The sequence below is a fragment of the Oryzias latipes genome, chromosome 2 (assembly GCF_053564925.1).
Source record: "Oryzias latipes strain Hd-rR chromosome 2, Olatipes_Hd-rR_3.1".
In the NCBI taxonomy this organism is placed as follows: domain Eukaryota; kingdom Metazoa; phylum Chordata; class Actinopteri; order Beloniformes; family Adrianichthyidae; genus Oryzias; species Oryzias latipes.
The window spans coordinates 4,255,764-4,327,585 of NC_136238.1; the positions used below are offsets into that span (position 1 = coordinate 4,255,764).

The following is a 71,822-nucleotide window of genomic DNA, read 5'->3' on the forward strand; positions in this document are numbered from 1 at the left end:
GCCCCAGGTCCACATGTTACTAGGAGGTCTTGAAACAAGCCTTTACAGCTAAAAGTGGTCACAAAAATAAAAAGTCAAGCCTCTGCGAGTAATTTATCTTGTTGTACATGTAAAATGACTAAATTTAGCCTTTATAAAACTAAGTAAGAAATAACAGACTCATAATCTGGAAACAAGATTAATAATGTAATGAATTCTGCTATTGCATAGTAAATCATTCTTAAAACAAGTTATAAAAGATTATCTGACTTAATTTAAGATTCTAAGTCTAGGTTAGATACTTCATTTTTGCAGTTAGCAAGTCAGGGCACTAGAGGAAAAACTGAAAAGAAGGACTTTGTCTACTCTAAAAGCATTGACACAACATTGAGGTGAATTGTCTGTTTAATGTTTCATCATTTGAGTTTGGAATTGAAACATTTTCCAGAACGAATGAACATCCAATAGACTTTACATGGGAGACAACTTGTGCAAACACTTTCAACACACAACCATGTTGCTCTGCTAAACAAATATCTATTGACACTTCACCAAAATAACCCATTATTTGAAATGGATCAACATGAAAGCTCTCTCAGGTGTTCACAAAATGCATACCTTTCTACAGACAATACCAATTCCTTCTCATGAAAAATAAATACATTTAAGTTTCCAGAACAAAAACATCCAAATCTATATTTTACCATTCTTCCTGTTTTTTAACTTTTCATACTTAACTGTTGTCTTGACTGGCTTTAGATGGAAACAGAACAAAGAAAACTGTACATTTGTTGAATTAAATACAAGTTGATCATCAAACAGCAGAAACAGATCCTGAATAAAAATACAAGTAGCACATCTTCCTGCTTTTATGAATTAGTTAAAGTAATTAATAACATTTAAACATGGCAAAACTCCATACAAAGGCAAACGTTTTACATTTATTAATACAACAGAAGAAGACACAACAGAAAAACATCCCTGGATTGGATTAAAACAAATAACGTATCCATTCTCCTACTTTTCTTCTCTTCTCCACTTTATTTTCACTTCTTACTCACCTGGACCTTTCTCCCTAAAATATATTTTCTTGTTTATTTAATCTGCACTAAAATTGGCTCCATTCATAAGCGCTACTAGGAAGTTATGTTCAAACTCATCATTGTCAGCTAGATTTCTGGAATTGACAAAGATTTCAAGCTCATTTGAGCACGTATGAGCGACTGGAAGGTCCTTGTTTTCATTATGAACAAAGCTTAACTTTGAAATCCAACTGCTGGAACTCTGCTACTTCCAGTCCCAAAGGCCAGAATATGTCCAGGATTTACATTTCTGAGAAAGGTCCTCTCTGCTTCTGTCAGGGTTCAGCATGAAGACATTCCTCAACTTCTCTTTCTGTCAGAAAAAACAATATTCAGACTCACTTGATCTTCAGTGCAATAAACTGTTCTTTTAATACTGCAAAACTGGTTGCTTTAAAATTCTACAAAGTTTACATTTTCAACATGACAGGTAAATGTGCTAATTCATTTTCATTTTTTAAACTCCACATTTCCCTTACCTGAAAAAATTTTAGACAAATTATTCACTTTTTTTGGAACCATATTGCATTCAATACAGAAAACAAAAATAAGAAAAAAACAGGTGATCTTCTTTCTGATTGTTTTGTGTATGTAAGACAAAGAAAAAGACATTGGTGATCTTTGTTCACATCTTTTTATTTTATTTTCATTACAATATTTTTAAGAACTGCAAAAAACTCCCAACAGGCTGGACTCTAACCTAATCTGGTCATAAAAACCATAAGATGAGCCGAAAGGCACTATAGCTTTGGTTCCATGTGCAAAAACATCTGATCAGATCAAAGATCAGATTAGACTTTAACTGTGTACATGGGCCCAGAAAAACCTGATATGATTACAACAAACGTTTCCTGTTTCGGTGGGAATAAATCATGTAGACGTGCGCAGAACTCTCTAAAATATCAGAAACAGCCATTAAAGAAAAAAAGCTGAGTTGGATTGTAAACAAACAAGCTGCAGCACAGAGTGAGATGATCTTCTAAATGTGCTTTTATCGTTGTTCTGATTATTAAGGGCCTGTTCACTCATAATTTTCTAATCCGTCTGTTCAGTTTTTTAATTCTTGGCCGAACGGAGCCGGAAGAAGAGTTAGGGTTAGGCTAATACGTGCTAACAACATTTAGCAGTGGATGCAGTTGAAATCCATGCGGTCAAAGCTGCAATCTGCATCTTTGCTGATCGTAAAGGTGGCAAAAACAGGACTGCACAGCTTTTCTTCTTTGAAAAGCCTCTGTTAGCTCACACACCGTTCTAAAGCCTCTCCTCTGCTCTGAGAGCCGGTTCTCCTGATTTCTGCAGTTCTCTTATGCAGAACAGAACAAAGTTTGAATTGCAGCTCGTCTTATAGTTTTCATGAGCAGCTTAGAACCTGTTTGGAGTTCCCTGCTTTAAAATGTTAGAACGACAATCATGGAAAACATTCTAAAGATCACCTTTTTTTATAAACACGTAAAAAAACGTTTTTCTATTGAACTAAAAATAATTCCATACCCTCATAATTTTGTATACCAAAAAGAATTTAAAGAAGTTCCAAAATGATAATTAAATATGCCAGCATTTCAAATATTTATAAGCCTTTAGGTCTCAGTGCAAATTAGAGCGGATCGTGGCTTCTCTGCTTTATTTATTTTAGCTTGAACACTATTGAGGAAATCTCTGAACTTAACCACCATCAGCTCTTCTTTTGGTCGTTTGTTGCTTCCCAGAAGGGAGTAGCTGGGCTTCAGAAGGGCAGCAACCACATCTGCTGGAAGATCACTGCCAACCTTGGGCATCTCTAAAAGAACCCGAAGGGGAAGGTTCTCTTTCAGAAGTGGTCGGAGCTGTAAAAACACAACGTCTAGTTATTGTTGTCCATTTCTGATCAACTTTTACCTACAAAGCAGACACTAATGAATGTCAGCCTAGACTTACCTCATAGCATTCCAACCCCTCAGCTAGCTGATCGTAGCAGTTCTTTCGTTGTAGTAGAAGATGGAAAATGATAGCATTGTTAACAAATGCATCCTTGTTGTCCATGGTAACAGGGTTTGGAAGACCTTCAATTTGGACCTCCATGACTCACAGGATTCTATTGCTCGATGCAGATCATCATCAGTTGTTGCTTGATCAAAATTAAAATGTGAGAAGGAGAAAATGTGTTTATGAAATGTCATCAATTTGTATTTTGATTGCCAACACCTTCCCTGACACTTTACATAGAAACATAGTTAGAAAATGAATGATAAATTATTACAGAGTTTAACCACTTTCATAAACATAAAGCCTTGAGGCTGTCTCTAAGTGGATTGTCTCACGTCGCCGAGGAGATGAACTCCCGGTTGGACCGGCCTCTCCAGCTTCCTGAACTGTCCGCTGCCCTTCAGAGCACGAAGGGCCAGAAGGCTCCTGGGATCGATGGCCTCACTGTGGAGTTTTACAAAGCTTTCTGGGACATCCTGCCTCCTGACATCTTGGAGGTTTTCAATGACTGTTTGCTCTCTGGTGCTCTACCGACGTCCTGTTGCAGAGCTGTTGTAGCTCTTCTGCCAAAGAAAGGGAACCTCCAAGAAATTAAGAACTGGCGACCCGTTTCTCTGCTATGCGTGGACTACAAACTTTTATCCAGGACCTTCTCCAATAGGCTGAGGGATGCTATGGAGCAGATCATCCACCAGGACCAGACCTACTGTGTCCGAGGTAGACTCATGGTCGATGATGTCTTTTTAATTCCAGATGTTTTGGAGGTCTCTGAGCTTTTGGGCATACGAACAGGTCTGATTTCTCTGGACCAGGAAAAGGCTTTTGACCGCGTTGAACACAGCTTCCTTTGGAAAGTTATGGAGAAGTTCGGGTTCTGCGCTGGTTTCATTGCCAAAATCAGAGTATTTTACGCCGAGGCTGTGAGTGCTGAAGGTGAACGGCGGTCTGTGTTCTCCTTTTAGGGTGGGTCGGGGCATACGGCAGGGCTGTGCTCTGTCTGGCATGCTCTACGCTCTCTCCCTGGAGCCCCTCCTCCATAAGATCCGTGAGAGTATTGAGGGTCTGTTTTTGCCTGGTTTCCGGAGGAACATTGTTTTATCAGCTTATGCTGATGATGTGATTGTTTTTGTTCAAAATCAGGCAGATGTGGATGTGTTGGTAGATGCAATACATGCTTTTTCTAAATTGTCATCTGCCAGGGTTAACTGGCATAAGACGGCGGACATGTGATGTGTTTGGACCCCCCTTCCGGGTTACTGTCTCAGATTCAGTCCAAACTGGTTAATTTCTTCTGGGACAGTCTACACTGGGTTCCACAGGGAGTGTTATTTCTTCCCAGGGAGGAGGGGGGACAGGGCCTAGTACACTTGGCCAGTAGAACTGCCACCCTCAGGATCCAGTTCCTCCAAAGGTTTTTGACTGGGCCGACAGATTTAATGTGGAGGGAGCTGGCTGGCTGCATCTTGAGGCATGTGAATGGTTTGGGGCTGGATGATGCTCTGTTTTTAATGGACACCAAATTTTTAGATCTACGTGGGGTGCCTCCTTTTTATCAGGGTGTTTTTAAGTCTTGGCACCTTTTTAATGTTGTCAAATGAAAAAAACTCTCCCTCTCTTTGTTGGCACTTAAAAGAGCCTTTGATCTTTGGGGCTTGGTTGGACATATGCGATGACACCCCCCCTGGACTTCAGTTGACCCTTGGAAGGTCTGGAGTTCTGACTCTGGAGCAGCTGGTGACTGCAGCGGGACCCGATCTATCGGATGTCTCCTCGTTGTGTTCCTCGCTGGGTCTCCGGTCCTCCAGGATGGCAGGTCGTCTTCTGGACCGCTGGGGGGGCAGGCTGGGTGCTGGGGTGAGGGGACTCCTGGCTGATTACTGCAGCGGGACCACTGCTCTCGTCCACGATGAACTTTTTCCAGAGGTGTGGCTGAGCCCTGATCTGGGTGGACTTACTGGACAGCTGCTTCGTCCCTGCAATCCCAAAGGCCTGACTCTTCACTGTGCGGACAGAAGGACATTGTATGTTAACTGTGTTAACAAGCAGAAAGACAAAGAAAAATGGCAACTGCTTAATTTTATTGTTGGTGAAGCAAAACTTGCGATTCACGTAAGCAGGAAGCACAAAATAGCGGGCGAACCTCTGGCTGATGCAGTTAGTGTCTGGCGCTGCAATGTCCGTTCCAGGCTGAAGCTGGAATTCTCTTTTTTCAGACTGTCCAACCGTTTGTCCTGTTTTACAAAGATCTGGTGCTTTGACAATGTTCTATGTCGTGTGTCAAATGGTGAAATATGCTTTGCTCCTTTTTATGTGAGTGATTGGTGTTTTTCTTATCTGTGATCATTGAATAAAGTGACGTTTTAAAACTCAAACTGTTCTTCTCAGATCTTCTTCATGGTTTCATGGAGACTGTGATCAGATGGGTGGAGAAAGTCGTCTCCACCCTCCTGGAGGAGAAGCTGCAGAACCCGTGCTGTGATCCTAGAACCTCCAACAGACTCCCAGCTGATGAAACAGAGAGCAGAACGTTGATCTGATCTGTTGGAACCCACTCCATCCTGAAGCTGCACTGCTGAGTTCCTGTCCACCAGGGGGCAGCACTCCTTCATTCCAGCTGCAGGAAACCTTGATGTTCTGCAGAATCTGCAGCCGTTCAAACACTTCCTGTTACTGAGGAACAAAGACGTCATTCAAGAATGTGGTTCTGCTGCAGAACATTCTTCCAGACTAAAGCAGAGAAAAAGTCCCACAGAGCATCTGGAAGATCCACATTCTTTCAGTCAGAGCTGCTCTCAGGCTCAGACTCTGGTTCCAAACAGTCTGAATGTTGATGTTTGTGTCAGCAGTAAAGAGGTCAGAGGTCAGAGCAGAGCTGTCAGTCAACAATGTGATCAGAAAAGATGGAAACATTCCCAGAGAATCTAGGAATGTTCCATCAAATCAGAACAATGTTGATGTCTGCAGATCAATTCCTAAAAGCTGATGATGTGTTTGAGCTGAAAGGAACATTTCTGCTTTGAACAGACGACCATGAAGGCATCAGAGCTCCTGCTCCAAACTCCAACATGTGATGCAACAAGCTGACAGTTGATCTGACAGCAAAGGAATGGATGAGGAAGACAGACTAGGAGGAAAGTCTCTGCAGAGCTGAAAGAGCACAGGAAGAGAAAACAGACTCAGGTGGTTGGAGGAAGATCAGCAGGTATGAGGTGGAGAAGAGAAACACCTGAAGATCCTGATCCTTGGAGGGAAAACAGAGATTTGGAGCTTTGGAGAGATCAGTGGGACTCTTTTTCTAAACTTCCTGCAGTCATCAAAGTGTCAAACTAAAGTGTTTTTCTGCTCCTCACATCTTTCTCTCTGTTGGAATCTGTCAGAGTTTTTCCTGGAAGCTCTGACAGATCTGGAAGATCCACATTCTTTCACTTTGAGCTTTTCTTTGGGATCAAATCTCTGCCTCCAACGGCTGTTCTGACTGATGATCAGAAGGAGCTGTTTCCAGGAAATAGTCAGGCCCCTCCCTTCAGCTCCATCAGGAGCAGAAGGTCACATGACCTTCACTGACATCAATTATCTGTCAATCTGACAGCTTGAAGCTCCGCCCCTCCTCCCAGTGACTAGCAGGTTTCTGGTTGAACTTGTTTCTGTCTTTAGTTTCTATAAGGCTCACAGATCTCAGACGTGGAAAACTGCATTTTTTTCACCTGCGGAATATTGCTAAGATCAGAAATATATTTTCTAAGAGTGATGCTGAAAAACTCATCCATGCATTTGTTACGTCTAGACTGGATTACTGTAACTCTTTGTTAGCAGCGTGTCCTCAGAGTTCCTTAAGAAGTCTCCAGCTTGTTCAGAACGCAGCAGCTAGATTGTTAGCAGGAACTAGCAGAAGAGATCACATCACTCCTGTGTTAGTTTCACTTCACTGGATCCCAGTTGATTCTAGAATCAAGTTCAAGATCCTCCTGTTAACCTGTAAGGCCTTACATGGTATGACCCCATCCTATATTAAGGACCTCATAGTCCCTTACCATCCAATCAGAACACTTCACTCACTAAATGCAGGACTGCTTGTGGTTCCTAGAATTAGTAAAAGTACGGTTGGAGGTAGAGCGTTTAGTCACCAAGCCCCTGTCTTATGGAATAAACTCCCAGCTCATGGAAGAGAGGCCGACTCAGTTTCTACATTCAACGTTAGACTGAAAACATTCCTCTTTGGACAGGCTTATTGTCAGACTAGTTAATGTTCAGAGATTTTTTAACTTAATGTTAATGTGTTTAAATTAAACTTAATAGTAACTATTTGTTTTAAAGGCTGTGTCATACTTGGCTAGGATGCGAACAGACCCAAGTGCTGAAACCCGGAAAGACAAACACTGGAAGAGGAGTTAAGGGATTTAATTCAGAGTCTATGGATCAGACGAGAGGCTGGCTGAGGAGCCGTCACCGGAGACGTAAGGCGCAGAGAGAGAGAGAGAGGTGAGTTTCTTCGGAGGTTCCTTCGTCGGGCGTGATGTGGCTTACGAGTTGCGGTGTTGGGCGAACAGGATTGACGTGATTGCTGGAAGAAGTCTGAGCGAGATCGTGGCTTGGAATCTTGAGGACTTGAGGCAGAGGATCTAATGATTAGATCCAGGTCGGCACCAGAGGTAGCGTGATCCCTGTAGGCAGAGCGAGAGTTTGGATAAGTCGAAGGCAAACACAAAACTAGGCAAGAGCTTAGGTAGACCATGAATGCACCATAGAGGGCAACGAGCTGGCGATGAGTAGTGAACCGGAGCCATCTTAAATACAGGTGCGTGTGATGAGGAAAATGCCGACAGCTGGATCCAATCTGCAGAGAAGGGGAAGGAGGGGAACCCTGGCGGCACCATAACAGTACCCCCCCCCTCAACGACCACCTCCAGGTGGTCCAGGACGGCGGTCAGGATGGGCTCGGTAAAAATCGGCGATGAGGGAGGGGTCCAGAATGAGCGAGCGCGAAATCCAGCAACGCTCCTCGGGCCCATAACCCTCCCAGTCCACCAAAAACTGAAAACCCCGACCACGCCGCCTGACGTCCAGAATACGACTAACCGTGAAGGCAGGGGCATCATCAATGATACGGGCGGGAGGCGGGGCAGCGGAAGGCGGGCAAAGAGGACTGTCGGTAACCGGCTTGATCTGGGAGACGTGAAACGAAGGGTGAATTCTGAGGGCAGCCGGTAATCGAAGACGAACGCAGGTAGGATTGATGATCTTCTCGATTTCATAGGGACCAATGAACCGAGGAGCAAGCTTGCGTGATGTGGACTGAAGCGGTATGTTCCTGGACGAGAGCCATACCTTTTGGCCGGGCCGGTAAGAGGGTCCTACCACCCTGTGTCGATTGGCCAGCCTGCAATTGTTCTCTTTAGTACGGAGAAGAGCGTCCCTGGTCTGCCTCCAGATGCGCCTGCATCGGCGAAGGTGTTCCTGGACCGAGGGAACAGCCACATCGACTTCCTGGGCCGGAAACAGCGGTGGTAGGTACCCTAGGCAGGCCTCAAATGGAGAGATTCCTGTGGCGGAAGAGGGGAGTGAGTTATGGGCATATTCTATCCAGACCAGGTGAGAAGACCAATCAGAAGCGTTCTGGGCAGCAACACAACGGAGAGCGGCTTCCAACTCCTGGTTAGCCCGTTCTGCTTGCCCGTTGGACTGCGGATGGTAACCGGACGAGAGACTAACGGTAGCTCCCAACGATGAACAGAATGCCCTCCACACTTGAGAGATAAATTGCGGTCCTCTGTCAGATACTATGTCCGCAGGAATGCCATGGTACTTAAAGACGCGATCAACCAGGACTTCTGCAGTTTCCAAGGCAGTGGGGAGTTGAGTCATAGGGATGAAGTGTACCGATTTAGAGAACCGATCTACCACAGTAAGAATAACAGTGTTGTCGTGGGAAGGTGGAAGACCAGTTACAAAGTCAAGGGCGATATGAGACCATGGTCTGCTAGGCGTGGACAGAGGATGGAGGAGACCAGAGGGAGACGAGGTGGAAGATTTGGATCGAGCGCACGTGGGACAGGCACTGATATAGTCGCGGACATCTTTGTCCATAGAGGGCCAAAAAAAACGACAGCGTATGAGTGCTAAGGTACGGTGGATACCTGCGTGACAGGAGACCCTGGACGAATGCCCCCAAGTAATAACATCAGATCTCAAGGACATGGGAACGTACAGAGTTCCTGGGGGGCCCGGAGTGTGATTGGGTTCCTCACCCTGGGCTTGCGATACACGAGTTTCGATCTCCCAGGTGAGGGACCCTACGATACATGCGTCGGGAATGATGGGGAGTTCGGTGCAATTCTCGTGGGTACTAAATTGGCGTGATAAAGCGTCGGGCTTGACGTTACGGCTTCCGGGTCTGTAGGTAATCGTGAAGTCAAATCTATCAAAGAATAGACACCAACGAGCCTGGCGTGCATTAAGCCGTTTGGCAGATCATAAATAGGCCAAATTCCTATGGTCAGTCCAAACAATAAAGGGATGGGTGGCTCCCTCCAGCCAATGGCGCCATTCTTCAAGCGCGAGTTTAATGGCCAACAATTCCCGATTACCAATGTCATAATTCTGCTCAGTAGAGGAGAGCTTCTTAGAAAAGAAAGCACAGGGCTTAAGTTTACCCGACCCTTCCTCTTTCTGGGACAAGACCGCGCCCACCCCGGAATCAGAAGCATCAACTTCAACAATGAACTGACGGGATGAATCTGGTTGAATTAGAATGGGGGCTGAAACAAAAAGACGTTTTAGCTTAACAAAGGCTTCTTGAGCGGTAGAATCCCAACAGAATGATTTTAAGGATGAGGTGAGTTTTGTGAGAGGAGAGGCGATTTGACTGAAATTACGGATAAATCGCCGATAGAAATTGGCAAATCCCAAAAATTGTTGAAGTTTCTTTCTACTGTTGGGAGGATCCCAATTGAGAACGGCTTCGATTTTAGACGGATCAGGCCTCACACTCCCGGCTTCGAGAATGTACCCAAGAAAGGGGATGGTGGAAACATGAAATTCGCACTTCTCAGCTTTCACAAAAAGCCCATTCTCTAAAAGACGTTCCAGAACACGACGGACATGAATCTTATGTTGGTCTAAATTGGGAGAATAAATGAGGATGTCATCCAGATACACAAAGACGAAGCGATTTAAAAAATCCCGAAGAACATCGTTGACTAAACGTTGGAAAACGGCCGGCGCGTTGGTTAACCCAAAGGGCATGACCAGGTATTCAAAATGCCCTTGAGGAGTGTTAAATGCTGTTTTCCATTCGTCGCCTTCTCTCATTCGGATGAGATGGTAGGCATTGCGTAAATCTAGCTTGGAAAAAACGTTCGCCCCTTGTACTGAGTCAAAAACGGAGTTTAGTAATGGCAAGGAGTATTTATCTTTTATGGTAATCCGATTGAGTTCCCGATAGTCCACACACGGGCGTAGCGTCTTGTCTTTTTTCTCTACAAAGAAAAAACCGGCCCCTACAGGAGAGGAAGAGGGGCGAATATGACCATTAGCGAGAGCTTCCTGAAGGTACCTTTCCATGGCATCTTTTTCGGGTACAGACAGATTAAAAAGCCTGCCCTTAGGTAAACTGGCCCCTGCCAGAAGGTCAATAGAATAATCGTACGGTCTATGTGGTGGTAAAGAGTTGGCTTTGGTTTTACTAAAGACAGTTTGAAGGTCGTGATAACAGATAGGGACCTTAGATAAGTCTACCTCTTCCTGGTGAAGGGAAGATGGCGCAATGGAGGGAAGGGCAGATTGCAGACAGTTAGCCATACAAAAGTAACTCCATTTATCAATGTGACACAGAGTCCAGTCTAATTGAGGATTATGAAGTTTAAGCCAGGGAAATCCCAAAATTATTGAATTCTGGGGGGAATTGGTGACGAATAATTGCAAATGTTCATGATGGTTACCGGAGGTGATAAGATGAATGGGTCTGGTGCGGTGGGTGATGCGGGAAAGGGGTTGACCACCCAATCCAGCAGCCTTCATAGGGGTTTCCAGGAGTTCAGTAGGGATGGATAGTTGATTGACTAGGCCTTGGTCGATGAAGCTTTGTTCAGCTCCGGAATCAACCAGAGCTTGCAGTTCGTGGACATCAGTCTGTAATTTTAATTTGACAGGTAGGCACAAGAAATTCTTGTTAGAAGAGTTCATTTCCTTACCCCCGGGTACCCTGTCATCTAACGGGGGGTTCTGCAGTTTAAACGAAGTAGGCATTGTGAGATGAAGTGTTCCTTGCTTCCGCAGTAGAAGCAAGCCCGTTCTTCCCTCCTCTTCTGACGTTCCTCCGGGGAGAGCTTGGAATGTCCGATCTGCATAGGCTCTTCCTGAACCTTCCGGGAGAAGTCCTGTACTGACGTAGAGGGAAGAAAATAAGGCGAGGTAGAACCGTCTTTCATGGGGTTTGGTGGTTTACGTGCTGTAAAAAACTTTTCAGTCCGTCGTTCCTTTAAACGAGTATCAGAGCGGAGAGCAGCAGTGACTAGTTCTTCGAAAGTTTGAGCTTCTGGTTGAGAGCATAGGTGATCCTTGATGGTTTTGTTAAGGGATTTATAAAAGATCCCTTTAAGCGCCTTTTCTGGCCAACCAGCTTCTATGGCCAGGATGCGGAAGTCTATTACATGATCACTTACTGAGCGGTTGTTTTGTTTTAAGCTCAGTAATTTACGTGTGGCCTCGTCCTCACGATGGGGTTGATCGAAGACAAGTTTAAACTCCTCGAGAAATTTGTTAAATGATAGATGGGAAAGGGGGTTTAAAGCTAAAAAAGCCTGCGCCCATTGCAAAGCCTTGTTACGAAGGGAATTTACAATAAGGGCAATCTTGCTGTGGTCTGACTGGTAGTAATTAGGTGCTTGTTGAAAGATCAATTGGCATTGTAACAAGAAACCCCCACAGTTCTCCACTTCTCCGTGGAATGCTTCCGGTTGTAACCGGAAGTTTTCCGATGACGAAGCGGAAGCGGCGGCCGCCATGTTACCTGGTTGCGGGAGTGGCGCGTTACTCACGGGAGCGGCCGTCACATGACTTGTTAGATCCCGTAAAGCCTGGGAAATGGTATCCATACGGCGGAACAAATCCTGTTGCGCCGAGGCCATTTGAGATAGGGCGTCCGCCTGATGACCCAAGAGGGCGCCTTGCTGGGAAACGGCATAGCGTAGTCCTTCCGGATCAGCTGGGTCGGGAGTATGGCCAGCTCGTTCTGTCATATTTGGCTAGGATGCGAACAGACCCAAGTGCTGAAACCCGGAAAGACAAACACTGGAAGAGGAGTTAAGGGATTTAATTCAGAGTCTATGGATCAGACGAGAGGCTGGCTGAGGAGCCGTCACCGGAGACGTAAGGCGCAGACAGAGAGAGAGGTGAGTTTCTTCGGAGGTTCCTTCGTCGGGCGTGATGTGGCTTACGAGTTGCGGTGTTGGGCGAACAGGATTGACATGATTGCTGGAAGAAGTCTGAGCGAGATCGTGGCTTGGAATCTTGAGGACTTGAGGCAGAGGATCTAATGATTAGATCCAGGTCGGCACCAGAGGTAGCGTGATCCCTGTAGGCAGAGCGAGAGTTTGGATAAGTCGAAGGCAAACACAAAACTAGGCAAGAGCTTAGGTAGACCATGAATGCACCATAGAGGGCAACGAGCTGGCGATGAGTAGTGAACCGGAGCCATCTTAAATACAGGTGCGTGTGATGAGGAGAATGCCGACAGCTGGATCCAATCTGCAGAGAAGGGGAAGGAGGGGAACCCTGGCGGCACCATAACAGGCTGCTAGAAGTTGAAGCTGGGGTAACTATGGTGCACTGGGGTTCTGTCCTCTTTTCTCTTCTACTTCTACCCTTCCTCTCTCTATTCTTGATCATTATTCATCATTTAGTTCTCCATGACTCTGTTTGGTGCAGTGATTCATGTACTGTCCCTCTTTCCCTCTTTCCCTCCTGGGGGGTGGGAGTGCTTCCAGACTCCAGTTGGCTCATCTCCTGCTCCTACACCTGGCTGTGGACCCCCCCTCTGGCTTGTCTGGTGCCCCCAGCCGTCCCCCAACTTCATCTGGATGAAGATCATCTGCTGGACTTTAAATGTGTAGTTCTAGAGTTACATACGTTTATTCTCTCTAAGAGTTCTGGTTCATCGCCTGTCCGTCCTGGGGGAGGATCCCTACTTCAGATAGACAGACAGACAGACAGACAGACAGACAGACAGACAGACAGACAGACAGACAGACAGACAGACAGATAGATAAGCTGCCCACACTTAAAAACACAATCATTCCTAAAACAAATAAAAACACAATAAATAGATAAAAAGATAAAAGGAAATTCCTAAAATCAAGTCAAGTTTCCCAGAATTCCAGTCTAATCAAAAACTAAAGTCAAATCTTCAACACAGAGTGTTGTTCAGTCTGATGGCTCCTGGGACAAAAGACTTTCTAAGTCTGTCTGTGGTACAGGGTTGGGATAAAAATCTGCTGCTGAAGCTACTCTTCTTCTCACTGAAGGCCTCATAGAGGGGTGTCTCATTGTCCATGATTGTCTGGACAATGTTCGTTGTTCAGCCCCCTCCTCCATTGAGGCCAGCTTCAGTCCCACCACAGAGCTAGCCCTCCTGATGGTCTCGTTTTACAGTTTTTCTCAGTCGCTTTAGTACAATTCTCAGATCAGAATGAAATTCCCAAAACTATTTGTTCAATCTTCACATCATGATGTCACTTGTGCACATCATATAAGCAGTTTCTCACTTCTTTGAACAAGTTGCAATTGCTTTGGTACATCCATGCAAATGATTATGTACAATTCTATGCTCTTTGCTACATTATCAATTGTTTATGTCATGTTGATCAAAATGTATTATATAGTTCACTGTGCAATAGTCTTACTCCTCAAAACACCTAGTCATTAATTCATCGTATTAGTCATTAACTGCAAAATGGTTGACCAAGTTGTCATAATGTGACAAACATATTTTGCTGTATTGCAAGAGAGGATATTCGCTGTGATGTGGATGAGAATTTGTGGTCTAACATACAGGAACGACAAGAGGTGTAGGAAGACCACACCAATTCCTACTGCACTGCCTGGACTGTTGGACAGAATATTGTCCTATCTTTCTTTTCCCTTTGTGTTACTGTTTGCAGTGGGTTTTTTCTATGTTGGTATGACATGGTCTGTCAACAAATTACAATATGAACAATAAAAGTGTAAATGTGAATCTTGTCCAGTCTTTTGCAATCAAACAAAAAAAGTGTAATTTACATTTTACAATAATTGTCATAAAAACTTTAGCCATAGTTTCCATCAGAACCTCCCTCTAAAGTACACAGTTATATTGACAACAGGACTAAGTCATTTGACTGTCTTGTTCAGAGACAATGACACAAGGACTTGACATTCTGAAGGCACTGACATGTTCAATGACATAAAGACTTAGCTTTGAGAGATGAACTAAAGATTTTGAGCAAGTTACAGGCTTTTGCAAGAAATCCATAGTGTTTTGCTGTTTGTACAAATTGTTTTGAGAAATGCACACACGTATTTGCAAACTTCAATTCTGATCTGAGAATTGTACTAAAGCGACTGAGAAAAACTGTAATCAGGTGAGGTTTCTCTTGCTTGTGCTGCAGCAGCAGATCACAGCGTACAGCAGAGCACTTTCCATGACTGTTTGATAGAACAGACTGAGAAGCTTGGAAGAGATGTTCGAAGATGCCAGCCTTCTCAGGAAGTGCATCCTGGTTACTGAGCAGGGTGGGGTTCTGGTTCCAGTCCAGGTTCTTGTCCAACACCACTCCCAGGTATTTAGGAGACGTGACCGTCTCCACCAGGTCACCGTCTATGCAGATTGGCTGGGAGAGGGGGGGTTGTCTTCTGAAGTCCAGAATGAGTTCTTTGGTTTTTCTGATGTTTAGCTGGTTCTGCCTGGACCAAAGAACAAAATCCTGCACCAGCTGCCTGTCCTCCACCTGCTTGTCACAATGTGACAAGAATGTGGATCTTCCAGATCTGTCAGAGCTTCCAGGAAAAACTCTGACAGATCTGGAAGATCCACATTCTTTCACTTTGAGCTTTTCTTTGGGATCAAATCTCTGCCTCCAACGGCTGTTCTGACTGATGATCAGAAGGAGCTGTTTCCAGGAAATAGTCAGGCCCCTCCCTTCAGCTCCATCAGGAGTTTCTGCTTCAGTGTCAGTAGATGACAGATGAGGGGGGGTCATGCACGTCTGGAAGGGGGAGAACAGAAAGCAGAAGGTCACATGACCTTCACTGACATCAACTATCTGTCAATCTGACAGCTTGAAGCTCCGCCCCTCCTCCCAGTGACTAGCAGGTTTCTGGTTGAGGCTGCTGCACCTGTGCTGCCCCGCCCACCTGTGCTGCCCCGCCTCCATCCAGGTGGACTCTTCCTGGTTGTGAGTCAGTGATCAGTGCTGCAGCTGCGTTGACACGGTGAGGGAGACTCTTCTTCCTCTTCATCTCTTTGCAGAAACTGAAGTGAGTTTGTTTCTGGAACTTTGTCTTCACTAACTTGACTGTTTGTTTCTGAATGTTTGGAGAAGATCTTCTTCTTTCTCTGCAAACTCTCCTCCCTCTGCTGTTTCCAAAGCTTCATCATTGTTGGATCAACAACATGGAGGACTCTTCTTCATCACCTCAACAACAATCAGCTGATGCTTGTTGGCTTTTTTCATTTCTGACTCCAAACCTTCCTGTTCTCCTCCATCCAGTCTGTGGGAGAACTCCTTCCTAAAGTAATAGATTACAGTTCCAGGTAACAGAGTCCTATTTCCTCCTTCCATGTTCAGGAACTCTGGGATTCCATCAGACCAACAAGCTAGAATAGAAATGTTTGGAGCAGAGAGACCATGAGGCCTTAGTGGATGAAAACAAAGATTTTTCTGCTTTTCTTCAACTATCAATTCTATTTTTCAGATCATCTTCAATGATTTTGCTGTTAGTCTTCATAGACTCTAAACTTTAGTTGTTGTCTTCCTCATGGTGTGTTTTGTGTGTTTTTGGACAGAGTTGTGTGTCTAGTTTTTCTAGTTCAGTCATTTGAACTTTAGGACAGAGAATTGGAGCCACCATCAAAATAACAAAGAAATACATTTATCAGAATAAAGTCCTACAATTCTGACTTTTGTCTCATAATTCTCCAACTTTCTTTGTGTAGAATGACCACTTTGTCTCCTAAATGTCTAACTTTCTTCTAGTAAATGTGTAGTTTTCTTCTTAAGGCGGTCCTAGTTCTCCGTGGTAGAACCTGCTTTAATGAAAGCGTTTGTTCCTGAGGCTCACAGGCCTGTAGTTCTCTGTTTGAGACCACCTCCACAGACGGGTCAGAGAGCGGTTCCTGGTCCAGAACAGGATCCACTTGGGTGGATTCAGACTGAACATTTAATCCAGATTATCGGGAAACAAACTCTGGTTCACTTTAAACCAAATGTGTCCAGTCTGAACACAGCCTAAGTTTTCTTTTCATGGACTAAAGTCACTTCAGCTGAATTCTGATCCTCCGATTGTGTTTCCATTGTTTTCACTTTAGCAGAAATAAACTTTATGATTAGAAATCTTCATGAAACCAAATCATCCTTCATAGAAATGAGAACAACTCTGTGGAAAAGTTTTTCTTCTGCAGCTGTTCTAAAGAAACTAAAAAGTAACTCAGGACTCATGTTACAGTTTTCAGAGAGTAATCCTGTAAGGTAATGGATTACTTTAGAACAATTAACCTGTAATGCTTTCCAGTTCAGAGGTTCAACAGTGGAATCAAAGTCTCTGTTGGAGCTTTGAGAGGAAGAATTCATGTCTTTCTTTCTTTTCTCCTCATTCTTTGATTTTTGTCTGTTTTTCTTGATGCTTCATGTTTCCTGAAGTGTAGAAACAGGAAGTTTGTTGTTTCTGTGTCAAAGTGACTGAATGGAAATGTTGCTGCTGCAGCTCCATGTCTCCACCTGCTGGAGGGAGAGCAGAAGTGCAGCAGCTGATGGCAGCTTCCTCTGATGATGAGGAGGGTTTCCTCTGCAGGTGAAGGTGTGTGTGAGCTGATGTGGATCCAGTGAATCCAGCAGCATGGATCAGTGGGAGGAGCCACAGGAGGGAGCCCCTCCCTCTAAAAGCAGATATGGTAACCATGACAACCTGAGCAAAGCTCAGAGGTGAGATGAACATCTCCAACTGTCCATGATCTTCTCCATGTCAGAGCTCAGGACTCACACCAGCAACCTGCATTCTTCACAGGAACCAACCTGGATCTGGATCTGGACCTGGACCTGATTCTCGATCCAGCAGTGTGTCCATAATGAGTGACGGATCAGAGGATTATGTACATGCATTCAAAATCAGCTGTTCAAGAGTGAAACAGTAAGTGTCAAATACATGTCATGGATGTAACAGATGGACAATGATTGATTGATGGATGTTTTTCCCACATTAAAAAAGTCTGCATGCAGTGTCACACAGTTGTCAGAAGGGGGCGTTAGAACAGACTGTCTCACTGCAGATCAGTCTGTTCATGATCTGAGTTCAACATGAAGAGAATCTGGGGCCTGTTTCAGGAAGGAGGTTAAGTGTAAACTCTGAGTGCATTAACCCTGAAATCAGGGAAACCCTGGGTTTTCCGTTTCAGAATGGGAGGTTTGTTAAACCAGAGAAAGCAGAGTAAGTCAAACCCTTTTCTGAAAGAGAGGTAACTTTTACTCTGAGTCAGTATCCATGGTTACTTATGCTGTGAACCTAACCTGGTCGGGAGCAGGTTTTATTCTCTAAACTCAAGGTTTCTGCCGGTCCCCTCCCCTTTTTAAAGACAAAGCGGTATTTTTTGCTTTAACCTTCATTGCCCACATTTCCGTCACACAGAGACAAGTGACAAGAATGGCTTGTCCTTTTTTGGAGGACCCAATAGACGAGGAGGCTGCATTAATTCCTAGAGAATTACATTTATGTCGTGCGAGGATTTTGAGAAGACTCAATTTTTTTGTCATTTCCCCATACGTTTTTGTTTGAGCGTTACTGTTTTTCGTTGCAATTACATATACAATGAAAGCAACATTAGATATGTATAGCTATGTAGATGTTTTATATGTCAAATATTGTCAACAAAGCCTACATCCATGACATGCTCACATTTACCTGATTGAATTATGTTTTTATACTTCATTTTTAGCTGCTGCCATGTTCTTTTAATTCCTGCAGGATTGCATCTACATGACAATGAAATCAGGGACATTGAATTAGATTAATGTAACAATTACTTTTAGGAAACACAATTTGCTAGCACTGCTTACTTTCTTAATCCCATATAAACCTATACCAGTTGATCAATACAAGGGTAGACAAAAGTTCACTTTTAAAAACACAATCGAATGTATAAATATTAAACTGACCAACGTTTGCCAGAGGGGAAGGTTAACAAAAAAGTCCTCTAAACATTACCGACGTTAAATGCATCACCCCCCCCCCGATTTGTTCTGTACACTATGCAGCATTTCAATTACACCAGGAATACCACTTCAAAAGTACACCTAAATATCGCCATTTTTTATTTCACACCTTAAGCTATTTAAAAAGTTATTACAGCCAATATTTTATAACAATGATTTAAATGCAAACTTAGGCATTAACTTGAGCAGCTATGTTTTCCACGCTAACTGTCTCTGTTTTGCAGATGCAGCGGTGTTGCTTTTCTTCTGGAATATGTGCTCATATTCACTGTAACTCTGCAGCAGCACGTCAAGTTCAGCTGGAGAAAAATACGCAGACCTCTTTTTTTCCACGGTTGCCATGGTGACTCGTGATATCTGCGCTCCATTGATAATGGCTTCTAATAGTCTCGGTGCGCACGCTCACCTCCGAATCAGTCCACTCAGAGTTGATTGATCTAACTCTGATCAGCTTCTCTGAAACAGAAAACTCAGAGTTCTTAATCTCTCAATTGACCAACTCAGAGTTCAAGTTTAACTTCAGAGTTGGTTGAACTTCCTTTCTGAAACCGGCCCCTGATGACCAGAAGAGATGAGTTTCTAATAAAACAATTGTTTTTCCATCAGGATTCAACAGAGACCTGGACCTGGATCTGAACTTGGATCTGGATCCAGCAGTGTTTCCTTCAGGAGTGATAGATCAAAGGGTCGTATACCAGACTTCAAGGACATCCATCCAGGACTGGAACAGTAAGTGTTTGTCAGAGTTAAAGGATTCTGGATTCTAGTTCAGATGATCTGTAGTTTTCAGATGAAGGACTTGAGGTCTGGTTCAGTTCTGGATCTCTCTGATCAGACTCACTTGGAGCATCATGTGTGTGATGAGATCTTTTCAGTTGAGTCTTCTGAGAGTCTCTGAGAGACATCAGAGATGTTGGAGAAGAAAACATGTTGACTGCTGACTCTGACTGACAGCAGCTCCAGTCTGATTCCAACCAAATCAGGAGAAAAGTTCCAGTTTTCTCTGCTTTGCTAGATTTTCTTGGTGGAAATGTCTGACTTTGGTTTCATAGTGTGGCTGATTTCTCCAAGTCTGACAATTCCACTGGTTTCTTTTTCTGAAGAAACGGGTGGAATGAAGATTCAATCAGATCAGGTTCTGTCAGGTTGGGTGGATACTGAACATGAACAGCCTTTTTCAAGTCCAGCCACAGATTCTCTATGGATTTAGGTCAGGGCTTTGACTCGGCTACTCCAGTCTCCGGGCGACTAATGCCCACACTAAAAATGATCTTGGGGGTTGGATATAATTACATGGGGGGCTGGATGTGGCCTGCGAGCCTTGACTTTGACCCATGTGGAGTAAAGGAGTTTGAATGGACTTCTTCAACACAGCTTATTCTGTCACTTAATGAAAATGATAATGAAAATGGTATTTGACATTTCATTTTCAAAAAGTTCTCTGGTAAATGTGTAGCAAAATTCATTTAGAAATGTCTAATTTGATCATTTAAATGGATTAAGAGAAATGCTTTTTCATTTTCAAAATGTAACTGCATCAAATGACTCAAAATTCAAATGAAAAAGCAATTTTTAAAAATGCTTTTTCATTTCTACTTAAAAACCGCTTATTCTGTGTCCTAATTCAAACGAAAATGCAAAGAGGGGATTGAATTTGCATTTTCACATCCACCCTGCGAACATTGTCTCAATATTCATTTAGGAAAAGCATTTCCAGCGAGGAGGCGGGGCGATGACGTCACTGCTTTCTCCGTGTGTCAGACACACCAAGAGCAGACTGTGTTAGCGACAGAGAAGACGGCTTTGAGGTGGTTGGGAACTTCAGACGATTTTACACAGCTTCTCAGGACTACAAAGTAGCATGTCCGCCTTCTTCAGTCCTCATTCGGACGCACTGTGGACAAGCTTTTGTTCTTCGGACCGCCAACTACCTTCGTATAGCGGAGCGCGAAGCTCCCGATGATCGCTGAAGGAGGAAATGCTGCTACGATCTGACAAACCATCATATGAATGTGTTTCCAGCGGTGTCCAGAACAAAAATAAAGACTGATGTAATTCCCACATTTAAAAAAAAAAACTATCCTCATATTACCTCATATCAGGGTGAGGGGGTGGGGGGCTTAGCCTGCGATACGCCTTGGGGGGGCTACTTGGTAGTGGTCCCCCCCTCCCATGGTTGCTGTATGGAATGGGCCCCCCCCCCCTCTTTCGGTTTTATTTGCACCTTAGACATGTAGGGCCCTTGGTAGGGGGGGGTGCTTGGACATCACTGCCAGCAAGCAGCAGATGTCCTCCTAGCACCCTACCCGCCAATTTTAACCACACCTTAGACATTTAGGGCCCCTTGGTGGGGAGGGTGAGGGGACATCACTTTGAGTAATCAGGAGATGTCCCCTCAGTGCCCTACCCGCCAATTGTAACTGCACCCCTCTTAGTACACACACCCCTCCCCCCTCAAAATATACATTCCAACATAAAAACACACACATGCACACACACACCCTCTCAAACACACACACACACATTTGCAAGGAAGGTGGGGCCTAGGACCATCTGTCCCCTACCACTTACCTGGTGGGGGGTACGGGGTCCTTGGCAACGGCGGCCGTGTCCCCTGGGTGCCGGTTTCCTGGGCCCGACGGTGCTCTCTATGCACGGGGGGGGGGGCCACATTACACCTGAGCCGGGGGTGTCCGTGTCCCTGGGGGGTGGGTTCGGGTCCCGTACCGCAGGGACACAGACACCCCCGGCCCAGGTGTGATATGATCCCCAGTTTCTGGGCTTGCCAGAAACCTCAGGGATCCCTCTCCCTGCGTGGGGAGAGCACCGCCGGGCCCAGGAAACCAGCACCCAGGGGACACGGCCGCCGTTGCCAAGGGCCCCGCACGCCCCACCAGGGATGGGGAAAGGTCGCACCTTCCTTGCGACATGACTGTGTGCGTGTGTGTGCGTGTGTGTATGTGTGTGTGTTTAGGTTTGAATGTATATTTTGAGGATTAAAGGGTGTGTGCACTAAGGGGGTGCAGTTAAAATTTGCGGGTAGTGATGTTCGCTGCTCCTTGCCCTTCTGCCGTGGGCCGGGGTGGGGGTTGGGGCCTCCGGTGCCTGGCGGGGGTGGTGGGGGCTCCGTTGGTCGGGGGGTCGGGTCCGGCGCCTGGGTGGGGCGGCCTGGGGCGAGGCGTGGTCCTCTGGGCTTGGGTGTGGGGGTGCGTGGTGGGGGGGTGGGGTGGTGGTCTGGCTTGGCTTGGGGGGGTGGTCCCTTTGCCTGTTCTGGGGGGGGTTGGCGGGGGGCGCTGCTCGGGGGGGGGGGGCCCAGCGGCGCTGGACGGGCTTCCCATCTACACCTGGGGCTGGAATCGGCCCTTCCCTGGCTCTGGGGCGGGACGGGGCAACCCTTTTGGGGCCCCCGGTCGCTCTGGGTGTCATCCGCTTCGGCTGCGGGGTCTGGGGGTGGGGTGGGGTGGGGGTCTTGTCGGCCCTGTCCTGTGGGGGGGCATTCTGGGGGAGGGGGGGGGCACTATTGGTACGGGGCAGGGGGGGTTGACGGGTCGGGGTCTCCGCTGAGGCCATCGGCGGTTTCCCCGGCCGGTTGGCTGCCTCGGTCCCGTCGAGGCCTGACCAGAGCTCTTCTAGGGCCGGCGTTTGGGGGTGGGGGCCTGGGCTTGCTCCGGGGGGGGCCGGCGCCTTCTGGCTCCTCTCTCTCTGTGTGGGGGTGGTGGTGCTGGGCCTGGGGTGTCTGCGCCTCAGGGGGTGGGGACCCGGGGCTGGGTGGGCCTGGCCCCCTTGCTGGGGGTGGGGCGGGGGACAGCTGTTTGACCACCGGGGGACAGTCTATCATCTGTCCCCAACTTACCCCCTTCCTCATATAACCTCATAATAGGGTGAGGGGGTGGGGGGCTTAGCCTCCGATGAGCCTTGGGGGGGGGGGGGGGGGGGGTTTACTAGGCAGTGGCCCCCCTCCTGTGGTTGCCGTATGGAGTGGGCCCCCCCCTCTTTCGGTTTTATTTGCACCTTAGACATGTAGGGCCCTTGGTAGGGGGGGTGCTTGGACATCACTGCCAGCAAGCAGCGGATGTCCCCCTAGCACCCTAGCCGCCAATTTTAACCGCACCTTAGACATTTAGGGCCCCTTGGTGGGGAGGGTGAGGGGACGTCACTGTGAGTAATCAGGAGATGTCCCCTTAGTGCCCTACCCGCCAATTTTAACCGCACCCCCCTTAGTACACACACCCCTCCCCCCTCAATATATACATTCCAACATAAACACACACACATGCACACACACACACCCTTTCAAACAGACATACACGCACACACATTTTGCAAGGAAGGTGGGACCTGGGTCCGTCTGTCCCCTGCCTCTTCCCTGGTGGGGGGTACGGGCCCCTTTGCAGCGGCGGCCGTGTCCCCGGGGTGCCGGCTTCCTGGGCCCGGCGGTGCTCTCTCCGCGCGGTGAGGGGGTTCACATTACATCTGAGCCGGGGGTGTCTGGTCCCTGGGGGGTGGGTTCTGGTCCTTGCTCCTGAGCGCTGGGCCCCGCCAAATTTCCAACTGTGGCCGAGCCTGGTCGGGCCATATTTACAACACCCCTTGTGGGCCCTCTTTTTTCCCCGGGATTCCCCCCTCCTGGGCGGGGGCGGCGGGCCCCTGCCTCGCTCCTCCCTGGACCAACCGTGGGCCGGGCGGGTGGCTGCCTGGAGTGCGGAGCGGGTCTCCCTTGGGGGGTCCTGGCTCGTACCTGGGGTTGGGGCGGGGGGATGCCCGGAACTCCTGGGTGGTGGTGGGGTGCTCGTTTGGGGCTGTGGGCGTCTTTCTCCGGTGGGGCCCTGCGTTGGGTTCTCCCGGCGCGGCGGGGGGGCTGCTCTCCTGGTTGGGCTGGGGCGGCGCTCTCTTTCCCTCCGTGCGTCCCTGGCCTCTGGCTCTGGGGGCCTTGCGGCGGCCCTGCTGGCCCTGGCCTGGGTGGCGGGCTTGGTCGCCCGGGCGGCGGTTGTTCCCTGCCGGTTCCCGTGTGGCGTTGGGGGGATTCCGGCTGCCGCTGCTGCTGCGGTGGGGGTCTTGGGGTGGGGATGGCTGGGCACTCTCCCTCCTTCTTTTCACGTTCCACCATCCATTTTAGAAGAACATAAACACTCACCTGAGCACTGGTGTTAGCTCACCTTTGCACTAACAGTTTGCATGACTGAAATATTTCACACTAGTTGGTTTTAAGGCATAAGTATGCGTGTGAACACTATCTGTTTTGTGTACATGTCGACAGGTGGACATTTTTGCAGCTAGCAGGTGTGTTTATAACATTTGAGTGTGTGTGTGGACAGGCTCCGCCCCTTTTTTTTCTTTTTTTTTTCTACATTTGAACCTTACCATAATGATTAACAACCAGTAAACTTGTTGCTTTATGCTGCTTCATGGTCTTATCCCCCTTCCCCTCCTATTATCACCCCCTACCCCCCCTCTCTCTAACGTCCCTCTCTCTTCTTCCCCTCTTTCCTTTTCCGTCCAGTCCAACACCAAAGATTTTCAGACATGATTGAAATTAATAAAGTTTGGCCTCAATTACAAAAGGGGTTTATTCAGACATACCTTTGGTTTGTCTGAAGATTAATTACCCCTCTTGTTAAAGTAAAATATGTCCAACACAAGAGGCCCTCAGCTCTCATCTGTCTGCCCAGCTGTTGGACAGGACAAGTTAAAAAAAAAAATAATAAAATTTGCGGGTAGGGCACTGAGGGGACATCTCCTGATTACTCACAGTGATGTCCCATCACCCTCCCCACCAAGGGGCCTTAAATGTCTAAAGTGCAGTTAAAATTGGCGGCTAGGGTGCTAAAAAGACATCTGCTGCTTGCTGGCAGTGATGTCCAAATACCCCCCCTACCAAGGGCCCTACATGTCTAAGGAGCAAATAAAACCGAGAGAGGGGGGAACCATTCCATACGGCAACCATGGGAGGGGGACCACTGCCAAGTAGCCCCCCCCCCAGGCTCAACGCTGGCTAAACCCCGCACCCCCTCACCTTAATATATTATATGAGCCGCAGCGGAGACCCCGACCCGCCAAACCCCCAAGGTCCCGTACAGATAGTGGGACCCCCCCCACCCCAGACCCCGCAGCCCTAGCGGATGACACCCAGAGCGACCGGGGGGCCCCAAGAGGGCTGCCCCGCCCCGTCCCAGAGCCAGGGAAGGGCTGATCCCAGCCCCAGGTGTAGACGGGCAGCCCGCCCAGCACCGCTGGACCTCCCCTCCCAAGCAGGACCCCACGCCAACCCCCCCCAGCACAGGCAAAGAGACCACCCCCACCAGCCAAGCCGAGCCACCACTCAGCCCCCCCCACCACCACCACCACCACACCCCCCCACACCCGCGCCCAGAAGACCACGCAGCACCCCAGCCCGCCCCACCCAGGCACCGGACACGGCCCCCCGGCCAATGGCATCACCACTATCCCCCGCCAGGCACCGGGGACCCCGACCCCCACACGAACCACAGCAGAAGGGTAAGGAGCAGCGACGACCAGGCCCCCCACCCCCTAAGTCAAGGAGTTAGCTATGGGAGACCAGACAGACTGAATTCTTTCAAAGTTGCTTGAACTTTGGGTTGACATTTTTTCCAAGCTGATATGATCAAACAGCAGATTTCTGTGTTGACTTATATTTACATTTTTCTTGTTTTTCCAATTTATTAAAATAGTTTTTTTAGCAATGCAAAGAGTTATGAAAATGATAGATACTAATCCTCCTTCTATCTCGATGGCACTCATGTCACCAAGCACACAAAGTGACGGTGAGGCTGTGATTGAAACCTTAAGCCAGACTGATAGATCGGCACATACCTGCTGCCAGAGAGCCTGGACAGGTGTGCAGAACCATAGTGCATGCATGTAATTGTCGGGTAGATTACTGTCACAGTGCTGACAAATGTCTGAGTTACTGAGACCCATCTGGAACATCCTCTGTCCAGTGTAGTAAATTCTGTGAAGAGTTTTGAAATGGATTAGCTGCAGATTTGGACTTTTTGTCAGTTTAAAGGTGTTTAGACAAAGTTCTGACCAGAAGCTTTCATCTGTGCTGATGCTCAAATCTGCATCCCATTTTGTTGTTGGAAGTGAAATATTATTATCTTAATTGCATAAGAGTTTGTATATTTTAGAGATAATTTTATTAATTGAGAAATGAATCAGAGAGGTAACTACATCTGTTACCTTTAAATCGTTGTCTTTATATTTAAACTTTTTATTAATAATAGATTTAAGTTGCTGATATTCCAAGAAGTTATTTATTCCATGTTTGTCTTATAGTTCCTGGGGAGTTATGAATATTTTATCAATAATTAGGTGTTCTAGTAGTGTTACGCCCCCTTTTGCCAAGATGGGAAGTGTATCATTTTTTTGTTTATAAGGATGTCTGGGTTGTTCCAGATGGGTGTCATTTTGCACGGTTGAATTGGCGAGTTAGATATTTTTAGAAATTCCCACCATGCTGTTAAAGTAGTGTTTATATTAGTACTTTTGAGACAGTCTTGTTTTTTAACTGTTTGGCTGATAAATGGTAGATCTGACAGGTTGATCTTTCCACATAACGCCTGTTCCAAGTCTAAACATGAGTTAGACAGGGGTTATGAATCTTCAGAGAAACCAGAGGTATGTCTGAATAAACCCCTTTTGTAATCAAGGCCAGACTTTATTCATTTTAATTATTTTTGAAATTCTTTTGTGTTGGACCAGACGGTAAAGGAAAGAAGGGAAGAAGAGAGAGGGATGTAAGAAAGAGGGGGATAGGAGGGTGATCATAGGAGGGGGGAGGGGGGTAAAACCATGAAGGAGCATAAAGCAACGAGGTACTGTTTGTTTATCATTACGGTAAGGTACAGATAGAATACAAATCTCAAAGGGGCGGGGCCTATCCACACACGCACTCAAATGTTATAAACACACCTGTTAGCTGCAAAAATGACCACATGTCAACATGTACACAATACAGATAGTGTTCACACAAACATACTTATGCCTACAAGCCAACTAGTGTGAAATATTTCATTCATTCACGCAATTTGTTAGTGCAAAGGTGAGCTAACACCTGTGCTCAGTTAAGTGTTTATGTTCTTCTAAAATGGATGATGGAATGTGGAAAGAAGGAGGGGGAGCAACCAGCCACCCCCGCCGCTGCAGCCGCGGCAGCCAGAAGCCCCCAACGCCACGCGGCAGCAGGCAGAGAACAACCGCCCCCCGGGCGCCCACGCCCACCCACGCCCGCCACCCAGGCCAGGGCCAGCAGGGCCACCACGAGGCCCCCAGAGCCAGAGAACTGGGAGGCATGGGGGGAAAGAGAGTGCCGCCCCAGACCAACCAGGAGAGCAGCCCCCCCGCAGCGCCAGGAGGGCCAAACGCCGGGCCCGACCCGAGAAGGTTCCCACAGCCCCAGACAAGCATCCCATCACCACCCAGGTGGTCCGGGCATCCCCCTGCCCCAACCCCAGGTATGAGCCAGGACCCCCCCAAGGGAGACCCGCTCCGTGCTCCAGGCAGCCACCCACCAGGGCCACAGATGGTCCAGAAGGGTGCAAGACAGGGGCCAGCCGCCCAGGAGGGGGGCACCCCAGAGAGAAGGGGGGCCCAGCAGGGTTGTTGTAGACATGGCCCGACCAAGCTCGGCCACAGATGGAAATTGGCGAGGCCCAGCACCCGGTGGCAAGGACCAGAACCCACCCCGCAGGGACACAGACACCCCCGGCCCAGGTGTGATATGATCCCCATGACAGTGATGGAAATTCACTTTGGAACACGTAATCCGTGCAGCCAAGATGCAGATTGCTGCATTCCTGCAGGTATTCTAGGTGTGTCCCAGGCTAAATGTTGTCTGTGGCATGGATTTAAGGTTCAAGTCCCGTTAGCCGTCACTCCTAGGTGTGTGAAATGTGTTCCTGCTGTTGGCCCCTCCCCCAGGGAGCAGTGAGCTGCAGACACAGCCGCGCTCAGGAACCATTTGGTGGTTGAACCCTCACCTTCATCAGCCACAGTTGATCCTTCTCCTTGAAAAGCCACTTGTTGTTAAAGCTCCATTTGATTGGCATTTTGGAGCTTTCCTCAATCCATGAACAGCAAGTAGAAAGCGTCACGCGCTGAACTGATGAAAGTTCCACCTGCTTTACGCCAACAGAAACTCTCATCACTGATAGTTCCAGGTTGAACTTCTGCCACAATTTCACTTCAAATTTCATGATAACTTACTTTATATTTAGGTTTTTGAATCCAAAAAATAAACATTTCATGACTTTTCAGAAGATTTCATTGTTCACAAACTTTTCAGGAACGTAGAAATGACATTTTCAGACTTTTCCAGGTTTTCATGACCGTATGAACCCTGTTTAAAGCTGAACTTTACATTCTATTTGTCCATAAATGACATCTAGATTTCCATATCAGTCTAATCAATCTGTTACTTAGAATTTCATTCTCCAACAGTCTCAGTTTAACATTGATGTTCTACTGATCAATATTGTTCTATGAATACAAAGAGTTGATCCACGAGGAGAGAAACTGAGGCTGAAAATGAATGAGTCAATCTGAAGACTGACTTGATGGAAATTGGAGAAAACCAGCAGAATCCTGCTGATCTGAAAGTCTGTCCTTCAAAATAAAGGCCCTGGAAATGTCCCCCACTGTGGTTCCTGCTTCTTTCTCATTCCAATCTCTAATCAGACAGTGACTAAGTCATTGGAGATTTCACTTTGTTGAACTTCATTTCCAGCCTGATGGAATTCAGAGTTTGATGACATGTAGAAATATCTCCTCTCTGAAAGATTTAGGGTTCAGCCTAATGCCTTTAAAAACAATCCTGTTTTTCAGAATATGACGGTATTATCTATAAACTAATGTGACATTTAAGATTAGTGTTTTATCCACAAAGACATGATTCCAGAGACAATCCCTGCATGCAGTGTCACACAGTTGTCAGAAGGGGGCGGTAGAACAGACTGTCTCACAGCAGATCAGTCTGTTCATGATCTGAGTTCAATAGTTAAACATAAAGAGAATCTGATGAACAGAAGAGATGAGTTTCTAATAAAACTATTGTTTTTCCATCAGGATTCAACAGAGACCTGGACCTGGATATGGATCAGGATCTGAACTTGGATCTGGATCCAGCAATGTTTCCTACAGGAGTGATTGGTCAAAGAGTTATAATCCAGACTTCAAGGACATCCATTCAGGACTGGAACAGTAAGTGTTTGTCAGAGTTAAAGGATTCTGGATTCTAGTTCAGATGATCTGTAGTTTTCAGATGAAGGACTTGAGGTCTGGTTCAGTTCTGGATCTCTCTGATCAGACTCACTTGGAGCATCATGTGTGTGATGAGATCTTTTCAGTTGAGTCTTCTGAGAGTCTCTGAGAGACATCAGAGATGTTGGAGAAGAAAACATGTTGACTGCTGACTCTGACTGACAGCAGCTCCAGTCTGATTCCAACCAAATCAGGAGAAAAGTTCCAGTTTTCTCTGCTTTGCTAGATTTTCTTGGTGGAAATGTCTGACTTTGGTTTCATAGTGTGGCTGATTTCTCCAAGTCTGACAATTCCACTGGTTTCTTTTTCTGGATAAGATTCAGATGAACATGTTCTCCACAGTCCAGAAATGCTTGAAGAATATTTTCTGTTTTTTCCCTTTTTCTCTGTAGAAAAACATCCTCATAAATGTAGCTGCTGTGCTCCAACAGCTAAACCGTGTTGATCTCCATGAATTAGATCAAGTGTTCAGATATTTCAGACTAAATCTAACCTTTCTGGAATCTAGATTTAGTCTGCTTTGGAAAAACCTCATTCTGATGATGAACTAAACAAAGTTAGAACAGAAACATTTCTGGAAGTTAAATATCGTATAAAATTTGTCTCTCTATACACAATTGTCACACTGGTGATTGAATCAGCTCAATAAAATACTGTGCAAAAAATGACTAAAAACAATTAAAAATGTAAAAAGGGATTTAATAAATAGTATTCTAAAAACAGCTGTAAATTGGTAAGAAAAAATAAAAGACATAACAATTTGCTTAAAAGTCCCAGCTAAAGAAAGTCCAGTCCCAAAGCCGCCCCCTGAAGTCCACCGTTGGAACCGGCCGTGGAGGGGGAAAAAACCAGCGTCTGTGCGGCTGAAACGAACACACAAAAAAACTGAAAACTTCAGGGTGTTACACCAACATCAGCCACACGCATCCAGGCAGGTTGGGAGAGCAGACTTTCCTTCATGCACCGATTGTCAGGCCTTCAGGTCCCACACGCAACTTCTCGGCGTTCCTCCACACGGTCGACGCCCCCGTCTCACCCGGCTCCCGCTACGTCTTCAATGTCGGCGTCGACCTGGCGATCAGCTGGTCCGCCTTCCTTTGGCTCTCACCCGGAGCTTCATTCCTTGCGGCACGCTTCAGCTGCGCTGCGTGCGTCTGCCTCAGGCGCTTGATTACGCACCAATACACGCTCTCCAGGCAATAGGGGCGTTTTGTGGGTACGCTTGTTGTAGCGTCTCTGATCCAGCGCCTGTCGCTTCTGCGTTTGTTGTCTCACAGCTTCATAAGCATTCTGTAGAGCTTTATTATGAGAGTTCACCCAACCTTGTAATGTCTGTGGTTGCTCCTCAGGTCCCAGTCCAGTCGACCAGTCTACCGGTAGTCGTGCATGTCTTCCGAACACTACGTAGTGGGGGGTGAAGCCAGTAGTGCTGTGCACGGTGTTGTTATAGGCCTGCATCAGGGCTGGTAAGCGGTCGGCCCACTGTCCATGTTCAGTCTCTGAAAGTGAATTCAATAGACCCAACAATGTCTGGTTAACACGTTCACAACCCCCATTACCTTGAGGCCAATATGCTGTGGTGTGACTTTTCTTACAGACATAGATGAGACACAGCTCTTTGAATATTGAGGATTCGAAGGCAGCGCCTCGATCTGTCAAAATCCGTTCTGGGCAACCAAACTTCTGAATCCAGTTATTGTACACAGTTCGGGCAGTGGTTGCTGCCGACTGATCTTTAGTGGGAACGGCTTGGGCATATTTAGAAAAGAGGTCGGTCATGACCAGGATACAAGGCCACCTATCCTCAGGCCGACCCAGGGACAAATAGTCCAACCCCACCACCTCAAAAGGGTAGGAAGTTGTGATGGACATCAGTGGAGCCCTCACCTCCGGGTCGCGTTTTGCGCAGACACACTGAAGGCAGGCGTTGGTCCAGTCGGTTACATCTCTAGCCATTTGTGGCCAGTAGCAGCGTTGACGCAGAATTGACAGTGTCTTGTCACTGCTTGGATGACCCATCTCCTGATGGTATGCAGCCCACAGTTCTTTGGCCCCACTTCTGGGTATAAGGACTTGAAAAACCTCCTGCCCTGAACTTGCCTCCAAAAAACACCTCCCCAACACCCCATTACGGAGCTCGATCTTGCCCCACTGTCTGAGAAGCAGTTTTAGATCTGCAGAGGCAGCCTCACGTACCTCAGGTTGATCCACATGTTGCAGCTTCCACTGGCGCAGCTGTTGGAGGTCAGGGTCTTCGTGCTGCCTGCTCTCCCAGCCCTTCACTGTAGTCTCCATGCTGGTCACATTGTGGCAAGTGAGTCCTGTGAAGACAGCTGTGACAGGGCATTTGCATTTTTATTTTGCTTCCCCGGCCTATACCTGATGGAGTACTTGAAGTTTGCCAACTGTGCCACCCAACGTTGCTCCACAGCTCCCAACCGTGCCGAGTCCAAGTGCACCAGGGGGTTATTGTCCGTGTACACGGTAAACTCAGCCCCATACAGGTAGTCTTTCAATTTTTCAGTGACCGCCCATTTCAAAGCCAACAACTCCAACTTGAAAGAGCTGTAGTTTTGGTCATTCCACTCTGTTGGATGCAAGCTGCGGCTGGCATATGCTATGACCCGCTCTTTCCCATCTTGCACTTGGGCAAGAATAGCTCCCAAACCTTCAAAGCTGGCATCCGTATACAGTCTGAATGGTTTGGTAAAATCAGCGTATGCCAGAATAGGGGCACTCAGCAAAGCCTCTTTCAGTTGGTTAAAAGCTCGCTGACATGTAGGAGACCAGGAAACAAATGAATTCTTCGCTGTGGCCGACCCATGGGTAAGGGCGTTTAATGGCAGGGCGGTAATACCCCGCGAAACCCAGGAAGGACCAAACCTGTTTCACAGTTTTGGGGGACAGGCCAGTCCCTCACAACCACGGTCTGTCGAGACACCCTGCTCACTGAGGATGTGCCCAAGGTACGTCACCTCCTTCTGGAACAGAAGACACTTCCTTGGTTGTAGCTTCAACCCATGGATGTAAAGTTGTTGGAATACCTCTTCCAGATGCTGCAAATGACTCTGGAAGTCAGATGAAAAGACAATTATGTCATCAAGGTATATTAGCAATGAGTCATTCACCATTCCCCCCAGACAGCGCTGCATTAGTCGCTGAAAAGTGCCTGGGGCATTACAAAGTCCAAAGGGCATTCGATCGAACTCGTATAAGCCAATAGGCGTGGCAAAAGCAGTCTTTTCCCTATCCGCAGGGTCTACCTCAACCTGCCAGTAACCACTGGCAAGGTCAAGTGTAGAATACCATTTTGCAGCCTTCAGACAGGTTAGTGACTCCTCAATCCAAGGCAATTGGAAAGCGTCCTTATGTGTTAAAGTATTTAGCTTCCGATAGTCAACACAGAAACGCCAGTCTCCATTTTTCTTTTTGACCAAGACAATAGGAGCTGCCCATGGACTTGAACTCTCCCTTACCACCCCTTTGTCCAACATGTTTTTGAGAAGAGAGCGCAGTTCTGGATACAAGCTTGGTGGAACCGGTCGGTATCGTTCCCTGCTCGGAGGAGCTGAACCAGTAGGAATCTGATGCTTGGCAACTCCAGTGCAGCCAAAATCCTCCTCGTGGCTCGAAAACACCTTGGTCCAACGTTGTAGAAGTTTGGTCATCTGCTCCTGTTGACAAACTGTGAGACCATCCCCCCTTAAGGCCAGAACTGGATGTGCTTTCGAACTGCTAGTTTCTTCTGAAGCTCCAATGCGCCTTACAGCCACCTCCAGCACTTCCGTGTCAACCACTGAAGGCTCTGAAGGCTCAGCTCATGTTCACCTTGGATGTCTGCCGGGTCGATTTCTGTTACTTGGGCCACTGGCTGGCGCTGTGGAACCTCAACTGGATATGGATTCGGGTTACAGACTCTACATGGCAAACAGTTTCCTCTCAACAAAGTCAGCGTACGCCCCACTTGCCACTCGGTGTCATTATTGGTTAGTTCTTCTACCATCACAACCCTAGTGGCCTTAGGGTCCCCCTCTGCTACTTGGATCCAAAGCACCATCTCCGATTGTGGTGGGATCACAACAGGCAACTGCCGCTTTAATTTTGCAGTAGCATGGAACGGTGGTTTCAGCTGGCGAGTGTAGGCCAACTGACAGTCTACAAAGGCTTGTGTCCAGGCCTTTCCTTCCTGTGGTTGAAGAACAGCCTTGAATGCCGGTACACCAGGATGGTTTCCCTGTGTGAGGGCAGACCACACCGCCTCAATAACATTCATCCCCAGAATTCCTTTTTCAGGACCTACACACTTATCTACGACTATCACAATGCCCTTGCCCGATACCTGAATACCATCAACCATGCAGTCCAGCAGCGCATAACCCACATAGGGGATCTCCAAGCCATTTGCAGCACGCAGAGTCAACCAGGGCGCTTCTTCAACCTGGGCTTCACAGTCCCCCAGGCACTTTCTGAATAGACTTTGGCTTAGCATAGTGACTTGGGATCCTGTGTCGATCACAAAAGGAACAGGACGGTTATTCAGAATAATTGTGACAGTTGGGCACTCACCGACTAGAGCTGACTTTGCGCCACTCTTTGATGCCCCCACAGCCCGGCCCTCAGCTGTAGGGGGTTCTAAAAATCCTGATTGCGGTGAGACCTCTGGGGACACCTCCGCTGCATGTGACCAGCCACCCCACAATGTCTACAGATGGGCCTGCCATATGCATCCCATTGATGTCCAAGTGTTCGGGGGCTGGCGACTCTGAAAGGTCCTGGTGGAAGTGGCTGGAGGGCTGAGCTTCCTGGCAGCTCAACCTTTGTGTTAGAGTTAAATAATTATCATTTGCTTGCACACTATATCTTCATAATATGATTGTCTTATTTCTATCTTTCAGTAAGAAAACAATGACCTGAAAAGTTGTGATTATACGAGAATATGATGTTCTTGTTGTTTCTGATTAAATGACCCACATTCCTGTCTGCAACCTTCAGTTTTCAATAAAAGAAGGCTCCATGCACTAGGATGGCAGAACTCCTCTGTGACAGTTCGCGCTGTCACAGACCGATTCTCCTTCTGCAGAAGTCTAGCAAAAGTTCTCATCTCCTGTGTGGTTCTTCTCTTTATTAAGGAAAAAGTCAGAACCCTGACACTTTGCTTCTGATGGAAGACGGGGGGGGGAGAATGCGCAACTTCAGATCCTTTACAACCAGTGTGAGGAAACTGGAGATTCTAAACAGGACTGTAAAATAGGAATATTTTTAGGTTCGTTCCCCTTCAGCTTCCTGCACACAGAAATGAATGAATAAGACTCAGAGACAGTTACTTAGCTTTTGTGGAGGTTTTACTTCGTACAAACACGAAGTGGACAGACAGATGAACATGGTGCATTCAAAGTCCGAACCAACGAGCTCAGGGATGGGGTTGGTATAAAAACCCTGCATTTGCATATTCAGAAGATCGTCCGATGGACCTCGTGTGAAAATCACGCCCACAGGTTACTGCTGGAGAGAAGTTCCAAGGCTAAAGTGAAGATAAGTCTGAGGCCTACTCAGCAGAACACACATGCACAGAAAAAAGGGAGGATGAGAATAAACTGTGAAAACAATAGCTTGGCTGTGCTTTCTTCAAATGTAATATCATTTTGAGATGACAATACATGCTCAGTGAATTAAGTTTAAACCATTAGTGCAGGGGTCGGGAACCTATGGCTCGCGAGCCATATATGGCTCTTTTGATGGTCACATGTGGCTCGCAGACAAATCTTTAATTCAAATTTTTTTTCTTCATTAGACCAGTCCTTCTCGTGCGCGATGCGATGGCAGAGGCGCGCAGTAGTAGCGGTGCTTAGAGAGACAAATCTGCGCCAGCACTAGTATAAGTTTAAAATTGTCTATTATTTCACAGAGTTTGTACCAGCTGAAAACCTGTGAATTGCCGTGCCTAAAACTGCGCGCTCCCGTCTCTGAGAAAGAGCGCGCAGTTGCGGGGACGGGATGTGTGAGGGAGAAAGCAGAGGGGGGGGGGGGGGGGGGGGTTGTGGGGACAGCAGGTGAATCGCGCTGGGATTGTAAAAACGTAAAACCCGCTGCCCGTCACCCACTGCAGCGTGTGAGTGTGAGTTTGGCTCCAGGTCTGCATGTGAGCAGTCTTTGTCACATCTACAGAACATTCAGACCTAAGATCACGTTTAAAGTCTCAACGCCTGCATGAAGCAGAAACTCACCAAGTAAACCAGACTAGACCATCAGCAAAACTACCACGAGAAATACTCATCATTTATTAGAAACAGCATAACAATGTTATTAAAAATAATCCACAGACTTATTGTACTTTAAAAATGTTGAAATTACATCAAATGCACACATTCATTCGTATATTTAGTTTTAAACATATTGTCGCGGACTGAGTTGGATGGCTGTTGGGCCGCGTTAAAAGTTCTGGAGTTCATGGAACGCATCGATCAAGCAGAGATCTGATTGGCCCTCAGTTCTGTCGCTCAGCCTGTTGTTAGGTAGTTTGGACCAATGGGGTTCAGCTATGGGCCGAATAAGGGAAATGGGAGGACTGGAGCGGGAGCAGGGGAATATAAAGTTGGGAGAAGCGCTCTCGTCTCGGCGAGAGAGATTCAGGAGTTGCTGAATTAATTGTTCGGCGTTTGTTGCGGTCTGCAGTAACCCGAATAAAGAACCTTAAAAGAGGTTAAGTCTCCGTGCCTCAGTGTGGGAACGGGACACTACATTATTGTATGGCTCTTTCGAAATTACATTTCAAAATATGTGGCGTTTATGGCTCTCTTGGCCAAAAAGGTTCCCGACCCCTGCATTAGTGTAATAAAAATTAAAGGCAGTTTCTAACTATTCTTCACATACCCCCCTGTTTGTCATATCAAAATTATATATGGAAAGTCAGCAGAACTCCTGTCATCATCAACCATATACCATTTCACGAAGATTTTCAGTATAGGCAGCATGTTGGCTTTGCATCGAAAACAAAGGTGTATGGGTACAGGTAAATACACAAGAAAACATAAAATCAACGTGAATAAATGAGCATATCAGAGGTGGTAGGTGATACATGAGTGTTGATGCGAAAACCTCCAGGGCTAAACTTATACCATCTGTGTGAAACATTCAGTGAGCAGTCAGGGAGGGCAAAACTCATCAACGACTCTGTGCCCCTCAGCAGCCATCACTAAGGATACGCATGCATTACCAGTCCAGACCTCGGCACAATTTCGTTAATTAAAGTTACATAGAACAAGAAACAAAATAAGAAACAAAGAAAATAAAGAATTGCAAATCCAATAAAAGAAAAACAACCAAAGAAAATAACACTTTAAAGACCAGTTTCAACCACGAGCGGATGCGAATTAGGTTAATTGTAGGCATAATGCTGATAGAGTTGGCCTGACAGCGATCATTCATGTGACACATGGAATCAAACAGGTGACGAAAAGAAAAAAGAAAAACAACACACAGAGGACAGGAGTGACTAGTTTTATCAGTACAATCCACCAGAAGTAAACCACTAAAGTGGGGACCCAGACCAGTAGGCGTCAGTCATCTGAGAAGAAATGTGTGATTTAAGGGCCTTGACCTCATTGATGTGAGTGAGATCTCCAGAGGAAGAGGGAATAAAAGTACAAGATGAAACCACGAGCAACAGTTGGACCCATGTTAGCTGGTTTGAAGCTCACTGTAGCTGGAAGAGAGCAGTGCTAGAGGAAACACACCAGGGAGCTCCCCTCGCCAGGAGTAGTGTCACACTGCGGCGGCTCCGTAGTTGGACTTCAACCAGGGATGTGTCTCAAAATGTCAGTCTCGTAGGCTCTCAGCAATTTACAGTGGCTTACGTGAATCCAGGAGGGTCGTTTAGGGATTCATACTGCAGGTGGCATGGTGAGGAGAACCTTGAAGGGTCCCGTCCACCTCGGGTGTGACCAATCAGTCCGTTAAATGGTCTGCAGGAAAACCAGGTCACCGACAGAGATCTTCTGGTGGGGATGCAGAGTCTGTGGGGAGGAGAGAGCTGGAGGCAGACTCAATGCGTTCCTTTGTTCTCACAGCTTTCTTAATACAATCATGTAAATAATCAATGGTGTCAGTAGAACCAGGCATGAAAGTAGAAAAAAAAATCAGGCAGAAAATGAAAAAATTTGTGAAAAACACATTCAAAGGGAAACAGACAAGAACCGGGTCTCATTTTAACAGCACCATGAGCGTTAGGTCGTAAATAAATAAATCATACACGGACACAGTAAAACGGTAAAAACAGGCACGTTGACTAATGGGAAAGTTTGAACGGAAGGGAGTGGAGCATACTGCAGGTGATTCTGGAGAATTCGCACAAGAGAATCACAGGTCACATTGTTTCAACTATCAGCCGCGCAAGCAGCTGCAGCGAGTGAGTAAAGGTGGGGGGCTGATCAGATAAGGTGGTGAGGTCCGGGAGCGAAATAATATTGCCAGAAACAGAAACTAAATGTCCCAAAAAATTTAACCTGTGCTTGGGCCAGCTGGAGTTTAGTTTTACTGCACTTATTGCCCTGAGAGTTGAAACTTAGAAAGATTAACAGACATGCCCATAAAAAAAAATGTAAGGTGAGTGTGTGAACCAGAGATCCTCAGGAATGCTTTTAAGGGGTGAATCCTGATTTACAAGCAGAAATGCAGGGACCTGATCAGTGGGGTCAGAAGGCTGCAATCAAACTTTTTATGAGCAGGGAAAGGGAACTAAAACAGGGAAGCGGCACCCGCCATCTGAGTCTGATCATGTTTATACAAGAGGGGGATGTGTCCTGCACAAACTGATCCACGTCTGCTTTGTAAGAAATGATACTTTCTATAGCTTTTTCTGAACATCTACCTTAGTCCTAAGCACTGAAATACCCCCAAAATACACACTAAAACACGACCTATTTTTATTCTGTGAGCATAGAAAGTCGTTACATCTGCTTACAATGGAGAAATCACCCCTCCTTTCTGCGAGTCCTCATCAGCCTGAGTGTAATAAAAATTAAAGGCAGTTTCTAACTATTCTTCACAACCAGCTAAAGCTTTTATTTCTGAAAGAAGTTCCTTCATATCTTTCAGTTCCTGCTGCAACTCATTACGAAGTTCAGCTTTGAGCTGGTCCAGGTCAGACTGTGAAGCGAGTCTTTGAGTTGAAACTCTTTGGACTGTTACACCCTCCCCTTCCTCTTCTAGCTCTTTTTCCAGTGCTCTGGCCTCTCGACAGGCTTCTGGAAAAGTTGTGTCTCTGCTGCGACGAATCTGTCGATTAAGTTCTTGCTTCACCGTGCCTGGACGAAGCACCACCAACAACTGGTCCAGGAGCAAGTCATCAGTGTCCCCAGCAACATCTTGGTCATGTTGGCACCATCTAGAGAACAGCTCCCTTAATCTTAAAATGAAGAGGTGAACAGACTCATCAGATTTTTGACGACAGTTAAAAAATGCAGCTCTTAACTGGGCTTTAGAAGCAGGTTCAGCGAATTCACACTTCAGTAACTCGAGCACTTTCTCCCCAGTATTCCTCTCATCAGGTGCTACCAACAGTAATTCACGCTTGGCTTCCCCTTCTAGGGCACTCATGATAAAGTCTGCTTGCTGCTGGGGCCCCAGTCCTTGTGCACGCAGCATGGCTTCTACCTGAACCCTCCATTCTGCAAATGTTGACCTGTCACCACCAAACCTTGGAACATATGCGGCACCCATAAACCACGGAAATGTAAACTGTGCCATCATGGGACTAGAATCCTCATGGGCTTCTAAAGTCATTTTTACACAGTAGAGCTGATCCTGCCGACAACGCCAAAAATTTGCATCATCACACTGGTGATTGAATCAGCTCAATAAAATACTGTGCAAAAATGACTAAAAACAATTAAAAATGTAAAAAGGGATTTAATAAATAGTAATCTAAAAACAGCTGTAAATTGGTAAAAAAAAAATAAACGACATAAAAATTTGCTTAAAAGTCCCAGCTAAAGAAAGTCCAGTCCCTAACTGCTCAGTAGTTCTTCCCAATGAGGTCCAGGTGTGTGCAATCAGGTCCATGATCCAATAAAATTAAACCGCATGCAAAAGTTAAAAAAACTAAACAAAACAGCACAGCATAAACAACCACCCAACACCAAAAGAAATACTAAGGATCAGCACAAATATTAAACACATTCCGGCCCACCTTTGACACAATAATTTACTACAAAAAACCTTCAATGTTAAATTGAAAACAAATTTCTATAAAGTAATGTTGATGAAACAAAAATCTCAAATTAAATATAATTATTTGCATAATAATTCACCCCTTCAGGTCAGTATTTAGTAGATGCATCATTGGCTGCTCTCTGGAGTTTTGCTCCATTCGTCTTTGTAAAACTGTTCAGGTTCTGTCAGGTTGGGTGGATACTGAACATGAACAGCCTTTTTCAAGTCCAGCCACAGATTCTCTATGGATTTAGGTCTGGGCTTTGACTTGGCTGCTCCAGTCTCCAGGTGACTAATACCAACACTAAAGAATGATCTCGGGGGTCAGACATAGTTACATGGGGGGCCGGATGTGGCCCGCAGGCCTCGACTTTGACCCATGTGGAGTAAAGGAGTTTGAATGGAGTGAATCAGTGAAGAAAAGACTAACAAACTTTCTGAAAGTCTGTAAAGCTGAACTTCAGATCATATTTGTCCATTAATGGTCAAAAGATTTCCAATTCAGTCTAAAAATGTTTTACTTAGAATTTCTCTGTTTAACCAGTCTAAGTTCAACATTGTTTTCTACCAATCAAATTGTTCTATTAATACAAAGAGTTTAATGGGAGAAGCTAACGAGGGCTGTGGATCCTCCTTCCACCTAATATTAGTTACATGCAGATGTGCCACCAATCCTCATCTACTTCAAAATATTTACACTGAATCTTTATACATCAGTTTTTCTTAACTTCAAGACCTTTTATTTCTAACTGGACCTCCTTAAATTTTGATAGAAGACCCTAGCATCCCTGTTAGCTCTCCTCTAGCTCTAGGTGGGACAGAGCATCATGGAGGGCTGTGGTCACAGAGTCCTCTGTGGATGGACTGCCTCTTTAGGAAAACTGCTCAGAATCCAGACATGGGGGCAGCAGAGACATGAATCCAGCCTTTGGCTCCAAGACAGTCTAGACACTTCAGTGACTCTGTAGACATGGACAGAGAGGTGTTGATATGATCCATTGGTTTGCTGTTCTCCATCTGAACTGTGAACTAGAACATTCTAGCTGTGACATGACTCTAGTTAGTTTGGTTTCAGACAGAATGGAGCTGATTGCTGCTGATTCTCCACAGACTGGACCAGCAGAGCTCAGAGACTCCCAGTGGTCCGTCTGTCCAGCAGCATCAAACACAGCTGGACTCCATCTTTCTGGTCTGTACATGAACAACAACTACTTTCCCATCATTCTGTCCACAGTCGTCTCCATGCTGCACTTTGCAGACCAGTGGATTGTCAGAGTGTCCAACATGGAGCTGATGTTTGGCTCCATGACTTCACTCTGATTGGCTCATTCATCTGGAATTCTGTTGCAGCTGCTGGAGGACAACATTGTCACTTTTGTCAAGAAGGAGCTGAAGAAGATCCAGAAGCTTCTGAGTCACAGGGAGGAAGAGGAGGAGCTGGAGGCTGAAGATGAAGAGCAGAGGAGCAGCAGAGAGTCAGTGATGAAGATCACAGTGAACTTCCTGAGGAGAATGAAGCAGGAGGAGCTGGCTGATGGACTGCAGAGCAGTAAGAGGATTTCTCTGAAGGTTTCAGCTGCTGAGAAATGAAGATTTCCTGATGTCTCAACAGGGATTCAAACCCTCATCATTCAGGGCTGCAGAGACTTGATTTACTGTTTGTTGTCTTCATTCAGGATCTGCTGCTGCAGTTTGTCGACATGAAGTCCAATCTGGTCTGAAGAAGAAGTTCCAGTGTGTGTTTGAGGGGATGGCTAAAGCAGGAAGCCCAACCCTTCTGAATGAGATCTACACAGAGCTCTTCATCACAGAGGGAGGAAGAGGAGAGCTGAATGAAGAACATGAGGTCAGACAGATTGAAGCAGCATCCAGGAAAGCAGACAGAGCAGAAACAAGCATCAGACAAGAAGAGCTCTTCCAACTCCCAGCTGGAAGACCAGAACCAATCAGAACCGTGATGACTAAGGGAGTGGCTGGCATCGGGAAAACAGTCTTAACACAGAAGTTCACTCTGGACTGGGCTGAAGGCAAAGCCCACCAGAACCTCCACTTCACATTTCCATTCACTTTCAGACAGCTGAATGTGCTGAAAGAGGAGAAGTTCAGCTTGGTGGAACTTGTTCATCACTTCTTCCCTGAAACCAAACAAGCAGGAATCTGCAGCTTTGAAGACTTCCAGGTCCTCTTCATCTTTGATGGTCTGGATGAGAGTCGACTTCCTCTGGACTTCTACAAGACTCGGATCCTGAAGGACCCTAGAAAGTCCACCTCAGTGGCTGATCTGCTGACAAACCTCATCAGGGGGAACCTGCTTCCCTCTGCTCTCCTCTGGATAACCACACGACCTGCAGCAGCCAATCAGATCCCTGCTGAGTGTGTTGACATGGTGACAGAGGTCAGAGGGTTCAATGATCCACAGAAGGAGGAGTACTTCAGGAAGAGGTTCAGAGATGAAAAGCAGGCCAGCAGGATCATCTCCCACATCCAGAGATCCAGAAGCCTCCACATCATGTGCCACATCCCAGTCTTCTGCTGGATCACTGCTACAGTTCTGGAGGATCTGCTGAAGAGCAGAGGAAGAGGAGAGCTGCCCAAGAGCCTGACTGAGATGTACATCCACTTCCTGGTGGTTCAGGCCAAAGTCCAGAAGGTCAAGTATGATGGAGGAGCTGAGACAGATCCTCACTGGAGTCCAGAGAGCAGGAAGATGATGGAGTCTCTGGGAAAACTGGCTTTTGAGCAGCTGCAGAAAGGAAACCTGATCTTCTATGAATCCGACCTGACAGAGTGTGGCATCGATATCAGAGCAGCCTCAGTGTACTCAGGAGTGTTCACACAGGTCTTTAGAGAGGAGAGAGGCCTGTACCAGGACAAGGTCTTCTGCTTCATCCATCTGAGTGTTCAGGAGTTTCTGGCTGCTCTTCATGTCCACCTGACCTTCATCACCTCCAAACTCAACCTCATGGAGGGGAAGAAATCAAGGATCTCTCAGCCTAAACAGAGGAGTCCAGTCCAGTTGTACCAGAGTGCTGTGAAGAAGGCCTTACAGAGTCCAAACGGACACCTGGACTTGTTCCTCCGCTTCCTCCTGGGTCTTTCACTGCAGACCAATCAGAATCTCCTACGAGGTCTGCTGACTCAGACAGGAAGTAGCTCACAGACCAATCAGGAAACAGTCCAGTTCATCAAGAAGAAGATCAGTGAGGATCTGTCTGCAGAGAGAAGCATCAACCTGTTCCACTGTTTGAATGAACTGAATGATGGATCTCTAGTGGAGGAGATCCAACAGTTCCTGAGGTCAGGAAGTCTCTCCACAGATAAACTGTCTCCTGCTCAGTGGTCTGCTCTGGCCTTCATCTTACTGTCATCAGAAGAAGATCTGGAAGAGTTTGACCTGCATGAATACTCTCCATCAGAGGAGGCTCTTCTGAGGCTGCTGCCAGTGGTCAAAGCCTCCAACAAAGCTCTGTAAGAACTCTCATGAAAATCACTTTCAGTGAACAAATGAATCTGATGGAAACATGAAAGATTCAATAACTGCTGTCTGTCTTTGTTTTCCGCAGACTGATAGACTGTAATCTGTCAAAGAGAAGCTGTGCAGCTCTGTCCTCAGTTCTCAGCTCTCAGTCCTCCAGACTCAGACTTCTGGACCTGAGTCTAAACTACAACCTGCAGGATTCAGGAGTGAAGCTACTGTCAGCCGGACTGGAGAGTCCAGACTGTAAACTGGAGACTCTCAGGTCAGCTTTCATTCAAATGTTGATTTTCTACAGTCTTTTTCAACCAGTGTGCCGTGAGAGATGATCAGATGTGCTGCTGGAAATGACTAATTTTTACTGATCTAAAACATTTACCATCACCAGAATATCAGCTCCATGTTCATCAAATAGGCCCATGTTTCACTCTGACGCTTTTGTGGAGCTCTTTGTAGTAGAAATACACCGGATCTCTGAGCATCTTCCATGTCTTTCATAAGGAGACAGAGAAAAACATTTGACTGTAGCTCCTCCCACACACGGCGGGAGCGTCAGATTTAGAAACACACTGTTCGAGGAACGTCCAGCAGCCACTTTGATTGGTGGACGTGAATCTGATGCGGTTAAAACAAAAGTGGAGGACATGAATGAAGTGGGGGGATAGAGGGGGGGGGCATGGCACACGTCTGTGGAGAACTCAGTGACGTGTGGTCAGGTGAGGTTAGTGAGGCAGAGCCTCACCTGTCATAATGGGGATGAAATAGAAAAAGGTAAATGAAGTAAATATTAATTTCCACTGATCTGTTATATATCAATTTTCAGTCAAGTTTTCCACAGTTTGAGGTTCAAATCTCGAGTGTTGATCACAGACGGAGATGAACCTCCTGGTGAGGCTCTGGAGCTGCTGAGCCTCATGTCTGACTGCAGGACTCAATGTTAACAGAGACTAAACACTGCTGTAGGCCTGCAGAAAGGGGGCAGACGTGAGCTGACAGCTGCTTTGTAGCTACACTGTTGCCGTAGAAACAGAATAAGAACGTCTGTCTCCATAGAGGAGAAACTCATATAAAATAAAGGAAAATAAGGAAAACTTTTCAATTTTACAGAAAACATTTGATAACTGATTAAAGCTCCAGAATTTGAAGTTGGAAAATTACCAGAAATAGTTACTGAGGGTCAAATGTGAGCTAAACACATCTGTACTTTAATTTGTTGACAGTAAATATGAATAATTTATCCCCAAGAAGAATGTTCTATCCATGTCTATGACAGAAATATGATCTGGTGTGTATTTTAGAAGCTGTTAGCTGCTGTTGGATGGATGCTGAAATATTCAGTTCTTTCATTGTAAATCTGACTCCAGAGGAGTCGGTGCCTCACCAGCATCAACCTCACCACACGTCTGTGTAGAACTGGACTAAGTTCTGTGTTCTGGAAAGAAAACAGGAATCCATCCCAGAACTGCAGATTTCAATGGACAAACAGTTGCAGCAGATTTCTGAGCCACAGAGCAGCAGCTCCTCATGCAGAGATATGAAGAGGTCAACCTGCAGCAGACTGACAGGTCTTTCCCACAGACCTGGTTCTGGTTCTGCTTCAGAACCCAGCCTGCATCAGAACCTCTGCAGGTAGTTTCTGGATGAGGCTGGGGGCGGGGCTACCTGGCCAGAGAAAGGTTTAAACCAGGGGTCAGCAACGTTTGTGACATGAAGTGTCAGTTTGACATTTTCTCCAGAACAACTGTGGCGTCACCAACAAAAATATGAACTCTGATACAAAGAAATACAGAAACATTTCCAATAGATCTGACATTTACTGTCATTCACAAATAGCAGATCAAAAATGTTTGAAGCTATTTTGGCATTAACTCTAAAAAGTACTTTCATAACAATATTACAAGGAAAATAGGTCAAAGTTGAAATAGTACTGCAACTATGTTTGAAACCCAAAGTACTGCATTTGTGTCTGTCAGACCTACAGCAATAGGATTGGATACTTCAGAACAAAATACCATCAATATTTTTAAAAACTTCACAACCATCAACATGAAAAAATAAGATTATTTAGTCTGATTTATCTTTTGTTCCATTACAAGACAGAGGAACTGAATGTCAGTTCATTCTGTCATGGTGCTTTGATTACATGTAAAATTACATGTTTTTACTTTTTCCTTAGTTTGATCATTATAGTTATAGTATAATATAGTTGTAGACATTTTACACTATTACACACAGAGTCATTTTTTTTTTTATTGGAGTGGTGATCAGTCTTAGTATTCACTTTAAACTTGTTGACATTTGTCAGAACAGACAAAGTCTCGGTTTAACCTGTTACCCCCCCGCGTGTCTCCGTCTGTCTTCATGTAATGTTAATGAATCCATAGTTATCTGCTATGGTCTAGAGCGGGGGGGTCAAACTCATTTTCACTGAGGACCACATCAGCATAGCGGCTGTCCTCAAAGGGCCAAATATAACTTATCCATGTAACTAAATGTAAGGAAAAATACATGTAATTACTCCTTAATGTTAAATAACTCATGTATTTGTTTATTATAACTTTTTGAAATGACAATTACAGTTTCATAGAAACATATGTTTGCATAAATCTTTTTACATTTAATTCTATCAGGTTTCAAGTCAGATTCCCCCTAGATATGAATAAATACACACCAATTTTTTATTTTAAGAAATTAAAACCTTTTATGCTCTCGCGGGTAGAGCTGTGACGTTGTCAGATTTTTCATCACTGCGGCGATGAACCACCAGGGGGCGCAGTGTCGCGCACTTAGGAACGCACGCAGCTTGTAATGGAAATGAAAACGATGGAAATTAATAATTAGACCGCAGTAAATTTGTCGTATTTCCTCGCGAAACGGAAACTTCTGTTGCAGAATGAGGATGTATGCTTCTGAAAGCGCGCCTGTGTGTGTACAGGGAGCCGCGTGCCACGTGCAGCGCAAGAGGCAGATAGTGAGAGCGCACGTGACGAGAGAGAGTGACAGGCGCGGTGGGAGATGAGGAGAGAACAGTCTGAAAGAAAGAAGGAAAGTCTGAATACAGGACAAGCAGAAAAAGTACATTATTAGCAAATATGAACGTGTTTAATGTGTTTATTATAGTTCCAATCACGCACTACATGCTGAACTTTCCAAAAAAAAAAAAAAAAAGTGCAGTGACGCGGTGATGAGGTCATCGTCACAGCCCTACTCGCAGGCCACATAAAATGACATGGCGGGCCACATTTGGCCCGCAGGCCTTGAGTTTGACACGTGGTCTAGAGCAGTGTTTTTCAACCAGTGTGCCGCGGGAGATGGTCAAGTGTGCCGTGGGAAGTTGCCCTCATTAACTGATTTAACATTTCCCATCTCCAGGATTTCAGCTCTCTGTTCATTCAAACAGGCCCTGATAAAACACTGAGGAGCTAGGAATATAAAAGATCGTAAAATACTTTTTTTTGCGTTTATTTAAATCTATTAAAGACATTTTGATAAGAATGACGTTACCACGATTCAGCTGCAGCTCCGGCTGTATTTTGGAAAAGTCCCGTCGCTTTAACTGTCTCCACCAATCATTTTTGGGGAGCTTAATCACATGTCATCAGTCTGACCAATCAGAAGTGGTTAAAGTCTTCACTTCCTTGTCCCGATTTAGCTCGTAAAGTCGCTCAGTTCTAACAAAAATCGTCTTTAGCGGTGTAGCTTTCCACAGAGTCCGGTATCAGATCGTGGAACAAGTGAACAAAACAATGAAGCTCCGAAAAGCGATCTTTTGCCGTTTTATGCACTACATCTCCCATGATGCATTGGGTTGTGTGAGTGACAGCGCACAAGGAGATCTGTTGTTAAACGTCTTGAAACCAATGAACACACATTAAACTGTTTTTAAATCTTCTGACTTAGCTTTTATTGCATCTTTTAGAAAAAAACAGTTGCAGTTTCCAGCTTTTTCTGCAACAATTATCTCAAAAATGCATGTGAGATTGTGGAGGGAGGGGCTGTAGATCAATACAGACTATGAGTTTATCCTTTTTTTTTTTTTTTTTGGATGCTGGTGTGACGCGGGATTTTTTTTAAGGTTAAAGTGTGCCGTGGCTCAGAAAAGGTTGAAAAACACTGGTCTAGAGGTTAAAGCAGCTGAGCTTTATGTTTGATGTCTGACAATAATCCTGCCCACAGAGGAATGTTTTCAGGCTAACTTTGAACAAAGTTCTGTAAGAACTCTCATGAAAATCACCTTCAGTGAACAAATTAATCTGATGGAAACATGAAAGATTCAATAACTGCTGTCTGTCTTTGTTTTCTGCAGACTGAGACGCTGTAATCTGTCAGAGAGAAGCTGTGCAGCTCTGTCCTCAGTTCTCAGCTCTCAGTCCTCCAGACTCAGACTTCTGGACCTGAGTCTAAACAACCTGCAGGATTCAGGAGTGAAGCTACTGTCAGCCGGACTGGAGAGTCCAGACTGTAAACTGGAGACTCTCAGGTCAGCTTTCATTCAAATGTTGATTCTCTACAGTCTTTTTCAACCAGTGTGCCGTGAGAGATGATCAGATGTGCTGCTGGAAATGACTAATTTTTACTGATCTAAAACATTTACCATCACCAGAATATAAGCTCCATGTTCATCAAATAGGTCCATGTTTCACTCTGACGCTTTTGTGGAGCTCTTTGTAGTAGAAATACACCGGATCTCTCAGTATCTTCCATGTCTTTCATGAGGAGACAGAGAAAAACATTTGACTGTAGCTCCTCCCACACGAGGCAGTAGCTCCTCCCACTCGCGGTGGGAGCGTCAGATTTAGAAACACACTATTGGAGGAACTTCCAGTATGAAGGTATTAATGTTCCAAAATGGACGAGCTTGTATATTTGATTTGAGAACTTGTAATACAGAATGTGAATACTTGTGCAAAAAAAATCTGCATCTGTGTGTAAAAATCTTCTGCTGTGAACTGACAAATTTCCAATTGCATGTGTTCATTTAGAGTTCCAACTTCAAATCTGTGATTACATCTGCTCAAATGTGCTTCTGCGTGTGCTCCAATCTGCTTTCGCAAATCACAAGTGCGCTACAACTGCGCTCTGAATTCTGACACATTCCTTGCGAGAAATTTGTGTCTAAACTGATCTGTGTCCGATAATGGACCTAGGAGGGGGAGGGGGGTTAGAGGAGGCGGAGTCAACCAGAGTGCTGGATTCGGAGAACTTGGTCAAGTTAGAAAGATCTTCACAGATTCACACTTCCTGCTTCAATAACTCTTCTGATAAACGTTCAAATGTGACAGCAAGTCTCTCAATCGTTTTGTATTAACACGGAGAGTGAACTAAAAATGCATTTCTAAAGAAAAAAGTCAGTTTTTCCAGCATTTTAATGACAAATGATCTCTTTGTGCTTTAAATGCAGTCGGTCAGCGGGTCCTCGCATCTCCTTCCTCGGCGGAGCTCCACGGCTGGCCGCTGAGCGCCGGCGTAGCGCGGTGTCACAAACCCAGTATGGTTTCTAATATATGTTTTCAAAGGTTAATTCGTATGATTTATAATAAAGATGCTCAATAGCCCTGGCCCTATTGTCCTGCTACAACAAAGATGATTTTCCTGTTTGCAGCCGTCTAGCTGTATGTCTGCATTTAGAGCACGAAGAGATCATTTCTCATTAAAATGCTGGAAAAAACGTTTTTCTTTCTTTAGAAATGCATTTGTATTTCACTCTCCGTGTTAATACAAAATGATTGAGAGACTTGCTGTCACATTTGAACGTTTATCAGTAGAGTTATTGAAGCAGGAAGTCCGACTCTGGACTAAGTTCTGTGTTCTTTAAAGAAACCAGGAATCCATCCCAGAACTGCAGATTTCAATGGACAAACAGTTGCAGCAGATTTCTGAGCCACAGAGCAGCAGCTCCTCATGCAGAGATATGAAGAGGTCAACCTGCAGCAGACTGACAGGTCTTTCCCACAGACCTGGTTCTGGTTCTGCTTCAGAACCCAGCCTGGATCAGAACCAGCTCTTTCATTAGACTGGTTTCTGGTTCTTGTTCCTGGTGCTTAAACAGACACTAAATCTTTGCTGGATTAGAGTGAAGAACCTCTACATCAACATGAAAAAATAAGATTATTTAGTCTGATTTATCTTTTGTTCCATTACAAGACAGAGGAACTGAATGTCAGTTCATTCTGTTATGGTGCTTTTATTGCATTAAAAATTACATGTTTTTACTTTTTCCTTAGTTTGATCATTATAGATATATTATAATATAGTTATAGACATTTTACACAATTGGACAGAGTCATTCTTTTCTTTTTGAGTGGTGATCAGTCTTAGTATTCATTTTTAAACTTGTTGACCTTTGTCAGAACAGACAGAAAGTCTGGGTTTAACCTGTTACACCCCCTGTGTCTCCGTCTCTCTATGGCAAGCAAAAGGCGTCACAAATCACCAGGAAAAGTGGTGTAAAAAATACTTTTTAGGTCTTGTGTTTTCCCAAGACGGGTTTAAAAAGTGGCGTTTTATCACGTACAAACCACACGTCCAGAATGGCGTTCTGATGAGTCACATATGGACGTCAAAAATGCTGTAATGTTAATGAATCCATAGTTGTCTGCTATGGTCTAGAACAGGGGTGGGCAGCCCAAAATGTTGAAAGAGCCAAATTGGACGAAAAAAACAAAAAACAAATGTCTGGAGCCACAAAATATTAAAAGCCCTATTTAAGCCTTATAATGAAGTTAACCCATGCAATATGTATCTATTAGCTATATTAGCCTACTATCAAAAGGGGTAATGAGCATTATTAACGATTAAAAGTTTATTTGCCCTGCAGTGCATTCTGGGAGAACCAAGCGTCACGTAACTGCTCTATAAGTTTAACTTCATTACAATATCAATGAATTATTTTTCATTGCTTTGAGAAAATTAAAGAAATGTAATAAATAAATCCGATTTTTTGATGTCATTTTTATTTTGAGGATTCAAACAAAAAACAATAAAATGGAACGTGCGTGACGTGCCCCCCCTCTGGGAACTAAACAGAGTGCAATAAAACGCAGCCTGCGTTTCTAAAAAATAAAACAGCAGCGTTTTGAAAAGGTAAAGTATATAAAATCAAATTAATACAGTTAAGTTTGATTTCTGTGCAAATGCCAAGCAAGTCAGTGAAGGGTAAAACAGCAGCAGCATCTTCTCTTCTTCTCTGTTCATCTCTGACAAAGACAGTCAGCTGAGCTCCAATAAAAGAACAGCTTCAAGCATTTGTGGCGTCTGCAGAGTTTCATTCAGCTGTTCAGGTGTCTTGTCAGAGTCACATCCACCAAAAAGTGCAGCTTTTCCAGCCACTCAGCATCTTCCAGTTGTGGGTAGTTCAGGTCTTTGCTTTCCAGGAATGTTTTCACGTGTTCTAAACAGACGACAAAGTGACGCTAAAAGTCACTCCCGGACAGCCATCAGACTGTGTTGTAGCAGGAGATCAGAATATTCACTTTCAACTTCATTAAGCAATGCACAGAACTGACAGCAGTTCACTTACATCAGCCACCTGTTTAGAGGTCCGCTGAAAGTAAAAAAAAAAAAACCCTGTTGGTAGAAACGTGTGTCGCAGACTATGACGCAAATCTATGTTGACAGAAATGTTGAAATGTAACATTGTAGTGGCAGTCATGTGCATTTTAGGTCTGTTAGCAGAAGGGGATTGTGGGACGCAGTCCCCTGATCTAATTAGGGCTCAGCATGAGCATTTCTGTTTGCTAACGTTTCTTTTCATGTGACACTCCTGTTGTTCCACCTTAGTTTATTCTTCCTGTCATGTTTGTTTCTTTTTGATGCACCGTGAGTGTGGGAGGGGGAGAGGTTGATCACCACTGTGCAATGTTCAATGTGTTGCGTGTTCAAAGTAAATTAGGCTTGTCATTCTGGAAGGGAGGCTGTACTCTCAGCTTCTCTGTCTACGTCCTTCTCTCTGTGACTGTGTGGAGTCATGAGGTGATTGGAACACGGATAGATCTTCAGCGTAGCCAGTTGATTGACAGTTTAACTTATTGACAGCTTGGCGGCTGTGTCTCCCGCTGCAAGTGACATTCCTACTGGGCGTTACAATATTTATTCTACACATTCTTACAGCATTGGAAAACGTTAATAATATTTGTGTCTTGGTTTTCCTCCTACAGAAACATATCAAAACAAAAAATATATTTCTCTCCCCCATCTTTTTCCATTTTCAAACATTTTTGAAAATGCTCCAGGGAGCATTTTCCAGCATCTGCTGGACTCTTCTGATCTGCTGCTGTTGCTTCACATCTTTGGACTTTTTCTAAACTTTCTGATCTTCTTCAGCTCTGAACTCTTTAGAAGAAGTGAAGGATGAAAAACAGGAACTTTGTCTTTAAACTCAAATCTTTCTTCTGGATTCAGGTTGATGTGGTGCAGATTGTCAAAGACCAGCTGTGATGCTCTGGTCTCAGCTCTGAAGTCCAACCCATCCCACCTGACAGAACTGGACCTGAGCAACAACGACCTTCGGTTTTCAGATGTTCAGCAGCTCCAGGATCTGGTGAAGAGTCCAAACTCCAAACTGCAGACTCTGAGGTCAGTAGAGGGTTGGAGTCAGTCCAGCTGCTTCCAGATGTTTGGTCCTAAAGTTAGTCTGAGAGCAAAGATGCAGAGTTTCCTGTGAAGCTGCAGCTTCTCAGTGAAGCTCTGAGGAGAATGATGACAGGCTTCAGGACAGAACAGTCAGCCAATCAGAGCAGCAGAAGCTCCAACAGGTGAAGATGACAGGAAGCTGCTGCTCTGAACAGGACTGAAGCTCCTGCTGCTCTTTCTGCTGCTGTGCTGCATCACTGACTGACAGACCAGGATCAGGAGACACTCCTTCATCTCTGTCTCTCTACTTTCTCTCTGCAGGTGGAGGTGAGTCTGATGTTCCTCCTGGAGGAGCAGAGAGGAGCAGCAGCAGCAGCTGGTCTGCAGAGATGTGGTGACTGGATGGTGTTCCTGGGAGGTGGAGAGCAGAGTGATGGAGGAATCAGAGGAAGTGGAGATGAGTGTCAGAGCTGCAGCAGGAACTGATCTGAGATCAGCTCCACTGTCTCTCAGTTATGGTGCTGCAGCTCCCCCAGTGGACTGATGGAGAACTGCACTTCCTCTAATTCTAACTTCTGAAACGTCACTATGGGGTCAAATTGTGAAGTTTGGTCGTTTCCTGCAAATAAACACTGATATGAATTTGTAACAACAACCAGTAAATAGCTGGTAAACTAACCTGGCTCCAGTTAGTTTCCATTGTAATTTAATATCATGTTAATCATGTTAACTTGGATGGCACTCTTACTGAATTTACGCAGTATGTGGACTGCCCCACCCGTGACAACAAAACCCTAGATCTGCTGTATGCTAATACCCTGGGAGCATCGGATGCTCTCTGTTTGCCCCACGGTGAGGAGATCAACAGCACGACTGACTGTATCACGGAATACATTAAATTCTGTGAGAACACCATCATGCCCACGAGAACTGTCTGCTGTTACCCCAACAAAAAGCCGTGGATTACAAGTGACCTGAAGGCCCTTCTGAATGAGAAGAAGAGGGCCTTCAGGTCGGGTGACAAGGAGTGGCTGAAAAGGGTGCAGCACCAGCTGAGAGACAAGTTGAGGGAATGTAAGAATACCAACAAGGGAAAGCTGGAGGCAAAACTCCAGCAAAACAACATGAGAGAGGTGTGGTCTGGGATGAAGAGGATTACTGGATGTGGGGGGGAGAAGCAGATTGTGTGAGGGCGACAGAGAAAGAGCTAACGACCTGAACATCTTTTCAATAGATTTAGCTCTCCTACTGCACAGGTCCACCCTACTCCCCCTCCGGCATCCTCACAACCACCCATCCCTCATTATGCAACCCCCCCTCAACCCCCCTCTCCCTCATCTTCCTTTTGCCTACCTGACCAGACTGAAACCAACCCCGACCTTGCACCAACCCCCCCAGTGACTGTGACGACGACCAGGTAAGGAAACAGCTGGAAAAAATTAACCAACGGAAGGCTCCTGGCCCAGACGGCATCAGTCCCAGGATACTGAAGTCCTGTGCCGCCCAGCTATCCACTGTTTTCCGGCGCCTCTTTAACCTGAGCCTCAGTCTGATGAAGGTGCTGGACACCTGGAAAACCGCATGTCTGGTTTCTGTCCCCAAGAAGACTGCACCCTCTGGACCCAGTGATTACCGTCCTGTTGCCCTCACGTCCCATGGAGCTAAAGTGCTGGAAAGGATTTTGTTGTCCCACCTCAGACCTCTGGTGAAACCATCTCTGGACCCACTTCAGTTCGCCTACCAGCCACGCCTGGGGGTGGAGGATGCTGTTATTTACCTGCTGCAACGTGCTCACTCTCACCTGGATGGAGGGGGGGACACTGTGAGGGTCACATTCTTTGATTTCCCCAGAGTTTTAATGACTTTGCAGAAGTAGTCACCAAAACCAAATGTTTGTAAGGAGCCATACAGGAAGTTATGTTCTACTGTATCAAAGGCCTTAAAAAAATCCAGAAATAACATAAAAGAGTCACCCGTAATTATATAAGAGTAATCGAGTATGTACAAAACTAAACAATATTGTTTGTGATATGTCTGTTGGGTAAAAAACCTGATTTTGATTCATCTATTACTGAATTAAGAACAGATTTAATTCTTTTAGCAAAAATTAAAGCTATAATTTTATAATCATTGTTAAGAAGAGAGATGAGTCTCCAGTTATCAATATAGAGTAAATCTTTGTGTGGTTTTGGGATAAGAGTAATAAGTCCCTGGGTCATACTCCAGGGTAGGGTGTCATTAGAAATACTTTCATTGTCATTTCACCCATTTATCTTTATCAGCTGGTCATCTCCTGTGCTGTTCCCAGTATCCAGCTATGTATTCTGCCAGTTTCAACTCCAAACAAAGAGGAGTTGCAGTTTTGATTAATAAAAATGTTACATTTACTCATAAGGATACAGTTACTGACCCAGAAGGCATATTTGTAATCATTAATATATCCATTCAGAATAAGGACTTTTGCATCGCCAGTATCTATGGCCCTAATGCTGACGACTCTTCCTTCTTTCACAGATTCTTCACCTCACTCTCAGTTCACTCTGACTCCACAATCATTATAGGAGGAGACGTCAACCTGGTTTTGGACCCTGAACTTGACAGACTCAGCACAGCAGCAAATCAGCGTACATGGCAGTCTGCAAGTATTCTAAAGCAGTACATGAATGATCTGGGTCTCTGCGACGCTTGGCGCTCATGTCATCCAAGCACTAAGGGGTTCACCTTTTTTTCTCCAGTTCATCATTCACACTCTCGTTTAGATTATTTATTAGTCAGTAACTCCCTTTTGAAAGAAATTAAAAGTTCCAACATTCATCCAATTATTATCAGTGACCATGCACCAGTTTCTGTTACTATTTCAAGGGAAGTACCCAGACCCTCGGGTTCAACCTGGAGGTTTAATACGTCTCTGTTAAAAGACCAGGAATTTATTGAATTCTTTAAAAAAGAGTGGGCAACCTTCTTAGAATTCAACAATACTTCTGAAATATCACCAAGTATTCTTTGGGAAGCAGCAAAAGCAGTCATGAGAGGGAAAATCATCTCTTATTCAACGCATAAAAAACGCAAAGAGAAAGCAGATTTATTAGAATTAGAAAATAAAATAAAAACTCTGGAGACTGCTTATGCTGCTTCTGCACAGGAACACATACTGGGCGACATGAAAAATTTAAAGCTACAGTTAAATGACATCATCAATAAACAAACACAATTCCAGATACAAAGGCTTCGACTGGAAAGATACGAAAACTCAAATAAATCTGGCAAATTTCTAGCTAATCAGCTTAAAATTAATAAAGAAAAATCAACAATCACTTCTATTATGGACCAAACAGGGAATGTCACCCATGACCCGGTAAAAATTAATAATGCGTTTAAAGACTTTTATCAAAACTTATACACTCCACAGATCAATCCATCAGAACAAAGCATCAACTCATTTCTCAACAATATAAACCTGCCCAAGTTAAACGAAGATGAAATCACAAATTTAGACTCTCCGCTCTCGTTGTCTGAGCTTCATGAAGCTCTGTTACTTATGCCTAACAGCAAAGCACCAGGACCCGACGGCTTTCCTGCAGAGTTTTATAAGGAATTCTGGGAACAACTGGCACCAACGTTTTATAAAACGGTAAAATTTATCAATGAAAGCCAATCTCTACCACCTAACATGAACTCTGCCAACATTATCCTTCTTCTAAAACCAGACAAAGACCCCACGAGTCCTTCAAGCTATCGCCCCATTTCTTTAATTAATGCAGATGTAAAAATTATCTGCAAAGCACTAGCACAGAGAATAGAAAAAGTCACTCCTCACATAATTGACTTTGATCAAACTGGATTCATCAAAGGCAGACACTCGGATGATAATGTCCGCAGACTCGTTAACATAATAGACTTTGCCACCATCAAAAACCAGGAAATGACTATACTATCACTGGATGCTGAAAAAGCCTTTGATAGAGTAAACTGGAAGTTCCTCATTGCTGCCCTCCATAAGTTTGGGTTTGGAGAATCATTCATCAATTGGATCAAAATATTATATCACAACCCCAATGCATCAGTTAGAACTAATAAACAGGCTTCCAACAGGTTTTTTCTTGGAAGAGGAACTAGACAGGGTTGCCCACTCTCCCCCTCTCTTTTTGCAATATTTATCGAGCCTCTAGCTGCAGCAATAAGACAGAATGAGAGTATTAAAGGAATTAAAACCAAACACAGCCATCATAAAATTAGTCTCTATGCAGATGACATATTACTGTTTTTAAGTAATATACATTCTGTAAATGAAACGGCAACAATCATTAATGAATTCTCTTCTATATCAGACTATTCCATTAATTGGAATAAATCTGTTTTATTACCACTGAACAGTAATGCGGAGCAAGGACTCACAATACCAGTTAAAACAGGAAATATCAAATATCTAGGTATTTATTTTTCCCCCAAAATATCAGAACTGGTGCAGCTAAACTACACCCCATTACTGAAAAACATACAGGACGATCTAACACGCTGGACCAACCTGCCTTTGTCCCTTATGGGCAAGGTAGCCACGGTAAAAATGAAAATCTTACCCAAAGTTAATTATCTCTTCTCAATGATTCCCACACAACCGCCATTAAAATGGTTCAAAACATTAGACTCATCCATATCAAGCTTTCTATGGAACAATAAACCTGCAAGAATTAGTCTAAAAACTTTAAAATCTGCAAAAAGCTGTGGAGGATTAGAATTACCTAACTTCCACAATTACTTTCTTGCAAATAGATTACAATATATCTTAAAATGGTTAAAAAATAATCCAGAAACTAACTCATGGTTAGACTTGGAACAGGCGTTATGTGGAAAGATCAACCTGTCACAGCTACCATTTATTAGCCAAACAGTTAAAAAACAGGATTGTTTCAAAAGTATTAATATAAATGCCACTTTAACAGCCTGGTGGGAATTTCTCAAAATATCAAAATCATCAATTCAAACGTGCAAAATGACACCCATCTGGAACAACCCAGACATCCTCATAAACAAAAAAATTATCCACTTCCCAGCTTGGCAAGCAGGGGGCATAAAACAACTAGAGCACATAATTATTGATAGAAGATTCATAACTCCCCAGGAACTTCAAGACAAACATGGAATATATAACTTCTTGGAATATCAGCAACTTAAATCAATTATTACTAAAAAGTTTAAATACAGAGACAACGATTTAAAGCTACCAGATGTAGTTACCACTCTGATCAATTTCTCAATGAATAAAACTCTCTCCAAAATATACAAACTTTTATGCAATTTAGATAACAATATTTCACTTCCGACAACAAAATGGGATGCGGATTTGAGCATCAGCACAGATGAAAGTTTTTGGTCAGAACTTTGTCTAAACACCTTTAAAATGACAAAAAGTCCAAATCTACAGCTAATCCATTTCAAAACTCTTCACAGAATTTACTACACTGGACAGAGGATGTTCAAGATGGGTCTCAGTAACTCAGACATTTGTCAGCACTGTGACAGTAATCTACCCGACAATTACATGCATGCACTGTGGTTCTGCACACCTGTCCAGGCTCTCTGGCGGCAGGTATGTGCCGATCTATCAGTCTGGCTTAAGGTTTCAATCACAGCTTCACCGTCACTTTGTGTGCTTGGTGACATGAGTGCCATCGATGTAGAAGGAGGATTAGCATCTATCATTTTCATAACTCTTTGCATTGCTAAAAAAACTATTTTAATAAATTGGAAAAGCAAAAAAAATATAAATATAAGTCAACACAGAAATCTGCTGCTTGATCATATCAGCTTGGAAAAAATGTCAGCCCAAAGTTCAAGTAACTTCGAAAGAATTCGGTCTCTCTGGTCTCCCATAGCTAACTCCGTGACTTAGGGGGTGGGGGGGGCCTGGTCGTCGCTGCTCCTTGCCCTTCTGCCGTGGGCCGGGGTGGGGGTCGGGGCCTCCGGTGCCTGGCGGGGGTTGTTGGGGGCTCCGTTGGTCGGGGGATCGGGTCCGGCGCCTGGGTGGGGCGGGCTGGGGCGCTGCGTGGTCCTTTGGGCTTGGGTGTGGGGGTGCGTGGTGGGGGGGTGGGGTGGTGGTCTGGCCTGGCTTGGGGGGGTGGTCCCTTTGCCTGTGCTGGGGGGGGTCGGCGGGGGGCGCTGCTCGGGGGGGGGGGCCCAGCGGCACTGGATGGGCTTCCCATCTACGCCTGGGGCTGGGATCGGCCCTTCCCTGGCTCTGGGGCGGGACGGGACAACCCTCTTGGGGCCCCCGGTCGCTCTGGGTGTCCTCTGCTTCGGCTGCGGGGTCTGGGGGGGGGTGGGGTGGGGGGTCTTGTCGGCCCTGACCTGTGGGGGGGCATTCTGGGGGAGGGGGGGGGTCCACTATTGGTACGGGGCAGGGGGGGTTGACGGGTCGGGGTCTCCGCTGAGGCCATCGGCGGTTTCCCCGGCCGGTTGGCTGCCTCGGTCCCGTCGAGGCCTGACCAGAGCTCTTCTAGGGCCGCCGTTTGGGGGTGGGGGCCTGGGCTTGCTCCGGGGGGGGGCCGGCGCTTTCTGGCTCCTCTCTCTCTGTGTGGGGGGGGTGGTGCTGGGCCTGGGGTGTCGGCGCCTCCGGGGGTGGGGCCCCTGGGCTGGGTGGGCCTGGCCCCCTTGCTGGGGGACTGGCGGGGGACAGCTGTTTGACCACCGGGGGACAGTTTATCAGCTGTCCCCAACTTACCCCCTTCCTCATATAACCTCATAATAGGGTGAGGGGGTGGGGGGCTTAGCCTGCGATGAGCCTTGGGGGGGGGTTTACTAGGCAGTGGCCCCCCTCCTATGGTTGCCGTATGGAGTGGGCCCCCCCTCTTTCGGTTTTATTTGCACCTTAGACATGTAGGGCCCTTGGTAGGGGGGGTGCTTGGACATCACTGCCAGCAAGCAGCGGATGTCCTCCTAGCACCCTACCCGCCAATTTTAACCGCACATTAGACATTTAGGGCCCCTTGGTGGGGAGGGTGAGGGGACGTCACTGTGAGTAATCAGGAGATGTCCCCTTAGTGCCCTACCTGCCAATTTTAACTGCACCCCCCTTAGTACACACACCCCTCCCCCCTCAATATATACATCCCAACATAAACACACACACATGCACACACACACCATCTCAAACACACATACACGCACACACAATTTGCAAGGAAGGTGGGACCTGGGTCCGTCTGTCCCCTGCCTCTTCCCTGGTGGGGGGTGCGGGCCCCCCTTTGCAACGGCGGCCGTGTCCCCGGGGTGCCGGCTTCCTGGGCCCGGCGGTGCTCTCTCCGCGCGGTGGGGGAGTTCACATTACATCTGAGCCGGGGGTGTCTGGTCCCTGGGGGGTGGGTTCTGGTCCTTGCTCCTGAGTGCTGGGCCCCGCCAAATTTCCAACTGTGGCCGAGCCTGGTCGGGCCATATTTATAACACCCCTTGTGGGCCCTCTTTTTTTCCCCGGGGTTCCCCCCTCCTGGGCGGGGGCGGCGGGCCCCCTGCCTCGCTCCTCCCTGGACCAACCGTGGGCCGGGCGGATGGTTGCCTGGAGTGCGGAGCGGGTCTCCCTTGGGGGGTCCTGGCTCGTACCTGGGGTTGGGGCGGGGGGATGCCCGGAACTCCTGGGTGGTGGGGTGCTCGTTTGGGGCTGTGGGCGTCCTTCTCCGGTGGGGCTCTGCGTTGGGTTCTCCCGGCGCGGCGGGGGGGCTGCTCTCCTGGTTGGGCTGGGGCGGCGCTCTCTTTCCCTCCGTGCTTCCCTGGCCTCTGGCTCTGGGGGCCTTGCGGCGGCCCTGCTGGCCCTGGCCTGGGTGGCGGGCTTGGTCGCCCGGGCGGCGGTTGTTCCCTGCCGGTTCCCGTGTGGCGTTGGGGGGATTCCGGCTGCCGCTGCTGCTGCGGTGGGGGTCTTGGGGTGGGGATGGCTGGGCACTCTCCCTCCTTCTTTTCACGTTCCACCATCCATTTTAGAAGAACATAAACACTCACCTGAGCACTGGTGTTAGCTCACCTTTGCACTAACAGTTTGCATGACTGAATGACTGAAATATTTCACACTAGTTGGTTATCAGGCATAAGTATGCGTGTGAACACTATCTGTTTTGTGTACATGTCGACAGGTGGACATTTTTGCAGCTAGCAGGTGTGTTTATAACATTTGAGTGTGTGTGTGGACAGGCCCCGCCCTTTTTGTACTGCATTTGAACCTTACCATAATGATTAACAACCAGTAAACTTGTTGCTTTATGCTGCTTCATGGTCTTATCCCCCTTCCCCTCCTATTATCACCCCCTACCCCCCCTCTCTCTAGCGTCCCTCTCTCTTCTTCCCCTCTTTCCTTTTCCGTCCGGTCCAACACCAAAGATTTTCAGACATGATTGAAATTAATAAAGTTTGGCCTCAATTACAAAAGGGGTTTATTCAGACATACCTTTGGTTTGTCAGAAGATTAATAACCCCTCTTGTTAAAGCAAAATATGTCCAACACAAGAGGCCCTCAGCTCTCGTCTGTCTGCCCAGCTGTTGGACAGGACAAGTTAAAAAAAAAAAGAAAGAAAAAAAAAAAAAAAATACTTTCATTGTAAACTTCCAGTAAAAAAGGCGCCATCTGTTGGTAGAATAAAGTCTAAAATTCAGAAGTGAATCCATCAGTTCCTGGAGATTTCTTTGGTTTTAACACCTTGATGCAGTCACAGACTTCTCCAAGACTCACTGGATCATCACAAAGTTCTTTTTCAGAGTCTTTCATTGTTCTGCTTTTGTTTAAAGAATTCAGAAAGATTTCAGCTTCTATTTCAGAATATTGGGATGAATACAGATTCTGATAAAATGGTGAACAATAGTTGGAGATTACTTTAGCATCATTACAATTTATGTCAATAATTTTTAACTCGTTAATAGTTTTTATTTGTCCTTGATGCTTCTCCATTAAAAAAAAAATAAGAGGAGTTTTGTTCTCCTTGCTCCAGCCATTGTTTTCTGGATCTAATAAAAGCTCCTTCTGCTTTTCTTTGATAAACTTGATCCACGTCTTCCTGTAGTTTGATCATTTGTAGTTTCTGCTCATCTGACAGGTTTTTGTGATAGTACTGAGATGCCTGTAATTAGGTCATGCTCTTGTTTCTTTCTTAGTTCAGGTAAGTTACCACCAAATGTTCTTAAAAACTTGACTGATTCCTATTTGAACAACTCCCAGTTAAAGGAGAAAGAGTTCTCCAATGTGGCTTTATTAAATCATTTTGAAAGAAGATCATTAATTTTTGTTTGCACTTCTGTCATTTTGATCAGCAAGTTGTTTAATTTACTGACATTTTGTGAGGGACATATAACAGTTTCTGAAGCTACAGGAACTTTCATTAAGTCATTCAGAAACAGTCAGAAACCTGGGGGTTATTTTCGACTCTAAGCTAACTTTTATCCCACATATAAAACAGGTTAAAACTGTTTTTTATCATCTCAGAATATTGGCTAGAGTCCGCCCACTACTCTCTCTTGCTAATATGGAGATGCTAATGCTTTTATCATGAGTAAAGTTGATTACTGTAACGCCCTGCTTGCTGGTCTCCCAAAAACCAACATTAGGAACCTTCAGCTTCTCCAGAACTCTGCTGCACAAGTTCTTACAAAGACCAAGAGGCGGGCTCATATCACCCCAATTTTAAAATCCCTGCATTGGCTCCCCGTATGCTTCAGGATTGATTTTAAGATACTTTTAACCATTTTTAAATGTCTTAACGGTCTTGCGCCTTCTTATCTATCAGATCTTTTAGTAAAGTATGAATCCTCGCGGAGCCTGAGATCCTCTGGCTTTGGTCTGTTAACCATTCCAACTGTAAAAACTAAAACCTATGGAGAAGCTGCATTTCAGCACTTTGGTCCCCGTTTATGGAACAGTCTGCCAGAGGGCCTGAGAGCCGCAGAGAGCATTAATGCTTTTAAGAAAAGGCTCAAGACCCATCTGTTTAACCTGGCTTTTAGCTAATGCTTTACTGCTTTTATGTATTTATTCAGTTATTTATTTATATGTACTTTTTATTTTATTTATTCATCCATTTTATCTTGTTTTATGAACTTGAATCTGATTTTTAACACATTATTTTAATTTACCTTATTTTAATGTTTTATTGTTTTTATCAATATGTTTACTTTTTTTTTTTTTTTTATTTTGTATTTTTTATCCTCATTTTTACTCATTTTATTTCCGGTGCTTCCTCAGTTGGGACCCCTCCCTCTGGGACGGCTGCTGTTCAGCCACTGCGGCTCTAGATGGGGACCTGCATCACCGCTTAGCTGTGGTGGAGCGGTCCCCGCCTGTGATGCTGCATTTGGCTGTCTATGGGGCTGTTCATGGAGGGGGAGGTTCCAATTATCAGCGTTTCCAGCATCATGCTTTTGTGCTCAGCCTAATTCTCATTGTCCTTTGCCATCACTTAGTGGGTGGGAGGTTTGAAAGGAGTGGGGGGCTAGGTACGGGGAGTGGGGCCCTATTTATTTATTTATTTATTTTTATTTTATTTATTTTTAAATCGTCAATGCCTGTTTTTATATTTTGTTGTGTTTTAATGTAAAGCACTTTGTGTTATATTTTTATATGAAAAGTGCTTTATAAATAAAGTTTAATTTGATTTGATTTGAACAATATCTATACAGACAGCTTGAAGGTCACTTAGATGTTCACTGAAATATCCTTATCTTGTAAATCACTAGAAACTAACCAACAGTCTAATGGAGAAAGTCTGTTCTAGATTTATGACTCCATGTTAAAGATGGTATATGAGGATGTTTGAGTCTCCAGATATCCACCAGGTTAAACTCTTCCATAAAAGATTCAAAAATAGGTTTTTGTCATTATGATGCGAGGGGGGCCACCGATCAATCTGAGGGTTTAAAGTCATGTTAAACCCCCCCCCCACAATAATTGCAGAGTTTGGATATTTCTGAAGCCATTTTTTCACTGTACTCTCAATTATAAGAAATAGTTGTTTATTTTCTGTGTTCAGGTTGTAGCCGTATATAATGAAAATAATTATGATATTATTATTGTAATCCATAACTTGTCCAACAAAGTGCCCTTTAGCATAAGATTCTGTTTTCAGAACATTCCTGTTATATTTATGTTTCAGGGTCAAAACTCCTGCTGAGTGATGAGAAAACCATAAATCACCCCCCCCACCGTGTTTTCCAGAAATTGACATCAGAAGAAACAGAATCAGATTCCTGACAAAATCAAAGATCTGCATTCAGCTGTTTAAGTAATAAAAATATAGCTTTTCGTTTGATATGACTTCTTAACCCCCTGGTGTTGAGGGAAACAATAGATGATCAAATATTAAGAACAAGAAGAAATACTCTCACACTAAGAAAAAGAAACATAATCTCTGAGCTTAATCTGCACATCAGTAAATGCTCAACAGTATTTTGTGAATACTGAAGGTATTCAAAACAAAAGAGGAAAAACTGAACTAAGCCCACATCAGTAGATTCTGGTTTTGTGTTTCCAAGTAAGTCAGAAGTTCAGTCAGATCCATCCTGTTTTCATTTTCATGGTATCACATGACCATCAGTGACCTGATGACTTGACTTCTTGACCGTTGATGAAGCCTCTGCTGCCACAAAGTGAGCTCGTTTTCCCTCCTCTCTGGCTTTTTGGATGAGGGGCCACACTTTCAGCTGTGGAAGGTCCTCAGCAAAGCGGAGCTTTTTCTCTGATTTTAGCGGCTCTCCAGACGGCATCTCTGTAGGATCTTTGGGAGAACCGGATGATGATGATGGCTCGGGGCGTGTGCTGCTTGGATTGGGTTTCCCAAGGCGATGTGTAACATCAATGGCAGAAAAAACCTGCTGCAAGTCTTCTACAGCGATGCTCTGACAGATCTCAGTGACCTTGGCTTTCACATCTTCATCAGTGACACCAAAGAGTTTCAGGTTCCACCTCCTTGAATGTGACTCCAGTTCCAGAACCTGGACCTGAAGAGCTGCCATGGTTTGTCTTCATTCCTCAAACGTTGGTCAACATCTTTCAAAGACTTTTGTTTGTCTTTTATTTCGTTGCATGTGAATTCTAAGCTTCTCCTAATCCCTTCAATCTTCACTGTTTTCATCTATCTTCTTTGAGTTTTCACTTATTAGATTTTCCAATGAATCTGCAGGCATTTCCAACGAGTCGGTTTACTTGTTTATTAGCTCAGATTAAACAGCAATGACTTCATTTCAATCAGAAGAGCTTTGTCCAGCTGCCAGTAAAGCTTTTTTGCAGCTGGGGGCTTACTTGGAGTTTTAGGAAGAGGAGGGAAAGCTTCCATGTCTGAAGTTGGTGACGATTTAGCGTAGTCATGACATGTGGTGGTCCTCAGTACTGCAGCTTTTTCACCTTTTTGCATTCTCCTTCTCTCTGGACTGAACATCAAGGTCAAAAATCAAAAGATCCTTTCTCTTCCAGAAAACATTTTTAGCTGTTTTCTTGGTCTTTTGGATGAAATGGATGTTATGTCCCATAACTTTTGCAGAAGCTCAGAAGGTACGTACCTACGCAGACGCCATCTTGGCCGGCCTACCCGATCTTCTCCGAATGTGGCCGATCCGGTCTGTGACGTCACGGGACTTTCGTTTGGCTTCTGGTCTTGAAGGAAAACTTGAACTGAGTCAATGTTCTGTTTGACAAGAATGTCTGATGGTTCCTCATTTATTGTCCTCACCTGAAGAAACAAGCGCGTGTCACCCGGAAATTCCAGCACACCTGCATTCCCACAATCCTTTGCAAACAAAACAGCCAGTGAAAAAGCGCAATGACGTCATGAGTTTCCCTCCTGAAGGCAAATAAAGCAGCTGTTCTGCCTTTCTGCCTTTCTGCTTTTTTCTGTAACTAAAACTAAATGTTTGATGGATCCACCTAGAATCGACTCAAATACAAGTTCTGATCAACTTAATCTGAATTATTTCACTTCTTTACGTTTTCTAAAGTCATGTGATGCTGCAGCTACTAAATCTGATGGATATAAACCAGAAATCCACAAAAACCAACAGAATCAAACAATAAAAATGTCCAAATGTATCTAAAATAGACATAAAAACTAGTCTGAATGATGTTTTTCTGCGTTAAATGAAGGAGTCACCAACGTGAAAAGAGGAAAAGTTGATTGAATCAGTGATGAACAGAAGCACAAATACAGAAAGACATCCTCAGCGGGGGGGTTACCAGCAAACAGCACCTTTAGCCAAAATAGATCCAGATGTGAGAATCAAACACTCCTCTACACACTGAAGCAAGCAGCTCTACAAAAGGTTCTGGTTCTGTTTGGAAGAGGAAAAGTCCCAGCAGAACTTTAGTCATCAACAAGTTTAGGAAAACGTCTCTGCTGCAGAACACAGGAGAACCAAACCAACTCATGTGTCTGTGTGGGACTGGAAGTTCAGAAAAGTCCTCATGGCTTTGAGATGCTTTTTGGGAACAAACAGATCCCAGAGTGGAAAGCCCACACCATGACAGCGCCGCCTCCTTTAAGGCTGGAAGCTACATCTCCAAAATGCACTTTGGTGGCTGTTTTGGAGCAGATGAGAACTTTGTCAAACGCTAAAAACGTCTGCAGCTAGAAAAGTACAACTCTGTTGGACAACGTGCTTTTATTTTGAAAATTACAATGACTTGGTTTCATTTAAAGTAGATTTATACATGTGTGTATTTGTTATTTACAATGATGTTCTTATTGCAAACCTGAAAGTGAATCCTTGGAAAATGACATCATGTGAAATAAAGTTTGAGAGGAAAAAAAGCCTGAATGTGTCACATAAAAATAAATAAATAAAATAAAAATAAATATGTAATTAAATAATAAACACAGAATGCTGTCGGCGAGATGTTTGTGTGCATTCATACATGCCAACATATCCCAGAATTCCCTGGTTTCAGCGCCTTCATGTTTTAAAAACAACTTTATTCCACAAAAAAGGAAATAAATACAGTTGAAAACATACTTTCAATTTTCATTGATTGATGAATATTTGTAGCCTAATACCTTCTTTTTGTTGTCTTTTTGAAAACCTTTTTACTGCTTAACTTCATGCAGCTAAACTGTTAAAGTCCATCAATCATTCATCTTCTTTTGACATTTAACCCTTGCTATCCCAGGATTTATGCTTTAGCTCCTCAGATTTAAAGTTTGTGGAAACAAAACATTTAAAATAGTTTCATTGAGTTGATCTGATAGAGTAAATCCTTTGATATTTGTACATTTTCAAACAGAACATCCTGTGGAAATGTTCTTTCACATTTTCCTGACATTGTAAAAATGTCGTGTTCTGGGTAAATCAGTGTTTTCTCTGATAACGGTAGTTTACTGCCACTGTTCAACCTTTATTGTTAGAACATTGATCACAAACAAGCAAAGAGGAAATCTGAGGGTTATTGGGACTTGAGGCATGGATTCAAACATTCTGTGGAGTTTCCCACTAACCAGAAAAATGGCCTTGTAGGTAAACATTTATCATCTGTTTGTCTTTTCTCTGAATGAACGCTGACTTTAACAGGTGGGAGGAGCTTGGCTTGTGGTCAATTTCCCCTCCAGGATCTTGGTCTGGCTGGTATTTTAAGGGTGAAGATCAGTCTGGTGGTCTTCCTGAAGCAGGGATAGAACAAGGCATAGATGAGGGGATTCATGCAGGAGTTCAGCAGCATGACCCAAGATAAGATGGCATAATACCACGGCTTTGTGGGGGGGTCTTGGCCTGCCAGGGAAGGGTAGTAGTACGGGCAGAAGCACATGAGAAACACTGCCATCACCATGCCCAGGGTCCGGGCTGCTTTCCACTCCGACCTCTTCACCGTGGGAACAGAAGGGACCGTCTGCAGGCGCCAGACCTGAGACACGGCCGCCACCAACACCCGGGCGTACAGCACCAGCATGACAGAGCAGGGGCCGACTAACCAGAGGAACAGGTGGACACTTCCTGATGTGTGGCTGATGACCACCACGCACTCGCCGTGGCAGCTGTGGACCCTGTGCGGCCGCTGTCCCATCAGAATGCAGCCGTTGTAGAGGGCGGAGCAGCCCCAGCACAGGCAGATCAGGAACACCACCGGGTCAGGGTGACCCTGCTGGGGTACAGCAGCGACTGGCAGATGGCCAGGTACCGGGGGACGGACATGAGCACCATGTGGCCCAGGGAGCCGGACAGCAGGCAGTAGGAGAGGAAAGGCGACAGGGCGCACATGAGCCGGCCCAGCAGCCAGCACGTCTCCAGGTAGCGCACCCCCTCCATGGGCATCACCAGCAGCCCCCCCCACCAGGTCTGACCCGGCCAGGGACAGCAGCAGGGCGTTGGTGGGGGTGTGCAGCTGCCTGAAGTGAGCGACCTTGGGAGCATTTCGGGCAGGCAACTCAGGCAGGCTTTTACTTAGGCCACTCCCCTAGGGCGGGTCAGTTAATCAACTCACCTGTGCAGCATCCTATTTAAGTCCAGGTGTGTAAGTTGTTCATCCTTCTTTATTGCAGCACTGCTTTCTTCAACACCAGGGGGGTATTCCAGGAAGCATGTTTAAACTACCCTGACTTTAAGCCTGAACTCTGGCTGAAATCCACCTGAACTTGCTTACTCGGGTTATGTCGGTTCCAAAAGACCGGATATGAGCTCCACTTGGTAACCCTGGGTTAATGGGCGTGCACGGCAGGTACATAAAGAAATTCTCAATGGATCGCCGATTTCTGGAGTCACCATGGAAACGCGTGTGAAAAAAAAGAGTTCCTGCGTGTAGAAAAACAGACAAAGTAAACGCACAAGTTTCTGATCTTATTTCCATTTTCCTTGTGACGCACATACATATATAACTTATCCAATTTTGCCAACAAATGAATTACTTCTATTGGTTACAAAAAATTGAGTTAAATTTATTCAACCTAATTTCTTACATCTAAAACTCAATAATTGTTTATACAACTCTAATTTACGTATTTAACTAAATGTCATATTACTCCAATTCAATTGATATTTTTTTCCATCTTAACTAATTATATTTCTTGAACTCTCAAATGCCTAAGTTTGAGCCGGCAGATATACTCATTTTTATAACAATAAAAAAGACGGGGGGAATAATGCACGGAGTGCAAAAATTCGTTAAAGAATTTACCATGATTATGTTTCCAATGCTAAATCGTAGGGGTGCTATATAAACTCATCATCCTCTCCTTCACTCTCACTCATGGTGCATAGACGTAAGCTCAGTACGGCTAAATAACTTGGCGAAGCATGGCAAAACACAGTAAAACAGCTAAACAACTAAACACATTTGGTCAAAATCCCACACTTAAACCCAAATCCGTCCACACAGGCAAAGGGAAAGATATCCCACAATCCTTTGCGTTGCCGATCTAACAGCAGCACCAAAGTTACACCTACTTAATTGAATTACTTTGAATGAAAGTAAAATAACTGTCTTAAAACTACGTGTAATTTTTAACTGACTTACAAAAAAATGATTTATTTTAACTGAAACAAATAATGAAGTTAGATCAAAGTAAATAAAGTAAAAAAAAAAGTATTATCTGAGCTTCTTCATCCACTAAATCATCTTCAAATGGACACGCCATGCTGCTTCCCCTCTCTGAAAACAAACTAACATTCAACTATACCTGTTCCCGACCAGGTTATGTTCAGAGCATGAGTTGCTATGGCAACTTGACATACCCTGAAACATACCTCCATTTCTGGAACTGAAAGCTGAGGTTATCAAATTCCTTAGCCTCAAACTTACCGTGAGAGCTAGCAGAACCTGCTTTCTGGAATACCCCCCGGTCTGGTTTCCGCTGTGTGGGCTGTCATTCGGTGCTGGCTTTGTTGTGGTGGCTCTTTGTTTGGTTTCTTTTCTGTTGAAGCTTTGCACATTTACTAGTTTAACCTGCATTTGGATTTGTCAGTTATAGGCTTGTCTCTTCTGTGAGCGTAACAAAGTGGCATTTGTTACTGGTGTGTGTCAACTTGTGTCCACTCAATTTTACCTGTTTTTTCTGCTCCCCTGCTTCCTCACCAGGGCATGTTTGGACAAATGTTTGTTAAGATGCTTGGCAGCCATTTTGAATGTTCAGCTGAAACCATTTTGAAAGGGGTGTTCAGCTGTTAACCCTGCATCCCTTCGGTAATGGTTTGATCCAATTGGGGCAAGGCTATATAAGCAGAGGTGTTTGCTCAGTAGGGGGAGTTGTTATTGAGAACACATTGGACTGTGAAAATACACAAGTAGATGAATACATAAATGAAACAAAACTGTTGGCTCCAAACAACCAAGACCCAGATTGGTCACTGTAGCACGGCCGCTTCTGCTCTTCCTTCACAGTGTGATTAAAAACATAAATAAATAAATAAATAAAAAAGTTGAGTCAGCCCTAAGGTGGCCTCTCACACGTTTTTAGGTTTGACGCGATTGTGTGAGAACTGTGGACGCCTCTGTTCCTCCATTTTGTGTGTGTGTGTGGGGGGGGGGGTCATCAGCATCTTCTTCCTTGTGATCCATCCAGTTTTTGTTTTGCCCTTTGGCTGATCTTGCCATCTCTATGATTTATTCCACCAGACGCAGTGCATGGCTGGGGAAGGCTGATTTTGCTGATGCTCCCTTTGTTCTATCTCTCCATTCCTCCCGGTGGCGTCTTCTGGCTTAGGTGGGTTTTGAAGTGTTATGTGTCAGTTTCCTTCGGCTGTTGTGTATGTCATGTTTTTGACTTCAATTTTCAGAAGCCCTGTGCTGGACTTAGTGTAATTCTTGGGCCCCCTTTGTTTTGCATTTTTTTAAAATGTTTCTCTTCTATTTTCGTCGTCACCAGTCTTTTGCGACTCCGTGGTTGCAACTCATTTTTTTGGATCTCGGTTTCTGCTTTATTTAAGGAAGGCGTATGGTTCTCTGCCCGTCTGGATTTATTTCTGCATGAATCTCTGGTTTGTGATGCCTGCCTGTCTGTGATCTCTCGCCTTTGTGCGGCACGTAATTTATCCCATCTTTGGAGGTAAGATATGAATCGGTCGCTACTGGGCCACCCGTATTTTGCTGTGTTCTTCCTTCCCCACTGTCATCCGTTCATCTTGTTTTCTCGTTCTGGGTAGTTCCTTCCTGGGCCCCCGTGTTCCCGTTGTTCTGGATTTTTCTGTTGTGCTTTTCTGGTCTCTAATTCTCTGTGCTTAGCGTGGTTTTGTTATTACGATGTTTGTTTCAGGTCTTCAGTCTCCCTCCACTTGTTTTTGTGGCTCCGCCCTCCTTTGGTGTGGGGGAGAGAAAAAATGTATGAAGACTTGTTTATGAATGTCCTTGCCAGAAGTTTTTTAGTCACTAACCCAAATGTACAGCTATAATGGTCCATTAACGGCTCATGTGGTTCTGAAAGAATTCAGCCGTTTAGATTATTACAAAGGTTATTTTAATAGTGTGATGATAAATGGTAATGTGCCATCATTTAACATGGTTTAGTGTTTAAATAACTTATATTACGAGCTAAATTCCTGGCTGTAGAATTTTTCACTGATGCTCTCTAGCTTCAGTTTCAAGAGTAAAAACTTTTTGTTGCAAACCAATCCTCAGTCTGCCCTGCTTTTAAGCATATGACACTCTACTAAGAGTATCTCCTTTTGAGACTTATTGTTATCCACCTCTAAATGCATGAGGTTCAGCCATTTTAAATACTATCAGACCCTATGATCTCTCTTCAATCTCAAAATTTCTTCATTATGGTTTCCAGGCACCCTTTTGCCATTAACTTTATGTTATACGTGCCTTTGTTGTCCACCTATTGTGAACCAATGATGTCAAGTATGTAACCTCAAATCTAGCCGAGCCGCTGTCCATGCTACGTGGGATGGCGACCTTCCTCATCTACGTAATCTCCTTGGACCTTGGTTATCCTTCTATTCGCCTGCTCTTCTGTGGCCTTCCTAAGGTGCGTCCCTCCGGAAATGAATAAGGTTACTTCTCTCTTACTATTGGTGCATATATAAAAATACATTTTGGTGATATATTACGTGCAGGTTCCATATAGACTGTCTTTCTTGTTGGAATCTGTGCTAATGGCTTTCTATGGTACTATGAATACACAGATAGAACCTTCTCTTTAAACTCACTACTTGATATCTCTTTCTCAGAGTTGTTCTTAAAAGGACTTTATTCCCTTTCATCTTAAGCTTTCTAAACTAATCAGGTCTATATTATTTATGTATTCATTGCCAAGACTGCTTTGTCTATCTATGCATCGCTTCCTGAGCCTGTGACCCATACTCCCCGGTCAGCAATTCAGTTTCTGGAGGATGATTTCAAGGCCTCGACGAAGTCGGATGGTTTCCTAGTTCCAAAGTCTCTGCTCGTCCTGCAGCCTCCCTGCAGATTGTTGCCCCTTCACCTTGATCTGGATATGCAACGACGACTGGATTCCACGCACCTACTCTGCACTGAAGTGATGGGGTGGTAAACCTCTTCAGAGTTTCAATGAGTTATCTTACTTGAATCAACTGATATGTTAGTATCAGAATGGCATACAAAATCTCAGATTAGATTTTATTGAAAACTATTTGCCAGGTGGAAGCCTCAAAATTAGGACGTTCTAAGCTGTGTTACGATATGCTTGTAGCCCGAAATTCAAGGTTACTTAGGCTCGTATCTTATGAGCCGGATGGAAGCATCAAAAATTATAGCGTTAAGCTTGTTCATAGTTTTCAGATGGAAGCTTTTAAATTATGGATATCACTTAAGCTTTATAATATTATTCCAGTGGAAGCTTCAGACTTGTATGTTAAGTTGTGCCGTCTACTTGCCGCTATACTGGAAATGGAGTGGCCCAACGGTCTTTGGTGCCGGGTCACATATAGCAGGCTCAATAAATAGTATGTTCCCTTCTTGGCATTCTACTCGAACGGGAGCGGCCCAATGGTCAATGGTACCGGGTCACACATGGCAGACTCAATAAATAGTATGTTCCCTTCGTGGCGCTGTACTCGAACGGGAGCGGCCCAACGGTCAATGGTGCTGGGTCACACATAGCAGATCCACTAGATGGCGTGTTCCCTTCTTGGCGCCGTACTAGAATGGGAGCGGCCCAACGGTCAAAGGTGCCGGGTCACACATAGCAGACCCACTAGATAGTGTGTTCCCTTCTTGGCGCCGTACTAGAATGGGAGCGGCCCAACGGTCAAAGGTGCCGGGTCACACATAGCAGATCCACTAGATGGCGTGTTCCCTTCTTGGCGCCGTACTAGAATGGGAGCGGCCCAACGGTCAAAGGTGCCGGGTCACACATAGCAGATCCACTAGATAGTGTGTTCCCTTCTTGGCGCTGTACTCGAATGGGAGCGGCCCAATGGTCAAAGGTGCTGGGCCACACATAGCAGTCATACTTGTAAGTCTGAATATGGAATGCCTCTGAAACACACTTTATCTGATTACATACTGATGTACATTTAATTTCTTTCCAACCTTGATCAAATTGGTGTTGGGGGTAGTTATTACCCAAAAGCTTATGGAAATTTGTCTCTTGGAATTGCACGGAGTTTTATGCCAAACTAAAGGAAAGTGAAATGCAAAGTTAAAGGAAAGTGAAATGCTAGTAAAAGGAAAGTGAAATGCTAACTTGAAGGAATGCAAAATGCTAACTTGGAGGAATGCAAAATGCTTACTCGAAGGAAAGTGAATGTCAAAGAATGTGAAAGCAACAAAGTATGTGAAAGCAAACTAAAAGATTGTGAAAAATGAATATTATTACTACTGCATTAGTTGTCTGACTGAAGTGAGCGACCTTGGGAGCATTTCGGGCAGGCAACTCAAGCAGGCTTTTATTTAGGCCACTCCCC

At 45.1% G+C, this 71,822-nt stretch overlaps 1 protein-coding gene, 1 long non-coding RNA gene and 1 pseudogene across 2 annotated transcripts; 2 read left to right on the forward strand and 1 right to left on the reverse strand.

Annotated features, from left to right (window-relative positions):
• The first annotated feature begins 15,395 nt into the window (after nt 1-15,395).
• LOC144983701 (uncharacterized) lies at nt 15,396-19,504 on the forward strand. Its single transcript, XR_013647461.1, has 4 exons — nt 15,396-15,533; nt 17,067-17,197; nt 17,280-17,402; nt 19,088-19,504. It is a non-coding gene; the product is annotated as an uncharacterized LOC144983701 (long non-coding RNA).
• A 5,003-nt stretch (nt 19,505-24,507) lies between these two features.
• Nucleotides 24,508-51,690, forward strand: LOC144982237 (NLR family CARD domain-containing protein 3-like). Its single transcript, XM_078930232.1, has 10 exons — nt 24,508-24,552; nt 24,690-24,976; nt 28,565-28,699; nt 40,079-40,157; nt 40,319-40,517; nt 40,645-42,436; nt 42,532-46,923; nt 47,845-47,931; nt 50,844-51,017; nt 51,336-51,690. Exons 1-7 carry the CDS (start codon nt 24,508-24,510, stop codon nt 42,770-42,772), a joined length of 2,778 nt encoding a protein of 925 aa, XP_078786358.1. The 3' UTR covers nt 42,773-46,923; nt 47,845-47,931; nt 50,844-51,017; nt 51,336-51,690.
• Nucleotides 51,691-64,692: 13,002 nt separating this feature from the next.
• The window catches only part of LOC144982253 (trace amine-associated receptor 13c-like), a 10,444-nt pseudogene continuing 3,314 nt past the window's right edge, over nt 64,693-71,822 (reverse strand).

Bases quoted from the DNA above. Each gene is read 5' to 3' on its own strand.
- LOC144982237 (XM_078930232.1), top strand. From the start codon at position 24,508: ATGAGCCGCAGCGGAGACCCCGACCCGCCAAACCCCCAAGGTCCC. The intron at 28,700-40,078 runs GTAAGTGTTTGT...GATTCTCCACAG, and splicing joins ATCCATTCAGGACTGGAACA to ACTGGACCAGCAGAGCTCAG. The intron at 40,158-40,318 runs GTCTGTACATGA...ATTCTGTTGCAG, and splicing joins AGCTGGACTCCATCTTTCTG to CTGCTGGAGGACAACATTGT.